Source organism: Chelonoidis abingdonii, chromosome 5 (genome assembly GCF_003597395.2).
Source record: "Chelonoidis abingdonii isolate Lonesome George chromosome 5, CheloAbing_2.0, whole genome shotgun sequence".
NCBI classification, from domain to species: domain Eukaryota; kingdom Metazoa; phylum Chordata; order Testudines; family Testudinidae; genus Chelonoidis; species Chelonoidis abingdonii.
In genome coordinates, this window is record NC_133773.1 from 32,114,665 (window position 1) to 32,186,753 (window position 72,089).

At 41.0% G+C, this 72,089-nt stretch overlaps 3 protein-coding genes across 4 annotated transcripts in view; all 3 read right to left on the bottom strand.

Moving 5' to 3' along the window:
• Positions 1-10,343, bottom strand: part of HADH (hydroxyacyl-CoA dehydrogenase) — a 36,762-nt gene extending 26,419 nt beyond the window's left edge. The window contains exons 1-2 of the mRNA XM_032802248.2: positions 10,136-10,343; positions 4,326-4,454 (exon numbers count right to left, since the gene is read on the bottom strand). Of these exons, the coding sequence (XP_032658139.1) occupies positions 4,326-4,454; positions 10,136-10,261 (255 nt within the window). The 5' untranslated portion in view covers positions 10,262-10,343. The remainder of the gene's footprint in view (positions 1-4,325; positions 4,455-10,135) is intronic.
• Positions 10,344-19,507: 9,164 nt separating this feature from the next.
• Positions 19,508-40,297, bottom strand: CYP2U1 (cytochrome P450 family 2 subfamily U member 1). Its single transcript, XM_032802250.2, has 5 exons — positions 39,865-40,297; positions 26,979-27,614; positions 22,788-22,949; positions 20,746-20,913; positions 19,508-20,218 (listed from the first exon to the last, which is right to left on the bottom strand). Exons 1-5 carry the CDS (start codon positions 40,295-40,297, stop codon positions 20,040-20,042), a joined length of 1,578 nt encoding a protein of 525 aa, XP_032658141.1. The 3' UTR covers positions 19,508-20,039.
• Positions 40,298-50,376: 10,079 nt separating this feature from the next.
• The window catches only part of SGMS2 (sphingomyelin synthase 2), a 62,469-nt gene continuing 40,756 nt past the window's right edge, over positions 50,377-72,089 (bottom strand). For both annotated transcript variants that reach the window (XM_032802251.2, XM_032802252.2), the window contains exons 2-6: positions 62,705-63,374; positions 61,387-61,504; positions 55,477-55,630; positions 52,446-52,612; positions 50,377-51,705 (exon numbers count right to left, since the gene is read on the bottom strand). In XM_032802251.2, coding sequence (XP_032658142.1) covers positions 51,502-51,705; positions 52,446-52,612; positions 55,477-55,630; positions 61,387-61,504; positions 62,705-63,159 — 1,098 coding nt within the window. In that variant the 5' untranslated portion in view covers positions 63,160-63,374 and the 3' untranslated portion in view covers positions 50,377-51,501. The remainder of the gene's footprint in view (positions 51,706-52,445; positions 52,613-55,476; positions 55,631-61,386; positions 61,505-62,704; positions 63,375-72,089) is intronic.

Below are 72,089 nucleotides of genomic sequence, written 5' to 3' on the forward strand. Positions count from 1 at the left end.
GCTCCGGTGGAGTACCGGAGTCGACAGGAGAGCGCTAGACATGATAAATCGACCCCCACTGGATGGATCGCTGCCCATCAATCCTGCAGGTAATGTAGACAAGTCCTATAGCTATATAATTATACTGGTATTTTTATGTTGGTAAATTTCCCCATGCAGACAAGACCTTATTCCTGCCATGGGCATGTCTACATGATAGTGTAGACATGGGCTCTGATACATGCTTAAACCTAACCTCCCTACATCCACATATAGAGCCTTCTAACCTATGCCTGTTACTACCTCAGAACACAGGCTTGCTGGCTCATGCAGGGGCACAGATAAAAGTGTCATGCTGTAGCCCATGTCCCAGCCTTCTCACTTTGCAGTGAGGACATAGCTAAAGCATGTGTTGTGGTGCTTGTGTTCTGATAAACCATCAATGTGATCCCACAATTCCTGGGGCCTGTATGCTCCAGCTCTTCTACGTTCCAACTTCTCACTCACCCCCCATACATTGAAAGCAACCTGTTAGTTCAAATGCACCTGCTCTACATTTAACCCTTCACTGCACTACTCAACTTCAAACACAGCTGAGCCTTGCTTGTCCAAAAAGCAGAGAGAAGTCCATACCAGGTTTCTTGTCCATCTATGGTGTGAGGACCGCAAGGCCCAAGATTTTGGGAAAAGCAACAAAAACCAGCACAAGAGCTTGACAGAGTCGGGGCTCAACTAAACCACTGACCAGTGCAGAGTGTAAATCATGCACCTCAAGATCATCTACTGCAAAGCAAAGGATGGGAATGGTCAGTCAGGGAACTCCCGGCCACTTTTATTACAGGGAATTCAACCAACAGCTGGGAACCAGAGTCTACAGTCCTGGTGGATATGCTCAGAATCCTGGAGGCACAGGAAGGGACACCACTAGAGTCACAGGAGCAAAACCCCGAACACAGCAGGGTGCTGGCATCAGATCTGCACCAGGTCATGGAACTGGATCAATCAGGGGACATATTCACAGTAACTGTTTGGGGATGGGGATGGAACAGCCAGGAGAGGAAGTGACAATGCAGCGGGAGTTGTAGTCTGGTAAATGACACCTAAAATCTTGGTTATTATAACAAGTGGGAGAGATTTCCAGGCTATGATCAATACAATTATTATTATAGAGAAAAATTACATGCAGGGAGTTGTATTTTACAGAGACCACAAGCCCGGCCATTTCCCCACCCACACCTCAATTCCATGTGGGATCCATGATGGATGTCAAGAAAGGAAAAAAACTAAAACGAGCAGCTAGCGATAGCTTTTTACTGGTTATATGGTTATTGTTAGAAAGGGGTAATAATCTCAGCAAACGTGGGTACATATTTCACCACGCAGTGCTATGTGTGCAACTCAGTCATACAAGCATGTTGTTTTGAGTTTCATCGCTGTCTGCACTGATGCAGGTCTGTCTGGATTACCTATCCTAATGGCTGCAGTGGCTGTATTTTGTCGCCTGGGTCCCTGTCTACTCGTAGCATGCTGTCCAGAATAGGCCAGGGTGGAAGTGGCAGCAGAAGGTGGCCTGTTCCATAGCTATAAAGCATTTCCATCCTATTTCAGCATCTAACTGATTTTTGCCTAAATTTTCACTCACTCCTGGCTGGTAAGTGCTTGAAAACTTTTCATGCAGCAGAAACTATATGGTTGGTCAGATTTCAGGGCAGGGCACGCTTATTACAGCCAACTCTGTAGCTCACTAGCCCATTCCTTTCATAGACATGCTGTTCAGTCACCCGACACTGAAAAATCTCCTTTGCATAGAGGAGTGGTATTCCTTTGCTGGCCTGCAATAATAGATCCCTCTGGCACCTCTGGCAGATGTATGTCTTCTAAGGCTTACTTAGCCTGAAATAATGTTACAATAGAAACTTATAACAAGCCCTTTGGCATGAAGACCCTCTCCACCCCCAGCCATAGCTGAAAATTTTTTAAGAGGATTTTTAATTGACTCTATTATGCAATTCGTACCATAATGTATCTGAGTTGGCAATGTGGCTGGCTAGAGCTTCTTAACAGGTCAGTGAATAAAGAATGAACAATAATAAAAATACCACCACCAAGGAGATAAAAGTATCAGCCTGTGGTCTTGCCATAATGCAGAATGTAAAAAGGGGCAAGGGATTACTTTCTTTCCTCCCCGTGATGGACACAAAATAATGCACTTTCATTTCCTTGGCAGTCCGTTCCACCTCTGTTGGACAGGCATCAAACTAGATGTCTTGGGAAGCTGATGAGCAACCAGCAAAAGGAGAAGTGTCAGGGACAAAATGCCGCAGGACCCTGTGGCCATGGCAGACGAGCAACTGGTCTTCCAGAGAGGGAAGCAGGATTGGAAGCTTCAGAGAGGGAGGGAGACAGCCAAGTTGGAAGAGAAAATGGTGATATCGTTCCTTGATCATGAACAGAAACTGAGGGAGAAGGACCCGTGTGAGCGGCTGCTTGCACTCATAGCCACCAAGCAGCAAGTCCCAGCTCCAGCAAACACAGAATCCCCATCATGCCACCACTTCCTGCAGCCTGTACAGCCACTGGACAATTCAGGGGTTCAGTGGGCCATGAACCACTCACGGAACACATCTATGGACATCCCACACAACACACTCCACCAAGGCAAAGGAGAACACACACACAAGAGACATGCAGTTTCACTACCGGTACAACCGTAGTGGTTGAACTTATACAGTTTGCCACTTCTGTCTGGCTGTTTGCCTATTTTGCTCTTTGGTGTGGTTGTTTGTTTGGTTTGGTTTTTTGATGGCAGCTGGGATGCCAAGGATTTTTCAATGTAATTGGAATTAATATTTTTCAATAAACTATTGTGGCTGCAAAAAGAATAAGTCTCAGTGTTCTAGCCAAAGGATTTATTTAATCCAGAAGAATCAAAATCCATAATATAGCAGTAGCTTAATGCCTACATATAATAAAGCAGTGGCACATAAGCTGCAATATGCCCCGTTCGTTAGCATGTTAAAAATCACATCCTTTCACACATAGCACCTCGTGAACATACAAGGCATCCCGGATTTCCCTTGCCTGTTCAGATCCAACCTCAGTAGTGTCAGGTGCATGGTCTACTTGTCTGTACTAGGCTTACAAACCAGTAGCATCCTGAGTCCACTTCAGGTGAAAACAGTCTCCATTTTGCCTTGCAGAAATCGTGCAGTGGACAACAGGACACAATAATATGGATGGCACTGAAAACACTGACATCCAAATGTTTTTACAGACAGACTAGATGACTGTTTTTGTCCCTTCTAGCTCTATGGCTCCATGATTCTAGTCCCATCTTGCTCTCAGTCTGCCAAATGTGCACTCTGCCACCATCCAGCAACTCCTGAACCTTCTCTTGCCAAGTCCTCTAACTCTAGAGTACAGTTTCATGAACCATGGTAGAAGAGGGTATACAAGGTCTCCTAATATAACGGGGGGCACTGAGACCCCACTGATAACAATTTGGGAGATATATGGTTTCCACTTGTTCAAAATGATAAGTGCCTGATCTCCAAAGAACCCTGCTATCTCACAGCGTTCATGGCATCTCTGCAGAACCAGTACATCTCACAGTGTCCAGGAACCCGTCTCTGTGGTTGACCAAGGCCTGAAGAACAATGGAGTATTACCTTTTGGGTTGACATATTCATCTGCTCCTGGTGGAGGGCACATTATGGGCATATGAGTGTCATCAATGGACCCAGTACAATTTGGAAAGGCCACTCTTTCAAAGCCAGCAATTATTTCAAGCATATTAGTTATGCCCACCACTTTTGGGTAAGCTGTGATCCTGATACAAAAGGGAGAACAGATGTCTGCCGTAAAATGCAAAGCTATGCTTCTCCCTTCCCCCATGCAGCGACTAAAGCAAATCTATCTGAGGCTCCTTAAATGGTACAATTACAATCCTGTAATTTCTGCTTTGGGGTAAAGTTGGTGTATAGCACCTTACGATGGTTTAAAGAAACCTTACTATTAGATAAGGATAATTAATGTACCACTTAAACTTTGAGCTCTAACCTTAGTTTTCAAAGGCTTCCCAGCTTTTGAGGTTAATCTGTCATTTAAGACTACAATCTGAAAAACCAGAAAAAGACACGATGCACCAACTTTCCCAATCAAAAAACCGTGAAAATATTTTAACTTTTTATCTTCCTAGCTTTTTGAATGCATTTTTAATAGTAGTCTACCAATCTGATTCTCTTGTATTCATCTGTGCACTAATTGACAACAATCATAACATTAAAACAGTAATTCTATCAAATTCAATGAAGTTTGTCTAGTGGTTATAAATACCAAGATGTCACCTCAGGCTTGTCTGCAAACATCTTCTTTGCCATTCTTTTCAAACTATCCTCAATCCCTTTCCTGGAGTTCTTCAGGATTTCATCTGTCTGGTCCACTAACACCACAGTGTGACCAGTTGCTGCAGCAACCTGGGGAGAAGGAACAGGAAGAAAGGAGCTATTAAGAATGTTAGAGAGACAAGTCAAATGGGCTAATAGGAGGGAAAATGAGAAAGGGGAAGGGAGGGGAGAAAATTAAATTTAAGCAGTTACTCCATAGGATAAAGGGGAATCTTGATTTTGTATTTGGCACCTAAATATTGGCTCATCTATAAACACTATTAAAAAAGAGAGACTTTTCAGTTTAAAATCTTAAAAATACACCTAATGTTCTTTCTTATGTTACATACAGGATCAGATTTTTACAACTCCAGCTCACCTCCACTCCGTCTCCTCCCATGAGCATGCTGCAGCTCCGCTTCTCCTCCCTCCCAGGCTTGCTGCACCAATCAGCTGTTTGGCGTGGCAAGCCTGGGAGAGAGGAGAAGTGGAGCTGCAGCTCGCTGTGGGAGGTGGCAGAGCAGAGGTGAGCTGGGGTAGGGGCTGCAGCAAGTAAGGGGGGGGGGGGTGCAGAGGAACCGCTCCTCACTCCAGCTCATCTCCACCTCCTCCCCTGAGCGTGCCACCGCCACTGATTCTCCCCACCCCTCCCTCCAGGATTGCCAGGCCAAACAGCTGATTGTTGCAGCAAGCCTGGAAGGGAGGGAGAGGGAGAAGCGGAGCAGCGGCAGTGCACTCAGGGAGGAAGCAGAGGCAGTGCAGAGATAAGCTGAGGTGGGGAGTGGTTTTCTCTCCCTACCCTGATATAACATGGTCTCACTTATAAAATGGTGAGATTTTTTGGCTCCTGATGACTGTGTTATATCGAGGTAGAGGTGTATTACCTGCATGGCCCTGAATGTGTCACATGGGCAGCAGTTATGCACTGCCCGGGCTACAGGTTGAGAACCACTGCCCTACACACTACTGTAATAATCTTTGTATAAATCATATCTTTTGAGGTATTATTTAAAAACTTATAATTTGTGGGTCATTATTGTACTGGTAAAATATCTGTGGCAACACTGCATGTGAAGTTATAAGATTCCACTGTATTATTAACACACGTTCCAAACAGAAGTTGAGAAACAAGTTTGTCCCTAAACAAAGGAATATCTGCCCTGCTTAATTTGCATTTAAGCAGTAATCAGAGGCATCAAGCAGGAAAGGAAACAAAGGAAGCTCAACAGCTGAGAAAAAAGCAGCAGGGAACATCCTTCCACATAAACTTTTTGCCTCCTGGTACCGAGCTGAAAATGTTTTTCAAGGGGGGGAAAGGGGGAAGAGAGAGACAAACTATAAAAAGGAGGGAGAAACACACCAAGGGACCACCCACCCCCTGCCTATCAATTCACTGCTCCTGAAGGGACAAAACAGCTGTTAGACTAGGGGAGGGGAGGTCCTGATATAAGAAGTTTGATCACTAAGACTACGGAAAGCATGTGGTGAGAAAACTTTGAATTTAACAGTTTGTTAAATTAGGCAACAATAGCATTTTTTATTTTTCTTGTAATCATTTCTGACTTTTATGCCTCATTACTTCTACACACTTAAAAATCTCTCTCTTTGTAGTTAATAAACAAATGTTATTGTTTTATCTAATCCAGTGTGTGGGAAACTCCATTTGGGGTGACAATTTGTGTGCACATTATTTCTATTAAAGGAACAACAGGCTTAATATAACTTGTATTGTCCAGGAGAGGGCTGGGGAGTACAAGACACGTATTTCTGCGGGAAAATCAAGGACTAGTGGTGTGTTGGGATTACTCTGCAGTATAACCAAGGCTAGTGAAAGCAAGAGTGTAACCCAAGTGAAGTTGGTAAGCTGGAAGTGCACAGACAATGAGGGTGGGGCATGCATGCTGGAAGGCTGTTTGTGAGGTATTGTAAAGCAAGGTATTGTAAGGCTACCAAGGTTGCAGGGCAAGGGTGACACAGCTGCTCCTTAGTCTGGATTGTACTGTATGTCACACCTATACTTGAGCAACAGCCAACCTCCGCCACTTGCAGTACGGAAAGTTTTAAAAGAAGGCATCTTCCAAAGCCTTAAAAGAAAAAACATGTCACTGCAAATAAAAAATTAAGTGTTGCTCCCAGGCAGTACCACAGTCACCCTGGCTCTGGAATAATCCCATATTTACAATTACAATAGGATGCAGTGAGCACAAGGAAGCAAAGACACCCAAGGCATCCCTTCACCCTGAGGACTTGGATTCCTGCATGCCAGAGTCCCTGTCAAGAACCATGCCTGTTTCTCTTTACAAACAGTTGCCAAAAAGAGTCAGAACATGTAACAGAATTCACAATGGCCTTCAGTTGTCTCTCTGGACTAATGACTTTTAAACAGTGCGCACATTCCTGAAACTTCAGAGCACATATTTATGGATCTCACCACATACTCATGTGGCACTGCATTTACTGAGACAGGCCTTGAGGCTCTTTCAGAAGAAATCCCAAATTCCAGTGATAAGGGTGAGAGAGATTATTTTTATAGAGAAATTAAAGTTATAGATTAACCTCACTTTAGGTAGCAGACAAATACAGGGACCTCCTTCTACAATAGATGCAACAAGAATATCAGAAAAAGCTATACCTCTGAGGGTATAGCTACACTTGTAGCTGTACAGCGCTGGGAGTTACAGCTGTCTTCGTATGAAGACAGCTGTGTAGGGAAAGCGCTGCAGTGTGGCCACACTGACAGCTACCAGCGTGGCAGTGTGGCCACATTTGCAGCGCTGTTGGGAGTGGCTGAGCAGACATTCTGGGATACCTCCAAATACCTCTGGAGGCCAATTACAGCGCTTTTGGTGGCCACATTGGTGGAGCAGCGCTGCATCACCAGTGCTGCAATCATTATACTCCAAGCAGAACAGGAGTACAGCCAGCGCTGCAGCCAGGGAGATGCAGAACTGTATGTGCCTTGCAAGTGCGGACAGTAAGTTGCAGTGCTGTAAACCCACCACCAGCGCTGCAACTCTCCAGTGTAGCCAAGCCCTGAGGGAGCACTACTGAGTTGTTAGAACAGGAAAGCCAAAGTTAGGAACTTCTGGGATTTACTCCTAGGGCTTAGCTATACTCACACTTTACAGCACTGCAACTTTCGCGCTCAGGGGTGGGAAAAAATACTCCCCTGAGCGCTGCAAGATGCAGCGCTGTAAAGCGTCAGTGTAATCAGGGCGGCAGCACTGGCAGCACGGCTCCCAGCGCTGCACGCTACACCCGTAAAGGATGTGGTTTACGTGCAGCGCTGGCAGAGCTGCCTCCCAGAGCTGCCGCTCTGACCACACTCACACTTCAAAACGCTGCCGCGGCAGTGCTTTGAAATTCCAAGTATAGCCATATCCCTAGTTTGCTTTGTGAGCTTGGGCAAATCACTTTACCTCTCTGTGCCTGTTTTCCTGTCTGTAAAATGGGGGAAATAATAGCACCCCTACCTCACAGGAGTGTTGAGTGGCTTAATTAGTGTTTGTGAAGTGCTTTGAGATCTATAAATGAAAGGTGCTGTAGATATTCAAAGTATTATTTTCCTTGTAAAATAAGTAAATATATCCGAAATAATCCTGTCCCTGGCTTAGCAATCAGCCATTTGATGGATCAAAATGTCAAGTTAAAAGTGAACTTTACAAGTCAAAGGCTATAATGGCTGAACACTCTGGGAAAACAAGCAAATCCCATTTAATAAACCCACTGTAAAACACTACAAATTACAAATAAGGACACAGTACTTTAACGAAATTTAGTTCTCTCGCTATTTAGTGAGACTGTCAAATCAATCTGTTCCATGTCAAGCTGGTACGAAATCATTTTCATAAGTCTTTCTTCTTCTGCCTTATCAGTCAGGCAGCATGTGAAAGAGTCACAAGAAAAACCCAAACTTTGTACTTTTCTGTGACAAATGCAGATCGGAGAATTCTGAAGAACACCCTGAACACAAATATACGTTGGAAAGGCACGCCTTGTATTAAGATTTTAAAAAACAAACAAAAAAAAAATCATCTACTTATTTTGTACCTCATAGCGTTGCAAGAAATCCCTCTGGCGTGATCCTGCACCTAGTCCAAATGGACAGGCTGCATGTCTCTCACAGAATCCCACTGGCTTCAGTGGGACAGCATGGAAGCTAATTTCAAGATGGGGGTCTAAGACTGCTATAGTAAAGATTTTAAAAATGTTTGTTTTTGCAGTGTTTGCTTTGTGCATGACCACACTTTGTGTATAGTTACCATTTCCCCTACATAGTCAGTTTCTCCATTGTTTTTTCAACCCCCCATAAATATTTTAAAAGACTGGAAAATGTTACTGTATAATCACAAAACAGGGTAACTCAGCAGTTAGTGCAATACCTGAAACTACTTTTAATTCCTTTTTTGAAAATGGACCAACTTACATATTTATTGTGTCCCTACTGAAGCTGAATCCAATTCATATCCATTCTAATACTAATGTGGAGCACAAAGGGGATGAAAAAAATGAATGCATCAACTATGCTGGACAGGTTACTGCAGTTTCTTACATTTTTAACCAGAGATAAGAGATGACCACGTACAGGTTAGATCAGGGGTCAGCAACCTTTCAGAAGTGCTGTGCTGAGTCTTCATTTATTCACTCTAATTTAAAGTTTCATGTGCCAGTCATACATTTTAACGTTTTAGAAGGTCTCTTTCTATAAGTCTATAATATATAACTAAACTATTGTAGTATGTAAAGTAAATAAGGTTTTTAAAATGTTTAAGAAGCTTCATCTAAAATTAAATTAAAATGTAGAGTCCCCCAGACCAGTGGCCAGGGCGAATGCCACTGAAAATCAGCTTGCATGTCGCCTTCGGCAGTCATGCCATAGGCTGCCTACCCCTGGTTAAAATGCACTCAAAAATTGAACAGTGTGTGATTGTAAATCCAAAGTCCCAGATTATCAGATGTTTAAGAACAAAGTTTTGAAGACCTGCCTACACAGGACCTTTATGCAGCTAATTATTTGCTCAGAGTTAAAATATCAAGCCAAGTTAAGTGACACAGGGCAGAAAGAGAGCCTGTGGCAGAAACGACAAGATACAACAGAAACCATAAGAGCAAAGAAGTGGCAGAGGCAGCGTTATTTATATTACGCTAATCCCCTGGGGCCCTAATCAGGATCAGGGCCCCAGGGTGCTAGGCACGGTACAAATACATACCAGGAGGTTCCTGCTCTCAAATAACTTATGACAGTTAATATACAGTGGCTGGGGAGACAACTGGCTGAAGCGGTCAGGGCCGAAGTGGGAAGAAAGCGCAACAAAGCCAGGAGCAGCTAAAAAAGAGGGGCCTGTTCGCCCCCCACATGCACACGACTCCTGCGCACACGGAGAGCAGCGCAGCCAGCCGCGCTCACTACCGCAGGGCAGACCCACCTCCGCAGGGCGGCGCGGAGCTGCACGGAGCAGACACGCCGCCGCTCCGAGAAGCGCTCCTGGGGCGGAGTGCAGCCACCCCGCCGTGCCCGGGGGTGCAAAGGGGCAGGGAGCTCCGCCCCGCCCCCGGGAGCTCCGCGTTACGGGATAACGCAGGCCAAGGCGCCCAGGCTGCACTTCAAGCCGGGCCAGGGGCTGCTTGGACAGCCCACGAGCCCGGGCTCCCCGCAGCGGTGACAAGGGCCGGGCGGGGCAGAGACTCCTGGAGGCGGGGGGCGCCCCTTGCTACCCACCCGGGTCTCCCTTCCCCAGCGGGGTGAGGCCGGGCCCGGCCCCGCCGCTCACCTGCGCGATGCCCGCGCCCATCAGGCCGCCCCCGATCACAGTCACATGCTTCACGATCAGCTTCTTTGCGGCCGCGGTGGCGGCGGAGGACGCGGAGCGCACGAAGCGGCGCGTGGCGAAGGCCATGGCGAGCGGACTGAGAGGGGGCTGGAGGGGGGCGGCCGCAAGCAGCAACAGCCCAGCTGGGGGGCGGTGTCAGGGGCAGGGCGGGGCCGCGGCAGAATCTAGCCACGCCCAGACCGGGGCCTCGGCGCGCTCCCCGCGATAGTGGCCGCTCGGGATGTCAAGGGCAACAGTCCCCACACGCCCGTGGCTAGCCAGGAGGCAGCCCGCCCGGCCGTGGGCAAGTGCCAGCCGCGTGGCAGCCGGGGCCCGATAATAGGCAGAGTGTCCGCAACATGGGCAAGAGCCACCCACCCCCTGGGCAAGAGCTACCCCAGGCCTTGAAAGGGCCATGTGCACTCACACTCTCTCTTCCTAATAAACAGCAAACTGTGCAAAAATAACCAACAGGTAACATTTAAGCCCTTGCATCACACTGCACGTCCCTTTTTTCTTCGCTTTGGTGGATTCACAAGCCAGGGGTGGCAGGAATGCTCATACTAAAGATAAGGGTCAGTACAGCCAAGTCATCCTTCACTCTTACGCTAGTTTGAGAGAGAGAGAAAGAAAATTCCATATAATGGAGGCCCTGATTTTAATTCTTAAAGGTTTTACCACCTTTATAAAGTGAATGAGGTGTTTTAGGGGTAGCTTAATGCTTTCCACATTGTCATTACCAATTCTAATTCCTCAAAGGGTTAAAACAGCAACACCAGGTCCCCTACAACAAAATCCCATTCAGGTTCAAAACAGCCTGCTTGGTGAACTCTGCTACTGGTGGACTCACTGAAGTAACTGCCTAAGATACATACAATACCAAAGGTCAGATTTTATTGCATGCAAAGGTATCATAACTGCTGTTAGGGATTATAATAATTCCTCACAATAACCTATAACAACAGTAACTTTAGGCTAGAAAGTTTTGGTGTTCGTTCTAATGGGCAGTAAACAAAACTGGACCCCTTATTTAACAAGTAATTCTTTCTTTGTAGGATATTGAAAGCTGAATTATACCATCAATTCACAGACTGCACTCAAGACTTCGGGGCACTCAGGAAACAAGCTTTAAACACGATTATTTATAATCATTTAATTGCAATTTTCTTCCACACCACAGTAATAGATCTTGGAGGCAGGTTCTGATACCATCAATTAAAGTAAAAGCTTAGGGCCTGAGTTACACATGCAAATAGGGTACAGATTCAGGCCCTTAAAGCAGATTGTATAATCCTATTTGACAAGTTCAAACCAAATTGAACCATTTTTTCTTGTACAGGACAAGCACTACCCAAATGTCTGTTGAGCTGAAAAGATTGTTAAACATTTGTAAAAAATATTGAGTGTGTAAGAAAAAAATACAAACATTAAATTCACAGGAACACAGTTTAAAAAGAAAAAAATATTTGGCATTTTACATCTGTTCAAGGCAAGTAATAAAATTTTACATTCCCTTTTACCCAGCTTTTTCCATGATTGAGAAATCTGTTTTACCAGCAACTGCCCTGCCCTGAGACCATTCTAAAGATTTTAGCTCAACCTCAATGCTGGCACAAGCATACTCAACTCTACTGGCTTATCCCAGTGATTACACTAACTTTGGTATATAGGAGAATCTCACTTCTCCCTCTCTAATCTACTAAACAACAACCTGAGCAAGCACCAACTGCAGTACTGCCACCACAAGTGGTTTTGTTGTTTTTTTTTTTTTTAAATAGTATTATGAAGGGTTACCCCCCATTCTGGGATGGCACCTGATGTACTGGGTACCACTGATCTCACCTGTTCCACCAGCCTGGGCTCCCTTACCTTGTCCTGCTGAGCCAGGCCCTCAAGCCTCCTCTAAACACGCTGGACAGCATAAGCAAATTTAAATTCACCCTCTCCCTCAATGTGGAGAGAGGGATATACACAGTTACACACACACACACACACACACACACACAATTCCACAAAGTGGGATTAAAGAAAAACAAAAGTCTATGAACTACAAAAGGTAGATTTTAAGCGATAAGGGTTAGCAAATAAATCCAAGCAGATTACCTTAGTAAATAAACAAAAGCCACAAACTGAGTTTCACACACTAGATAGGTAGGATACATATAAGCAAATTCTCACTCTGAGTAGTAAGCAGCCTGGCAGACACTTCAGGCACAAGTTGCCTTGGCTTTCCCACATTTTCATACACAGGCTAAAGATCCTTCTAGCCTGGGACCACCACTTCCCACAGTTCAGTCCTTGCCCCTTAGGTGTTTCCAGGTATGTTGCTGCAGGGAGATTGAGGTCCCCCTACAATGTCATTGTCCCACCCTTTGATATCTGGGAAGCTCTTTTGCTGTGACCTGGGTCAAACATTTCCCACTGTGTAGCGCTATCTCTGACAGGTTTCTATTGCACACAGTTCCTGGGGTAATCTTTGTGCTTGTGTGCATTTCCTCAGTAAGTCATTAACATTGTTTGGCCTTTCTACTGTTGTACTTGAGAGGCTGCTTGCGGTGCTTTCAAACTCATAGCATGTTACAGTAACACATACAAACCAAACTTCGTAACTTCACATACAATGATAGCACATACAATAGAGTGAGAAATTAATGTCTAGCAGATCAAAACTTTTAGAGTGACATCTCACAAGACATACTTGGTACAAAACACATCCTAATTACATGACAGTGGTGAATATTGGGATGTCAGGGTGTCACAAGTATATTGTGTTTTTATTTGCTTTCAAATGCTTGCTTGGGCAGCTTTTTATTCTGGGAAAGTTCAATGGCTTGTGATATGAAGGAGGTCAGACTAGATCCAATGGTCTCTTCTGGCCTTCGAATCTATGTAGTGTTCTGAGTCTGTTGGGTTACACTTGGATCACACATTCAGGCTTTTCTTCCCAACCATATGTATACTTTTTTTTTAATTTTATTTTTTTTAAATTACAATCTGAATCACAAGAACGTAAGTGCTGGACATTAAGAAAAACATCTATTCTTGAGAGAGAGAGAGACTATAAAATCCCACCAGTTGGCAACATACTGTGACAAAGTTTATTTGAGCAATTCACCAGATTAAGTTGTTTCCTCAGAAGAAATTAAGTGCATTCATCTTTGGCATTTTGTGCTAAAAGATCACTGCAACAAAAGCCGGTTTTGAGATACAGATGAGGTGCTTTGTTCCTTAGTAAACTTTATCTGACTGAAGATTATTCAGGACTAGCCAATTACAGCTGAAAACAAGCATCACCTAAACAGAAATTCTATTGCTCAGTATTCATAGATATGAACTGAACGCTTGCACTGAGCTCACCCCAGCTCTGCCTGAGGGAGAATTTACCAAACACACACTCAAATCCTGGTCACATATGCAGAATAATATTAAGCAAAATAAGCAAACCTCCCTAGTCAGGACTCCCAGGAGCACAAGGGAAAAAGAAAATCCGCTTCTCTTCAGCCAGGTGGACCCCACAGTATTTTGTACAAAAGACGTGAGGAGGGGAGAGCTCTCCTATTAGGTTCAGCAGGAGAAACAGAAGTGCTCTCACCTTTATCTGGTGCATGTCTTCATAATCTCTCTCCTTACAGTATTTTCAAAATGCTGCTGCTGACGTCTTCCTCTGCTGCTGCTGCAACCAAACATACACCCCCATCACTAACTTTCTACTTCTCTTCCATTTTAAAATTTAAAAAATCCTTTCTCAACAGGATCATCAAGTAACAGGGTGGGGTTTTCAGGCAGCATTGCCAGCCTACATGGCATCAATTAACGTTATCTTCTATACTTAGATTATTAGCTCTTTAGGGCAGGCCTCATCTTTTCATTCTGTGTTTGTACAATGCCTAGTACAAGGTGGTCCTGGTTCATGACTAGGGCTTCTAGGTGCTACAGTAATGCAAATAATATAGAATGATTATGATTTTGGTACAGACAAGATTCCAATTCTTGGTGCTATTAAGGTGACACTCCCAGTTCCTATATTCCCTACTCCCAAGTGTGGTGTTGTATAAACAGTAAAGATACTAATCTTTAATATTCTTGCTATGCTAAATGGGTAATTTGTCATATGGTCTGCTTGGCTTGAATGGCATCTGAACTAACTTCCCTTTTTCAAGTAGGCAATATAGCCCACTGGCATGTAAGTTACTTTAACATACTGTTCCAGAGTGTGACCATATTCAACTTGTTTGCTCTCATGAAGTTACCAATTTACCATAATCCTGTAGTGGAGAGAGCCTACAGTGATGGAAAAGGTTTTTCCTTTGTTTTAGGACCACCACCTCCCTGGACACTGATGGTAGTTAAGTTGACAAGCCTGGACACTGATGGTAGTTAAGTTGACAACTGTGTCCTGTTGATAAATTGTATAGTCAATTGCTTGATCACATTTTGGTTTATTATTTCATTATGAAATATATGGTCAAGAGACCAAATAACCCCTCAGTGAGATTTATTAATATGGTACAGGAAAAAGGTTCACTACCCGTCTCTGAGGAGCCATCCCACGCAGTGATATTACAAATCACCTTATACAGAAGGTGTGCTCCCAAAGTTATACATTTCAGCTGCCATTATGTATATGATTTTACAAGTTACATTTCCCTACATGTAAAATCCAACCCAAATCCACCTATGCATCACTAAAATCCAACCCATCTGTTTGTTCCAGTACCCTAACTGGTTGTTCTGTTCCTTCCTTATCTTTGTTTTGGATGCTAGCATTCCAGGTACTTTTGCATGAAGGCACTTCCCTAGCTCTGTACTATGGCAGAGAATGAATGTACCTTGACAAGTTTCATAACTTTTTGCACCAAATGCTTACTTCAGCAAATGCAAGGTGTTATGGGATACTTCGAATAAATTAATAGGATTATGGTATAAGACAGTTTAAGCATAAATGTTATAATAGTGATATGTCTAATGCATACTATTTTTTATTATATATATTTATTTATTTAGATGCTGGCTAGCATATATTCATCAATGGTTTACACTGGCATAAGTATGGCGCTGCGGGATATGGATTTTTCACAGTTTTAAGTGCTGTAGCTATGCTGACCTAAATTTTAAGTATAGACCAAGCCTAATTCTATTATATTTAAATCTTGTGTATGTAAACACCCACAGTTTTACAGTACTGATAATAGATCATACAGGTAAAATCAGGCCAAGTTAATGTTTAGTAGCTTTACTTTAATATTTCCAATGCTAACAGCAGTCAAAATTCCCCAAGGAGTACAGAGGGGAGCAAGTAGTCCAATGTAAAATTATGAATACTAGTTGTGAACTGAGTTCAGCCTACAAAAGCAATGTGCCAGGGGCTTTTTACATCCCTCTATTCCACCCAAGCTCCCGCTGTGCCACCATTGATCCTGTTCCATTTCAAAGACTGTCTGCAACACCCTCCCCCTATCTCTCATGCCAAGGTACCCCATTTTCTCCCACCATGCCAGGGGCTCTGTGCACCCCCATTCCCTCCCTATTTCTCCCCTCCCCAATCATCTTTATTCCCCACTCTACCAGTCTTCCTTTTTCAGGGTGTCAACATTTTTCAACTCTTTTGGAAGGATGGGCACTACTAAAATGAGAGGTATTCTTATGCTGGCATGTATTAATGTCTAGCATCAAACAATTATAGAGATGGTTGAAGCTGGTAGTTCTGCTAACCAAATGTCAAGGGCACTACTATGCGTCTTCCAGTGACTAAAATGGAATGTTTAATAGTTTTGAAAAAGCCTTGATTAAAAATTAAACAAAAGAGTACAGTGAAACTAATTCTCAAGTGGCATAAATGTAGGCACCAATTTTTGCATTCAGCAATAGATATATAGAGGGCATGTTCAAGACTTATCAGTCACAAAAACAATTTAGGTCAATATTGCACAATCCAGGTCTCCTCTCAGCTTATGTCTGTTACCAATTTACCTTTGCTCCACAGCAGAAGGGTATAAATTACACAAACAAGAGCAATTTGCTTCCTCTAGGTCATGCAGTTTCTAGTCTCTCTCTCAGGAAATAGTAGAAGCCTTAATTTTATTTGCCAAGGATGAAAGACTTTTGTGTCAGTTGCAGCAGCAATTAGTGTTCTGGCAGACATGATAATGGTTACCCTTATAGCGTATGTATCACATCATGCAGCATTGGATTCTATGTACGATCAGACGCTACAACTCTCAAGGGATTATTTGTTACATAACAGTTTTCAGAAGTAGTATGACATTTTACATACCAAACTTCTTTGCAGATCACTGGCTTAGAAGGCAGACTGCAGCAAGAGCACATGACAATTTATGTGCAATCTCATATAATCAAGATGTAGGTAACTACTCCTATTGTTTTAGGTGTAGTTTCTTTGGATTCTGCCAAAATTTTAAAAGTGCTTACTCTCGACTTAAGAGGATAAGTGTATGTACTATATATAAATCAATCAGTTGCATAGCCAGCATTATTATGGTGTTTGGGTAGGCATTTAACAGAAGTCTGATTAAAAAATTATCAGCATTTTACTGTAGCTTTGCAACTGAAGATTTCAAGAATAAGGATTTTCAGACAAATTCCAGATGTGCAGGAACCTCTTCACCTTGACCTGCTCTAAGGAGATTTCTTGTGTATGGTAAGAGGGGTAATTAGCAACATTCATATAACCAAGTACACATTGGTGAGCCAACAGGTAGTCTCAGAAATGGCTTGATAGAAGCCTAAGATACCACTGGCAAATGACTGAAATGGGCTGTGACTTAGACTGGTCCCACAGTTTGCAACTGGGTTCCATAGACACACTGTGCATTGTCTCATCTTCCAGAGAGGAGAAAGTTGACAGCATCTACCACATGATGTTCTCAAACAGTACAATGTGGACCACTGTTTTGGGGGTAGATTGAAGCCTAGAAGTTCTTCTCTGGTGTCTGCAATCACAAGCTGTATGCGTCTCTCTCTGGATCTTGGGTGAGAGTGTATGTGCCAGAGTGGACAACTATTGAACAGGTGTTGATTTTCATGTTTGTTATAATTCTCATTGTAGCATTAAGCTGCCTATCCAGACCGATGCACAATATTCAGCAATCAAGAACACATGCTAGATGCACTGTATGAAGCATCCACATATAGTGGCACCCCATGTTGTGTCTGCATGCTTTTGGACAAAGCTAGTCTTTGCTTTTTGCATTTCTTCAGATGAACTTGAAAAGTCAAGCTGCTGTCCAAAAGTGCACCCAGGGATTTTGGATAGGGCTCATTTTTGAATTTTCTAGGATTGGTTTGATACGGTGTATCCAATCTTCAACTTCTGCAGTATATGCAACCCAGTTTGCTTTGCAGCATTCTTGAATGGTTTCGGTGCCGATTCAATCAATGGAACTCCAAAGCAGACATGCAGAATAATGTGCCATTGTTGGCGGCAAGGAAATTTCTAAGGACTGTTCCTGAAGCTTGCAGAGGAATACCAGAATTGTCTTTAATCAGAAAGCATAGGTCAAGATTGTGTTTAGTATTCCATCTGGCCACGTGAAAAAAGTCAATAGTTTTAGAGTATAAAAAAAATGGGACATTTGCAAACAAGGCCTAACAGGTGAGTTGCTAACCAGCTTCATCATTTCTACTATAGCCCTACTGTGTGTGGTAGCTATTAAAATCACCAAGATACACAGCTTGGTGGGGAGAAAATGGTAATATGTGCTTCAGCTATTCAAGATTTGAAAGTCTGCAAATATTAGTTATGATCAGTTGTCTGATTCTTAGTGCAGCAAACTAAACTCCTCCAGGACTGAGACATCTTTAAGACCGTGCCTAATATACATGGCAAGGCAATACTTTGTTGTTCATGGTGGCAACAAGCTAATGAACAGGAATTTTACATCTTGCTCATAATCTGCAGCATGAGTGATGATGTTACTCTACAAGAAAATGTCATTCTCCTTAAGAACTCTTGAAAGATAGTCACGCTTAGCATGAGACGGACGTTCTAGAATTAAGTTGGTACACACGTGGAGCTGATCCAACGGTTCTTCAATGTGGTCCCCGACAAGGGCTCAGATTTCACATTGCTAAAACCATACCAGGAGATCAACAAATTGATGTCTCATAGCCTTTTGACAACATCTGTCGTGTAAACAAACAACATTTAACGGGAGCATCAAATGAAGGTTTTTGTCTTGCAAGAGATGAAAGCAATATAAAAGAGCAGTAAATATTTCAAAGCAGTTAAATAGTAGATAATGTTTTCAGCCCTCTTAGCCATTACTACTACTAACACTGCTAGTATTGGTTCCAACTCAACTTTTTACTATCCTACAACAGGTTTAGGATGCTTGTGTTTGAAAAGACAAATTACACCTCATTAAATTACAGTTTGTTATTGCTTCTATACTCATATTGTATATAAGTTTTCCAATTTTCTTTTCACTTTCACAGTCTGATGGTTGTTGGAGCTGGGATTTTAATTTGGCCTATTAGCATAGGTCTACACAGTCCACGGCAGCAAGCCTCTGAGCTCAGGTCGACAGACTTGGGCCCACATGGTGTCCCTAGCCTCTGTTTGCCAGAAACTGGGAACGAGCAACAGGATGAATCACTTGATGATTGCCTGTTCTGTTCATTCTCTGAGGCACCAGGCACTGGCCACTGTCAGAAGACAGGATTACTGGGCTAGATGGACCTTTGGTCTGACCCAGTAGGGCCATTCTTATGTTCTGATTACCACACTACAAGTAGCTGTGTAGACATTGCAGCTAAGGCTGGGGCTCAGGCTCTTAAACCTAGAGAACGGGGGTGCGCCAAGCCACAACTTAAAAGCTCTGTCCTCAGAGCTATTTCTAGCACAGTAGCGTGAGCTTGAGTCTGTCGACTTGGTCAGAAGCTTGCTCCTACTGGCTGTGTAGACATACCCATAGAGAGCATGAGATAGGGCTCTTCTTGGAGTGTGAATCTGAATTTTCACGAAGTCCCAATACTCAGGAGAGTTCTGATCCAGGATCCATTTTGGTTTGCCTTCTATCTATAAATTACAAGTCATTTAGATTAAAAAAAATCAAAAATCCTCCCAAGATTACAGAAAGTGTCCTCTAGTCCAGCGATACTCAGACCTCGGTGGTTCAGGAGCCAAATTAGCAATCACCATTATCCAAAAGAGCCACGGTAGTATGAATTCATTGTTTAATTTACTATAGCACTATATTCATATTTAAATAGCATGATAGAGAAATATATATAGTTTATTATATACAGTTCTCACAGCAAAATGACTGTTTTACTACGTTGTTAACCAATTGTAGGTGATAAAAGCATCCTGATTGGTTAATAATTAAATCACAGTGTGTTTTAATATCTAGTGCTGCAAAGAGCCACAGGATAAACATTAAAGAGCCACTTGCGAGCCTTAGTATCACCGTTCTTGTCATTTCTAACACTCTTCAGCAACATAGCATTTAGTTACCATGTTTCTTCATACAAACCCCTTAAGTCATTTAATGCTTCCTCTAGTATCAGTTGATCACATCCTTCCTTTTATTTGGCAAGTGTATACACAAAGCACTTTGACAACATATTGACCAAAATGACACTTGATACTTGTAAAGCGTCATGCGTTATTTTGGTCCTTTGTCCCAAAATTAATGGTAACAGATTGAGTAACTGCATCTTAAAAAGGAAATAAAAAGGCGAAGAACATCAGACTGTCTAACATGCTCTCATCCAGTCACTTTTGGAACTCACCAGCTAACCTTTAGTTACTAGTTTATATGTTTTCATACCTTAGAACGATAAAAATATAAAGCTGAATTTGCTAAGTCCAGTATCTCTTCATTTAGTCTTTTTTCAAGTTTCTTCATCTCTTCAAAGCAATTATATTGAATGGAAATGGAGCTAAAGTTAGACCAAATCTTCCTTCCATGGCTGGTTTTGTAGCATTCTCAGGATACAAAAAGGTGAAATTTTGCATGAGATTTACAAACATCAAGAACAGCTCCATTTTTGCCAGCTGCTCTCCCATGCACACACGTTTACCTAAACAGAGGTTAGAAAGGTAAATATTACTGATTCTTATACTGTTGACTCATTCAAATACAGCCCTACAATTTCCCTACAACCTTGTTCCAAGCAGAGAACTGAACTTTCTAAAGTTGGGATTCAGAGTCTTGGTTTGCAGTTCACTTGGTTTCATTATTTAACATTAGAAGCACATACAGTCTTAACACTTTATGGCAGTAAAACCACTTCTATAGTATCACCTTATCCATCCTGGGGATGCTACTGGGAGAAGGTTGCACTTATTTAAACTGGCAGCTGGGTTTGGTAGGAACTAAATTACTGTATTTTGCAGGACACTCCCAAGAGGTTTAAAAACCCCCATAAAAAGCTTAAGTAATCAGCGTGCACCATTTACATTCAACTTTTATTCTATTTTCAACAATGAATATTATTTTCTATGACAAAATAAGAAAATGGCAAATGCCAAAGGCTTTTTGGAAGCGCAACTCTCACCCCAAACTTTAAACAAAAAAGCCCATTCCAGCTGTATCTAGATATTTTACCAATTCCGAAAGGAATGAACATTTCTCTTTTGATTAGCTGGCCATTTTCATCCAGAAATCTTGTTGGTTGGAAGTCATCTGGTCTCTCCCATATATTTGGATCTCTGTGCACTGACCATAAGTTGGGCACAATCACACTGCCTTTAGGAATAGTATATCCCCGTAGCACTTCAAAACAAAAACCAGAGACAGAAGATTTGACAGGTGTTAAGAGCAAACATGAGAGATTTCGCGCTTAACAGAAGAGAGACTATAGTAATTAAACAATAGCTCAGATCCTCAGCTATGGACAACGAACATCCACCACATCTCAGGACAGAGGACGGAAGTCTGGGTGCAAAGATGGTCCTCGTGCTCCCCTGATTCTGGGCTGGCTGTGTGCCAGCTTAGTCTCTCTGCACAACTTAGAGCAGCCAGAAGTATACTAAATTATGCTAACAGTCAGGGATCAACAGGGTGTGGGAAAGTCTCAGCCATGTTATGTTTCCAGAAAGTCTCACTCAATATGCCAGCAGAAGACGGTAAGATTGAACATTAGACATTGTCCCACTAAACGAACCCCTTACATTGGGATGATCCTCCCCTAACTAGCTAATGCTTATAACTAGAATTCACTAGTGATGCACTGCAAAGCAGACACTGCATGATATGTGTGAATCCCTTCAGTTTACTAAGATCATTTACCATTATCTAGAATAGCAGAGACATTTCAGATCTTCTACTGTTGCAACTATTAAACTGACCCAAAAAGTTTCACAGGAATACAGACAGGACCAGGCCTATACTGCCAGCATTTTGAACACAGGACTTTCTCAAAATGTATTCCACTTCAACAATATTCCCCTGCCCACAAACATCTATCCATTCCAAAACCTTGTCCTCTTCCCCAGGTCCATTAATTCCATTTTCCCTTCTCCATCCTCACACCCATAATCCTTCCCAATCTCCAGTCTAATAAGTCTTGGACTATCATGTTTCCCCTTTCTAGTTCCTGGTAATTCACTGAGGCTCCTCTAGTTGGCAGCTGTTTATCAGAGCTGGCAGGCCATCCCACAAACTCTGATTGCAACCAGCAATTTGTCCTGCAGTCTGTCTGCAAGCTATTTGACTGCGTGGGGATGATGTCCCCTCTGATGTCCAGCTCAGTGGTCAGTTGGATTTGTGCTGGAGGTGTCAGAGCTCCAGGCCAGAGCACCCAGTGTCAGCTCCAAAGACCTGAGAGGAGGGCAAACATTGGCAAGAAGAGGGTCTGCCTGTAGCAGCTACAGGAATCCCACTCAAAGCAGCAGTGGCTTGGCACCAGCTCTCCTCCTCCACATACACTGTTGCACAGTCTATGAGAAGGATGTGGTAAAGGGAACTAGTTCATCTCTCCATGACCACCTTGAGGCACTGTGACAGGATGAAAGGAGGGAATTCTCCTTGAAGCAGCTATCACTACTGTAGCAGGTGTTGAAAAATTTAAAGAAGGATATGCTTTTGGGTGGCTTGCAAGATGTTTTTTTGCTACCACCCACCCAGGTTAATCAATTCCTGTCTACCGCTATCACACCTCTGGCAATAGGGACCAGCAACAGGACTTTGGGAGAGGGTGAGACTGTTTTCCGTAGAAATAAAAATCAGCAGCACATTCCTTTCCAGCTTAGCAATCCGCTTACATCATGTTAATATTTTCAAGGCTCTTTGTGCCAGGAAAAGGGCTAGAGACTTTTTTGTTTTTGTAAAATGAAAGCTGAGATTCTCTTTACTGTTCCCAAAGGCTGAGTCTATCAACAAAGGCTCACACAATTCCTGTTCATCAACAGATAAGACTCTAATTATGAAATACTTGGGCATCTTCAGTTAACCACTTTGGATGATCGGATAAACATTCCTAGCCCTTCTGTCTAAAGAGATGGCACTTTACACACTCAAGTTACATCTGTACCTGCATAACTGCAATCTTCATAAAGTTCTCACCACCTGTCCCATCAGACATTTCAGCCACAAAATGTAAAAAAAACCCAAAACCCCCAAAACCAAACAAACCTACAAACACTTACCAGCAGTTGCTGAGGCCATTCGAGGAACAGAAAGAGGAACAACCACAGTCATTCTCTGGACCTCCATGATGGTCGCCTCTGTGAAGGGCATATGAGCCTTGTCAGTGAGAGAAGGAGCTCTGTCACGCCCAATGACCACTTCAATTTCTGTATGAACCTTTTCTATGCAAAAGAAGGGAGGAGTAAAAAGAAAGATGAAAATTAGGAGCAAAGGCACTGACACACTTTCAGATTTACATTACACTCAATCATGATACAGTTGAGGAAAACTGAGTACTGATAATAGGATGGCTAAAGACTTTCACTTCTGGGCAGCCAAGTGCATAGGAGTTTTCTAATGACAGTTTAGAGGTTGCTGGTCCTTTAAAGAGAGTCTGTGCTCAGACTACCCACAAGGAGCTAAATTAGAGGCCATCTGGCTAATGAACACCTGGGCCAATAAAAGATCATCAGAGCTCAGTTACAGGTAGATGCTCACAGTGAGAGAACCTCTCCCAAAGGAAAGGAGCTTCCAGGACTGAGAACCACAGGCCCCCAGGAGGAGGGGTGTGCAATCCTTGAGACTAGGGAAAGAGCCCTTTTAAACTCCAAAATCATCTGGAACTAAACTACAACCCCAGGAAGGGAATTGCATCTTATACCCGTGTGGACTGCGTGAGGTCTTAAATGGCCCTCAGAGAAATGAAACCAAGGCAGGGAGTGCCTGCAGAGCCACACTAGCTCAGCAGAGTGCTCCAGGGTAGGCATGCCCCATGAAAACTGGTACCAAAAGTGGGATTCTGAAACTCCTTCTTCCCTGACCCTCCTATCAAGGAGGGATGACCAGGCACAGACACCTTCCTTAGCTGCAAGATGATTACCTTCATTTACTGCATATGGAGGGGCAGCCATGGCTGTTGGGGTTCCAGCTCCAGTATACGAGTACCTGAGTAGCAACAGTAGCCCTCTCAGATACACAGCAGACCTCTGTAGTAATGGACTGGGGTTCTACTTCATTAAATCCAAAAATTAACTTGAACTAAAGTCTCTCCCTTTGGGCCTGCGATTCTCAGTCCTGGCCTCTCTGGCACTCTACTTGGCTCAGGGATTGCACAGCCTTCCTCAGAGTGGTGGAATAATGGTTTAACAAAACACAACACCCATTACCGGTACACAAAAATCTCATCAGCCACACTGTTGGAAAGAGTTTCTACACACTCTTTCCTCCTTGCCCCATCTCACCCAAGCTACCAAAGGATAAATGAAAGCTGACCCTCTATTCTATCCTACCCTGTCATGTATATTAGACCCAAAGTAATGGAGGAAGGTGCAATCTCCTTCTTTCAACCTATTTATCATTGCATTGAGGGCTCATCATATAGTATTAAGTTCATTACAGCAGCATTCACTAGGTGCTTTCCACTCAGCTATGAAGATGGAGACCCTGCCCCAGAGAACTCTCAATCTAAAAAGACAAGCAAAAGATGAAGGGCAGGCCAGAGGGGAAAAATATCCAAACTGAATTGTTTGTTTGTTAAGTAATAGCTAATATTAGTTATCCACAGCTTCCCTGGAAACCCTGTGCCTGTAGTGGTTCTTCTGCTTGCCAGTTCTACCTTTCAGCATTAGACCTGCCACATCCTCAACAGCGATTTAAGGTTAATTATCTGCTCAGTCAGCATAAGAAAAAGTTCTTGGTATTACCACAAAGGCAGGGAAAGGGATTCAGCAATCATCACTTGCTAAACAGACATATGTTGCCACCTATGGATTTGCTAAGGAAATTTCTACTCAAATGAGGAACACAAAGTAAACTAACTTCTTTACAGTGATGACAGTGGCTTACCATTTGCCTGTTTAAAATACCAGGGATGCTTTTCACATCGATAGATTCTGATCCTTGAACTAGTGCCTGGCATGTCCGGAGTGGTTCAATGGAAAACACTTTTCAAGGGGCAGAAAATAATTTTATTCTGGAGGATGAGTCATCTCAGGGTTGTTCACTTGTCTACACACACACACTAGGTCACCAAAGTGTTGTATCCCCAAGATGAAGTCTGTGGGATCCTGAAGAGATTTGTGGGACTGTTATAAAACTACCTAGATGCTTTGCTGTTTGCATGGCTGACGCAAGGTGCAAGATTTCTTGATTTTTTAGCTAATAGCATGTCTAGACTGCTACATTATATTTGCTTAGGGAAAAAAAAAAGCAGTAATTAAAAGTCCCTCAGATACTGGACAAATATACTTATCTGTGGAATTCAGATAGGGCTGGAGCCCAGTTAGTTTTGATCATGTATGTCTCTTTCCTTTCTCTGTCTCCCTCCTCCCCGTCTCTCCCTCTTTAGCTTCCACAAGGGCTAAAAGTGGAGCTCCTTCTTCCAGCAAATAGCAAGACCAACTCTTTCTTCTCACCTTGCCTCCCTTCTAGCCCAGCTTCCTCCTTAACAGGAAGAGTTTGCCCCCAACAAGTGCTAGTTCCATGAACTGCCTGACCAGGCTACTTCCTCACAAGAGCTGAAGAAGCCTCATGGCCAGGAAAAAGAGGTGGCACAGCAAGACTCCTAGGCACGCCAAATGAAAGCAGAGAAAAATATTATGATGCATAAAGTATAGGATGGCAGATCACACTGGTAAAGAGATAGTGCTGTTATATAATCAATGTTTCACACTCCCTTAGAATACTACACTCAGTTCTGGTCACCTCATCTGAAAACAGCAGAAAGAGATGGGGTTCAAAGACAAGTGACAAAAATGGTTCAAATCAACAGCAAAAAGGAGAAAAATTACTAGCATGCGTAAGTGGAGAAAGAGGCTAAAGACACAAAACTCACAAACACCTTCTAAACCCCAACCCATGAAGTGGATTTTAAAATGTTTTTCATTCATATTACTACTCTGTTAGCCAAAGTGGTAAAAATACTCCAATTCCTAGTAGAGAGACAAAGTTGAGTGAGTAAATATCTTTTATTGGACAGATTTCTGTTGGTGAAAGAGAGACGCTTTCATGAGGCACTGCTGCTGATCCCTGTCGTACCCCTTCTCCTGCATTCCCTGAGCAACCTGCTTGCAGATGTTCACATTTTTACAGCTGGTCTGTAGCTGTGCCGGCACAGTCTTTTCTCCCCACAGACCCAAGAGATCCAATATCTTCTGTTTACTCCAGGACAAAGCATCTCTAGAACATGCAGCCGACATGGTCAACGGGGAGTTGCACACAACAGTGGAGAACTGCTAGATATGCTCCCCAACTTCCAAGCTGGACAATCAGGAAAAAGGTGTTTAAACATTTTGTAGGGCTTTAAGAAGGCAATTTCCAGTCCCTGTGAGCCCTCGGCAGTGGAGTTTCAGAGTTGCGACCAGAGCAGTCAGTAATAGGCATTATGGGACAGCTGCTGGAGGACTATTAAGGTCAACATAGGTAACCCAATGGCTTGGGTGAGCCCTGGGCCATCCTGTTTTTACTTTAAGAAGTATGGTCACCCTAGAAAAGAGTTTGTCCCTAGGTGACAGAGTTTGGCTGTTCCTGTTCCAATCTAACAGGCAACAAAATGGTGCTTTAAATTAGCACTGAGTGAACTCATTTATCTCCAGAATGCTGAACTGATGTCCTATTGCACAATCTTTGCCTGAAAAAGATTTGTGATTGAGTTTGGAGACTAAACTATTACCTTGACCTTTTCAAAGAGATTACTCTAGATTAGGAGGCACTGACAGAAGTGTTGTAGGCAGTACTCACTACAGCCACATCACAGTCCCTCATACTTGAAACCTTCCTTGTCTAGCAGACAGCAGCTCGGGCTGGAGCTCAGGCTCTGAAACCTATAGGGGGTGGTTCCTGGCCAAATCATCAATGTATCCAAGTTTGACATGTCAACTAGCTGCAATACTTGCCTTAGATGCATATCTAAAAAATTTAGGTGGCAAATGCACAGTATGGCAGGGATTGCGTGGGCAATGTTAATGCCATTTGGGGTACTCATGGTTGGGGTTTTTTTGGGGGGGGGAAGGCGCTTGTATTTGATAAAACTAGAATATTGAGGTGCTTAGCCCTTTAAGTTACTTATACCTATTTATAACTTTAATTTCAGATTAACACAATTTTGGGTTACTTGCCTGTCTGCCTTCCTGATAAAATACAGCACTCTATAAAAACAACAACAGTCTTGTAGTCCAGCATACAATAAATACGGATAGAAAAGTCTCATTTACCTTGTACTTCTGAGTGGAGAGACATATAGAGCAGACACCAGAGCAGTGTGTTGGTAGTGGTGTCAGTGCCTGCGATGAAGAGGTCACCAATGATAAAAAACAAGTAGTCTTCGTTAAAGCTGCTCTCACTGTTGCTCTCTCTCTCTTCTTCTACTTGGAGGAGATACATATCGATGAAGTCCCTGGGATTTTCTCTATCTAGAGTGTCCCTGTGCTGTGCAATTATTTTCTTTAGAAAAGCTGTGACATCAAACTCAATTTGTCTCAGTTCTCTGAAAGGGCCAAAGGGAAGATAATACAGCCAAGGACAAATATTGACCAGAAGTACATGGCTGTTTACACTTATCTCTAGTGCACGTGACATGAGACTTAGCATGGTTTTAAACTCAACGTCTTCATAGTCAAAGCGCCTGCCAAAGGCCATAGAACAGATAACATTGGACACAGAGTTGCTGATAATAGGAAAAGGGTTAAATGGATCTTTTCCATATCTTAGCATTTCTTCTTTCACATACTTCAGTTCTTCAATGATTTTCGGTTCCAGGCTATGCTTTCCTAATCCAAAATGACGAAGAGTTGAGTGAGAAAACTTCCTCTGTTGTCTCCATACTGGGCCATATGGTGCAAAAACAACACCTGGGGGAGGAGGGAGGAGAAGGGGAGAATCCCAAACTGAGCAGCTATATTCTCAAGGTGACATTTAATTCCCTCCCTCCCTCCTCCCCCAAAAAAGCCCAACCCTCACAACCAGATCAGGAACTTTCCAAAAAGGAAGAAGAGTCATGTGATCAAGGCACAGAACTAGGAGCCAGAGAAAGATGACTCTGTTCCAGCTCTAAGACTTCTTACATGGCCTTGGACAACTCTGTACCTCAGTTTCTCAATCTGTAAAATGGCTCTCTCAACAGGCTGAGTGTTTGAAATACGTTTTGAGATCCTCAGTTGGAAGGCACTATAGAACCATTATTGCTTACCATCTTGTAAGCATTTCACAGCAATGTCAAATTTTGGACATACGTTAGCAGTAACCCTTTAAACAAATGACCGCCACCCCCCCTTCAAAAAAGGAGGGGGACCTCCTACACAAATGCCATGAGCAAGATGGAGATAACCAAATATTCAAACACAGTTTGTTCTGCACTGTGACATTACAGGACAACTCTCTCCATGGTACACACCTTACAGTACTGTCTGTGTGCATGCAAATCCCATGAAAGAGAAAATTCAAGTTGACGCCTACATTTTTATGAAACAATTAGGCAACAGGATATAAAAGCTACAGACAGACTGGGAAGGTGACTATATATTTAAAACTTCTGGGTAAAAATGCTCTTGGATTTGTATCAGTGGGGAGTTTTCAAAACTTTCTTATTATGAAGTCTACCCTGAGTCAATTTTATATACTTTTTTGTTCATGGGCTTCTTTGGAGTCAACTATAATATTAATTTACATGCAAATAGATGCATCTTGTTGTGTTTGACAACAGACAATGTACACATTTACAGTACTAACTATATAAACAAAACAAAAAAAAACAGCTAGCTACAGTGACTCTCTCTGATAAGGTTTAGATTAATTTGGTTAACTTGGAAAAGTATTTTAAGCCATTAGAGCAAGAACCAATATTTTAGTGCTACTTATAGTGAACTCACATTATGTTTTTTTAGAAAGAGCAGCTTGTTTCACAAAAGCTACATGACAACCACGTCTCACCATTAATGTTAAGTTTCAAAGATCTTTTTTTAAAATTCATTGATTTGTGAAAGGCAGTTTGGTAAGAGCTTAATGCCAAATCTAACATATGGTCAGATATAGAACAAGAGAGAAACTCACTGACCAACAGAAATTGGTAACAGAAAGATGTGTGTTCTTGATACTGGATAGGCATCCACATTTTGATAAAAGGACCTAGTAGTCAAAACATGAAAATGAATTAACACTAAAATAAATCCAAAGTTATTTAAAAGAGTGGGTATAAATAATGTACAAAGGGTAGTATATGCCAAAGAGAATGTAAACTATTCAGGGTCAGGACAATCTAAGAGATATGGAAGGGCAAAATAAAGATTGGAATGTGTTCTTCATGATTAGATTTTCCTGACTGAATTATCTATTAAAGTGAGACTGTATTAGACTGAAAAATCTGAGTACATTGTTTAGTTCCAAAGGTCTTGAACAAATTGACTATTATGATCAGTCCTTGATTAAGAAGAAAGTCACTGTATTTTACCAACTGAGTGAACAGCTATTCAAATGAACCTCATTTTGTCTCCCTATAAATATGCTTTGAAGGACAGCTTCTCAGCAATACATTTTCTGTATAGAACACTTTTTTGTTTTTGTTGGTTTTCTTAGCTTGTCAGATTACCGACCCCAGGGCAGTGTTTCTACGTAGCAGCAGTAACATCAACTGGGACAAGTGAAAAATTAAGGCACATCTGATACTGAAATTGGACAAGAACATATTAATCATTCCAGTGAAACAGAACACTTCTATCTTGGCCTAAAGCAAGTACTACAACAAAACTGAACCACAATTCAGCACTACCTTTTCCTGTCTCCAGAAGGGGGAAGAGTAGTTTCAGGACATAAATTCCATCCACAGGAGAAGACAGTCTCATTATCTTTTAAGGGAGCAAACTCCCTTCAATTTACACATTAAAAGCTGAGCTGGCGAACCAAGACTGTCCCAATTTCATATTACAGTAGAACCTCAGAGTTAGGAACTGACCAGTCAACCATACATCTCATTTGGAACTGGAAGCATGCAATCAGGCAGCAGCATCAACAAAAACGTACTGTGTTACACGTAAGCTACTAAAAAAAAAAAAAAATGAAGTGAAAGCAGCATTTCTCTTCTACACAGTAAAATTTCAAAGCTGTATGAAGTCAATGTTCAGCTGTAAACTTTTGAAAGAACACCATAACATTTTGTTCAGAGTTACGAACAACCTCCATCCCCAAAGTGTTCATAACTCTGAGGTTCTACTGTAAAAATCTTTTCAGACATGGTTCCACAGAGAAGACTGTCATATGAGATCATCAAAATCATGGAAATCCCAGCTCATTTAAGAACACTGACAACTAGCTTACTATACGCAGAAACTAATAGAGATGGAGAAAGAGATTAAAAAGGAGAAAGAGCATTAGATTAGAGCAACAACGGAGATCAGAGAAGAAACCTGAAACTATTTTTAGCTGGCATTCAGCCAATGAAGAGGAGTAATCGGGCACTTTTATTAACAGAAGATCATTGGGGAAAAAAAAAGCAGCTAGGGAAAACAGCACTTGCTCTGTACATAAGCTGAGAGCGAAGCATACCCAGGAATGGGTATAAACAAGAAAGAATTTGAATAAGCCATAAAAGTGCATCAAGCAACGAGAATTAGACCAGGGCTTTGGAGCAGAGTCCGGAGCAGTGGAGCTGCAGGTTTTTGCCTGGAGCTGGACAGAAAATCTTGCAGGACAGAAAATCTTGACTGCTCCAGGCTCCCCCCCCCCCCCCATTTTCAATCCAAAATGAATGATATTTAGCAAAAAAGTCCTAAAGGTGCCAAAAAGTTTCAGATTGTATAACGATTGATATTAACATCTACTTTACCATTTTACATAATATGTCATAGTTATTCTCACTTTGGCCGAAATCAAGATTTAATGTACAGATACAAAATTTATAAATTTTTTTGGAGATGTGTTTTATTAAAGAATCAGATAATTGTCAGACATCCGGCAACATTGCAGACTGCTTCCACCCTTGTGCCAAGGTTAGGCGAGTATGTACTTGCATAGATAGATAAGTATGTGTTGATACTTCTTTTGTAAGGATTGATCAATGAGACACGCTGAGTGCTGCGATTATGGAAAAGTGTGATGCAAGATGTAACATTTAAGATATCACAGACAGATATATTGCAAAAGAAGTTTTTGTTTATTGATGTATTAAGATATTGCAAGAGATATTAACCACTTGACCTTATTTCTCAAACGGGCTCCCGTTACATTTGTTCATTTGTACATGCTCCTGTATCACTCTGGCGGACTTATTTTATATGTCACCTGTTCAACTGTCTTTTGGTAGAGTTGTTTGTAATTTTAAATTTACTGAAAAAGTCATGTGCAACAGGCATTTTATATATTACACACACACACACACACACACACACACACAGACAACATTTTTGCATAAATTAGGAGTGATTTTTGTGATATATCCAGACTGACTGGAAAATGTCCAACACAACTTTGAGGGTGAATTCTTAGGTCATTTTAAGAAAAAACGTTTTTGTGAACACATGTCCTAAAATTCTTCCTAAAGGAGCAACAGTCCCTTCAAGGAGATGATGAAAAGTGAATTTCTGATTAATATCTCAAAAAACACTTTAATATACAGTAATGAAATCATGTCTGTGTCTTAGCGTTAGTATGTGCTACCATATTACGTTATCCAAAACTATTTAAACCATACAGATCCCAAACTGGTAGCTGGTCATTTCTATTTCATATTTCAAAAAAGGGTTGTCATTGACTGCTTCTGCCTACGAGCGGTAATATGATGTTTCATAATAAGTTAATACATTTTGGTTATTATTTATTATTACGTTTAAAATGTATGGTTCCAAAGTTGAAAAATAAGTAAAATTATTTGTATCATTATAAGCATCTAAGCAGATTAACTGTTTGAGAAAACTGTTTAAAAATTTTAATTATACAACATAAATTAAGAGTACCATTTTAATGCATGTTTTAGCATTAAATCATATTCCAGGGTCATATCTGTTAAACAGTCAAAGATTTTAAAAAAATATTAAATAAAATTGGCCCAGTCCCCCTAGTTCACGATGCCTGTAGTTTAAATAATTTTATTTGAATGATGCTGTATGATAGAACATTGGAAATAAACTTTAACGGGAAGCTTATTTTCAAGCTTGTAACACAAAGCCTCATTATTTCCCAATAATTAGTGTTGTGGAACAGCGATAGCACATACTAACACTATGGCACATACAAAATTTCATTGATATATCTATATTAAAGCATTTTTGAGATTTTAATGAAAAACTTGGAAAATATTTTGAATATTTTTACTGTAAGTTTTCATAAGAAAAACTAACTTGCAATTTATCTGGCTGTTTGAAAACTCCTGGAGAAAAGATTTTTTGCAGAGCTTCATCTGAAAAGAAACCCAAAATTGAGCAAACAAAACTTGACTCATATTTGAAGTCCTCAAAGGTTACAGTCATTATGGATGCCAATACTTTCCATGAAGGGCTGATGGAAACGGTTTCCTTGAGTTCAACAGCACTCACTACCTTCATTAAAGAACAAAGGATTCCAAAAAATTGCAGGTGAATTGGGTCGGCACCTTGGAGTTTTGACAGGGCACAATGAGGTTCGTCATTTAGTTGTTAGCACAGCTGAGTCTGGTCACCAAGAGCTCAAGAAAGCTTTGGAGCAAAAATTGTGTTACCTGAAAATGGATGCAGCAACCCGTGGAAACAGAAATTTCCTTGCAATCGATGCTCAGTACTACGAAGAAGGAAAAGATAAAGCTGTGGTAAAAACCTTGGACATAATCAACACTGAAGGGTGTCACAATTCTTTGTACATGAAAAGTCAAGTAAAAGCTATTTTAGAAAAATTTGGGATCAGTGAAATGCCAGTGCTGAGCATCTGTGTTGACAATGCAGCAAACATGATGTGTGCTGTCAAAAATTTCAGGGAGGACAATGAAACCATTTCTGAGAACAGGGATGTGGACAGAACTGAAGCTATTTTGCCTGATGAAGGAACTAAAGGAATGGATGAAATCAAACTCAACATGGATGCTGCTGCATAATGGGTTAAAGACTCTAGCCTCATACTTCCAACATGGCCTCATGAGGACAATTCAAAAGTCCAACTGATGAGGTATGGTATTCACACTCTTCAGTTGGCAATCTGGGATGGACTGAACAAAGAACATGCGAAGAAATTTCTGGCAAAAATTCGGCAAGTCGTTGTCAAACTACGAACTCCAAGTATTCAAAGTGTTCTGCTTGGTCTACATGGGGTAACAATCATTGGATACTGTGACTTGCTGGGGTTCAACATTTGCAATGATTGATTGACTTCTCATTTTTCAATCTTACTGTGAACAAGTAGCTGCTGCTGGAACAAGAGAACCCAAGTTAACAAAAGCTGAATGGGATGAAGCGAAGAACCTGTGAGACCTCTTGGCAAAGCCAAACCAAACCACCGTGAATCTTCAAGCTGTCAACGTAACCCTGAGAGTTTTAATGAAGGAATGCCGAAAACTGTCAAAATTCTTGCAAGAAAATGATGGACAAATTGCAGAAGGAATTCTATCCTCCATGCAGAAACATGAAGAGAAGCTTTTTGACAATATTCATTTCCTTGCTAGAGTTTATGCTGACCTACAGTATCAGATTCTTCTTACCTCAAGGGAAATACCAAGGGCAAAAGAAGGGCTCCTTGATATTGCTCGACAATTTGAACAACACAATCTATTGCTACATTTGGACTCTGCGAAAGAGGTTGAAGAAGACGAAACACAACAAAAGGGGAATCAACAACTGAATTTGCAGTTTTGGAAAGTTCACATCCTTCAGAAATAGCAGGCTGTTCTCAAACTTCCGTCTCTACTCTGAACTTGTTTGAGCATCCATCCCTGAGACGTCTTCAGCCATCACGGGAAAATGGAGATAATTCAAGCATCAATTCTTCAGAAGATGACGACTTCGAAAAGAAATTGGATAAACAAGAAAGATGCCGGTGAGTTCCTGCAATTCATAAAATGTAATGAAGCATTATTTGAGAGAAACTTTCAGGAAGATTGTGAGGCAATGAAGTCTATTGGTAGGCTAAAAGTTAAGTCTCTTTTTGAGGCCGTTCACAGCGACCCACACCACATTCAGGATGCCTGTAGAATTGCTTTGAGCATGCCAACAACTCAAGCTAGTATAGCGTGACCGTTTTCGGCTTTAAAGTTAATTTTAAATGATTTGTGGCAGGCTATGAAAGACGACTTGATTGCTGCAATAATTTTTTACTGAATGAATTATGAATGATTTTAGTTTGTATCATTATTGATGACATTTAAATTGTTTTAAAAGTCTGAATAAAAATGTTTTCAAAATTACAGTATGCACTTTTTTATTTAGTTAAAAATTCATTTGAGTTGGCGCATGGTGCAGAGTTGGAGCAGACCTGGAACAGTCACTACTGATGCCAGAGTGGAACTGGAGAGGAGCAATTCAAAAACTGATTGCTCAAAATCCCTGAATTAGATGGTCTTATTAGGCTTCTAGGTTTATAATGCTAGAGCTCACACCATTGCTACCACTGTTGGAGTTATATCAGTGAGAATTTGGGGGTTTTTTGGCAGAAAACCTCCACATCTATAGACAAGGCATACCACTTATGACAGAAACTCTCCCACACAACCATTCAAGCACTATATATTTCTGAGTTAGCCAAGATGTCTTCCAACAACTACTACAACATGGAAGACCATACTTAATATTGCAATACTGGCACAAAGTCTGCTGAATTCCCATAAAACACAAATCTATGTATTTTAAATTATATCAACATGGCTTCTGGGTTTAATACAACTCCATTTCTGGATTTGTCACTACAAGAAGTTTTTAGACTAGATAATTAACTTGTTTATGGTTTCAGGAGTAAGTTTATCAACTTTATGTAAGATCAATTATATCAGTACATGAAAAAGTAGGAGAATTGTTACTTTTTGGTGGTATTTGTCTATGGGGAAATGCGCATTACAAAAAACAGTACATATATCATGTTTACTTTCCAGGCAATTTTCATCATGTATTTGTTTGTAAAATAAAAATTAACTCTTTATGACAATGTAAATAGGAAAAATACAGTCATTGCATTCAACTGAAAATGTAGACTCTTTTTTAAAAATGTGGATTAGATTAGAGGAGAAGCATGGAGAGTGGGGGGCATCAGTGATGATAATATGTTGAAAAGGATAAAGTAGTACAGGGATCACTGGTGCCCAATGAGAAAAAAAAAAAGTTATTTGGAGCTACTGGAATTACTAAATTGGTTTACTTTTTAGCAATTTTAGTTTTGGTTTTGTTTGCTCTGCTGAAAGCATGTACCCTACAAAGAATTGCATGTGACTATATCCTTTTCTGGATAACTCAAGTGAATGAGAGAAAGGAGAATGGATTGCACTAAAGAGAAAACAACTAAGCATTTCTTTACAGTGGGAGGCTATAGAGCCCAGAAGAAAAAGATAGTCAAATACACTGTTCTGAACGAAAAACAAACAAAAAAAAAATTATGGAGGAGTACTTGTGGCACCTTAGAGACTAAAATTTATTTGGGCATAAGCTTTCGTGGGCTAATACCCACTTCATCAGATTCATGCAGTGGAAAATACAGTAGGAAGACATATATACACACTGAGAACATGAAAAAATAGGTGTTGCCATACCAAATCTAATGAGACTAATCAATTAAGGTGGGCTATTATCAGCAGGAGAAAAAAATTTTTGTAAGGATAATCAGGATGGCCCATTTCATACAGTTGACAAGAAGGTGTGAGTAACAGTAGGGGAAAAATTAACATGGGGAAATAGTTTTTACTTTGTGTAATGACCCATCCATTCCCAGTCTTTATTTAAGCCTAATTTAATGGTGTCCAGTTTGCAAATTAATTCCAGTTCTGCAGTTTCTCGTTGGAGTCTGCATGCATCCGATGAAGTGGTTTTAGCCCACGAAAACTTATGCCCAAATAAATTTGTCAGTCTCTAAGGTGCACAAGTACTGCTTGTTCTTTTTGCTGATACAAACTAACACGGCTACCACTCTGAAAACTGTTCTGAATAGGGTATTCTCACTTGGAGAGTAGTAGTTTTCTTAACAATACAACATTAAAAACCAAGGATCAGTATTTTATCATTGATCCTGGGCCAGTACATGGAAAAGTTTTTTTAAAAAAAACAAACAATCACACCACACACCTGTATGTCCTGATTCCAAGCTCTGACAATGTTGTGAAACAACGGATCTTAAATCACATTACCAATTCCAACAGTCAACTTACTTACACTCACACATGCTGATGTGACAGCTATCACCTTGGCTGACAGCAGGGACTGAACTAAATCACCTCCAGTCTTAAAAGCATAAGTATCTACAGCTTGAGCCAAAGAGCCAAATTCTCTGGCTAGGAGCTGTAACATCCTCTGTGAATCAGGGGAACACAACACACACTGACCAGTGGGTTACACAAACAATTTTAGCCAATATTTCATACTCTGCTGGAATTAGAGATGAACACTGTGCCTATGCTATAGAAAGTGTGGAATGCAGAACTTTCAGAGAGCATAAAACACTGATTTCTAGCTCCACACTCTCTCAAGGAAAACAGAGGTAAGTACTTTACAGTGACCAGAATGATCACTAAAATCCAATAGTCCACTATTTGCCATAGTTAGAACTAAGTGCTGGGCTTCCAAATAAGGGGACCTACACCATAAGTTTCTGTAGAATTTAAGATTTCATTTTCAAAAATTCAACACACTTGGGGATGCTGTGGGCAGCTATCCCATAACAGAGCATAGTGTACTGCTGAGATATCTTTCCAAACATGAACTACAGACAAGCCAGTGTCACATTACCTGCTAGAGCCTGCAGACTTCAATTTCTTTGCTGCTACACAGAGCTTTTCAAAGCAGCTACAGAGTGAAATTCAGACATTCCCTGTACTACAACTCCCCTCTCCATCTCTGGAATTTAAATTGTTGTTGATATTCTATTTAAAATGCTTGCGTGCACTGGTTATAGTGCTGGCCCACTCTCTACCACCCTGATAAGGGGCCAGGCTAGCAAACAGTTGTCATCTTACCATAACCACCAAGCACATGCTTATTTTGCACTATATTGACTGACATGGCATGACTCATTCTTACCATAGAGTAGAAAAAATATCCCAGGATGCACTTTTGCATGTGGTGCTGATGCCCCTATCTTTGTATGTGCTCAGGGCACTCTGTGCCCTGTAGAATTATTTATTATGGGTTACCTTCCCAGACTTTCCAAAATACACCAGTTATCCTATTCAATTTATGTGTATGGTACCATTAATGAGCTATGGCCCAGCCTTGGTTTTGTAGCAGAAAAACTGCAGAGGACACAACTCAGACCTCATCTCACCTTATTGACAAAAAAAACCAACAACAGCTCTACCTGTAGGCCTTGTTTCCACTCGCATTTCTCATCAGCTTTCTCAACATTGCATAGCCACTGGTGCAGCTTCAGTGGCCAGAGCAATGGTGCGAATGCTAGGTCGGACTTGCTGCTTGTGCTTTTATCACCACCTTGTTTAACATTGCTCAGAGCAGCTCTGGATGATGTGGTGGTTAAAACAGAGGTTGCCGAAAGCTGCAAGAATACATTAATGCCCCACATTGCTGCCACAGGTGGAGCTGAGCTGTGGCAGTTTACTGGTGGAAAGCTAGAAGAAAAATGTGAGCATAGTGTACATGTGGGCTAACAGGATCAGTTAGTTTCATAACTGCTACTCAGAACTTGGTGCTACTCAGAATGGTCAAAGATCACGCCACTTTCAATCTGCTGCGGCTCAAGAAGGCTACACAGAGCAGCAGAGGCAGGCACTGAAGTTATTCATGAGAGGACCCAACAAACAGAGGCTGGGAGAGTGAAAGACACTCTCCATCCTAAACAGCAGCCAAGATTTTCCAGTTGATAGTTTTCCCTCAAGTATACATAGCAACCAGGAGGTCCAGAGAGGAGAAAAGATGCTACCACAGGCCTTAAGTGGTAGCATCCTTGCCCCAACCTTTCACATCTGGTTACTAGGAGTCCAGTGAATTTTTCAGCCCTGGTTCACAAGGCATCAGAACTTAAAGTCTGATAAAAGCAACAGCTAGTTAAGAATGCAGCAACTTGCTTTCCAGCCCACACAGCCATGTCACCTTGGGACTCTGCATATTTCACTGACTCCCTGTGAGATACAGATCAAATTCAAACTTCTGCCTTGACATTTAAAGCCCTCAGTGGGCCAGGTCTGGACTACCTCAGAGATCAAGAGCCACTAAATCTATTATACTCATTAGAAAAAATGAACACATCAATGGCTGAAATTCACAAAAGAGGGGGAAAAGCTGTCAGAAGCCAGCCCTCAGACATGGAGCTCCATGCTCTGGATTGGATGGCAGAACACACCACTGTTAGAACAAAATACAAAACACCTCCTTTATAAGCTAGAATTCCCAAAAGTAAGATGTGCCAAAGCCTAAGAATTCTAACACCTACTAACAGAAGGAGACAGACCCTGTGTCAGGAAACCACTTATTTATTGTACACTCAGATACCAGCATGATGAACACAGGACACACTAGATGACATTGGCCCCTCAGAATTATAGTGATATTTTGGTACTGATCTAGGACTAAATATATTAAGTCTTGGACACTAGACTAATAATACAAAACAATCCTGTTCTTCTTATTCATCCCCACTAAGGGCTTGTCTACAGTTTAAATGTTAGAGAGGCACAGCTGCACAGTTGCAGCCGTGCCACTGTAAAGCTTCCTTATGGAGTAAGTAATTCACCTCCCTGAGAGGCGGTAGCTACATCAACAGAAGAATTCTTCTGTTGACCTAGCACTGTCTACATGGGTACTTAGGTTGGTTTAACTATGGTGCCCAGAGGTGTGGATTTTTCACTCGACTACGGTAGTTCAACCAACCTAATTTTCTGATATAGACCAGGCCTAAACATAGCCAATTCCTATCCAACTTTTATCTACATAGGTCCTGACCCATGACTATTGTATCCAAACATCTTGAAAAAAGGTAATTAATTTACTATAATAGCTCCCTGTTACATACAGAAATACTGTTCTCCCAATTTTAAAGATGGGGAATAAAGAGAGAGAGAGTCTTGCCCAAGCCTTGCAGGAAGTCTGTGGTAGATCTGATAACTGAACCCAGATATACTGAAACCCAATCCAGTGACTTAGGGTTTGTCTCCACTTGAAACACTACACCAGCATTGCTATAGAGCTCATTGTAGACACTCACTACAGTGCTGAGGGGGGTTCTCCAGTCAGCTTAGTTAATCCACCTCCCCAACAGGCAGTAGGTAGGTCGAAAGAAGAATTCTTCCGTCGACCTAGCGCTGTCTACCCCAAGGGCTATTCCAACTTAACTACGTCACTCAGGGATGTGGATTTTTCACACCCCTGAGTGACGTAGCTGGGTTGACTCAACTTTTGAGTGTAGATGAGGCCTTTGCTACACCATCTTTCTACCCTGCACACAAGGCCTAAGACTCCTGGGAAAGGTAAGCAAGTCAATTCTTCAGGATACACCCTGACACATTTTGTCTCATGCTCCTTTGTACCTGCGTACATGGGGAAAGGGGGGGGGGGACAACAGCCACCAGTCAGTGGATATTGACCCCAGCCGCTATGGGACCTTTAATAATCTGACCCATGTCAATAAACTGGGGCCAGGAAATAAAGGCCAATCTCTTCCCAGCCCTGCTGCGTCTCAAGCCGTTTTTATTGTGAGTATAAGGAATCCAGCAGGCCACCCCTTAAGGCTCCATTGCCAGGGCGAGGGGCCTCCCTGTTTGGAGAGGTGAGGTTTGCCCCTTACCTGGCACCCTCTCCCACAAGGCCAGTTGGGAAAACCTGCCTGGAGAGAATGCTGCACCGGCTCAAAGGGAGCCACCTGGCCACATTTCCCTCCTGCAGGGACCCCCGTGCAATGCGGGGGAGCCACCCTTGGATCTGCCGCCCTGGCAGGACGGCGCCAGGACAGTGCCCGAGCCCAGCCGGGGGCTCACTCGGTTGCTCCCTCAGCGCCGGCGCTCACCCTTCTTCTTGGTAAGCATAGACACGATGGGGACGCTGGGCCGGTCGCTGAACACCTCGGCCTGGCTGACCAGCGCCTCCCGCACCGCCTCGAAGTCGCTGAGCACGATCATGGGGCGGCTGCCCACGAAGAGGCTGAAGACGCTGCCGTAGACCTCGGCCAGGCGGGTCAAGAGCAGGTGCGGGGAGAGCGGCCGGGAGCCCCCCTGCCCGGCCCGCCCGCCCAGCAGCCACCGCCTCCGCAGCGGGCCGGGCAGCAGCGCGAAGCCGAAGTTGCCCACCAGCGGCCAGGGGCTGGGGCCGGGCGGGAGCCCCCGGGGCGGGCGGCTCAGCAGCCAGCAGAGCCCTAGCAGAAGCCCGGCGGTCGCCAGCAGCGCGCAGAAGCCCGGGTCCCGCAGCGGCCAGGACCAGCCCGCCAGCCCCGCACAGGCCATCCGGCCCTGAGAGTGCAGCAGCCGCTACATCCCCGAAGCGCCGCTACAGCCACCCAGCGCCCGGCCCCGCCCGCCTCGCCTCCTGGGATTGGCTGGGGGCCGAGCTCTGTGCGTTGCGATTCGGCCCAGACGCCTGGGAGAGTCTCCGACTCCGCCCTCCAGCTGGCCGCGTGACGTCCCCAGCCCAGGGGGTTCCTTCTCCACAGACCCCCCGCCTTCCCCTGAGTCCTTCCTCCGCTCCGTGCAGCAGCAGCAGCGGCCCTCAGCCCTGCAGAGAGATCGGGGGTGGGAGGAGAGTAAATGAAGCAGCACAAGGCTCTGACTGAATTATTGTTCCGCCGCAACGTTGCTTTGCGGTTCCTGCCAGTGGTGGTGGCAGGCTGCGAGGAAAGAAGGGACTTGGCACCTGCCTAGTCCATTCAGCAACTCGTAGATATTGGCAAATGGGACTCCCCATAAATCGGGTCAGCAAATATCCTCTTTCATTTTCCTCTTGGCCCCACCCACTCCCGTAGCACCGGGATGTGCTAATAATTAAAACCAACCTAACAGTCTGGGGATACCTCTGCTCAGAGACGCTCAGGAACATTAAGCCAGATTAACTAAAGACACGACTTTAAAGTGTGTTAGTTAAAGTGCATTAGCCACCTGTGTGGATGCTCTTATTCAGAAGTAAAGAAGCCTTAGTTTCTCTTAGCTTGATCCCTTTTAAAAGAAAAAATTAAACACATCAGCCTTAAGCATGTGCCTCGGACCATCCCTATTTATCAAAGCACTTAAGTGCTTTACTGAATCAGCATGGAGCTCTGGTGGGCCACCAGTGATGACAATGTCCCAAAGACAGACATAGTTTGAGGAACTATGATTCAAATAAATGAAGAAACTGCGGGGGCAGCAAAACAAGAGGTGGGAGGAATGGGATCTCTCACCTCTGCAGTGGAAATATAGTGAGGGTGGGGTGGGCTGGGTTGATATATGTTTCTGCCCCTCTCTCACTGCCCATAAACAATGCACAGTTGGTGCAAGGTGGGGTGGAGGCAAGAGCAGGGACTGGTCATGATGTCTGGGATGCGGATGGGGAGCAGGTAGGACTCACACGGAGTCTCTTTAATGCCCTTCACTGAGCACGACCCCTTCCCCTTCCTATCTCCAGCACCCCAACACTCCCCTCTGCTCCTACTGCCCCTGTTCCCATCTAGAGCACCACCCTGCATCCACAACAAGCTTCCACTGGCACCGGAACTGTGCATTTCTGGGCCTATCCTACACTGTTATCTATGATGCCATAAAATATAGGCATGAACTATAAATATCAGACAGTCGTGACAAGATTTGTCATGCACAGATGCAACATTTCACCCAGAAATATCACTGGTTAACTTTTTTGTAATTCTCAGGTATGATTTACAAAATTCTCCCCCTCCACACACTCACCCTCTAGTATGTTTGATGCCAAAGGTCACAAGTACTATGAGATGGGCCAAAACCACAATTTGAAGTCCAACCTATTTCTAATTTCAGGAGGAGGTTTTGATTCAATTTCCCAGGTGTGAAACTGTCCCTGCTGATTTGGTTCTAGGCTAGATCCAAAACTAAAAGTATATGTTGCAGCTCCAATTCACATGAACAAACTCTCACAAGAACTTCCATTTTCATGAGATTTTGGCACAAAACTGAAGTCTTGTGAGAACTGCTGGACTTCAACTAGGCTGCATTATTCATGAGTGTAGAATTCTCATTAAATCAGCTGAATTGATGAGTTTTCCATAATTTAGGGGCAAAATCTCACAAGACTAGTTTGCACTAACATTAGATCCTCAAACTCAAGCTATAACCCCCAAACCACACTGGGGTGCAGAAACAGGAAAGAAGATCTACTATGTTGTTAATGAGGAAGAAGCCAGGATGCCTGAACACTAGTTGGGACAATGTCCAAAACTCAGCCAAGACCACTATGTTTCACCCATTTTTATTATGAATGATTTGCACAACTCAGAATGCTGCCAAACTATTAGAAAGGAAAGTCCTGCTTTCTTGCTCAGTTTCACTAATTGTTCAATAAGAACTGATTTTCTTTTTCATTTCATTGGTCAATCTGATAGCATAGAGTGTCTTAAGCCACTGCTTTTCTCACCCCCAAATTACTCACCTTCAGATGTCACTGATATAGACAAGAGTGTAGGAATGGCGCAGCAGGGGAAGGGTGGAATCAGCCTGGATTTTTTCATTTTCCATGGCTGTAACTATATTATAGATGCTTTTCAAAGCCTTCAGGAGGACAGTCCTTGCTTTGAGGAGATTTCACTCTAAGCTTGTAGTTGGAACCAAAGAAGTTCTGAACAGAACTGTACGTTTCTTTCCAGAAATCTTTTCCATTTCACCTACCCTTTTAATTTGCGACACTCTAAATCCCTGCTGTTATAATGGCCTGCTCTCCAAGAAGGGGGGCTTAATGTAGCTCTTCCATGACTGGTCCTCACAATTCTGAGCCTCACGTCTAGAAAGGCACTCTTGCACCTCCCATATCACCCAGTGTGTGTTTTGCCCAGCCTTGGACACTGTGCTAGAAGACATGTTATTGCACAACCTCATTATGTTATAAAACTGATACATTATTTTTTAAGGCAGAATATCAGTAGCATTTACTAAACAAGGTTGTTGAGAAAGGGCAAATATTTACCAGCACTGTAGCCTTAATTCTCCAATGAGGCAGCTGCAAAGGAGGAAGTGGATTGCTGAGGACCCCAAATAGTTTATTTTTTCAGTATTAGAATGCCACTAACTCTACAGCAATTTACCATAAAAAGCTCCATGACATTAGCTGAGCTATATTTAAAAACAACGTATGGTGATTATAAAGGAGTCTATTGAAGTAGGCATATTTGAAATTTAAAATAGTCAAGGCCAATTTTTCTTCAAACAAATATGAAACTGTTAGATACAATCTCTCACTATTCTGCTCCACGTAAGGGGTTGATACTTTATTAGCTGCTCACATACAGGGGGATATGCTTGCTCTATATAAATATATCAGGGGGATTAACGTTAGGGAGGGAGAGGAATTATTTAAGCTTAGTACTAATGTAGGCACAAGGACAAATGGGTACAAACTGGATATTAGGAAGTTTAGACTTGAAATTAGACGAAGGTTTCTAACCATTCGGGGAGTGAAGTTCTGGAACAGCCTTCCGAGGGAAGTAGTGGGGGCAAAAGACTTATCTGGCTTTAAGACTAAGCTTGATAAGTATATGGAGGGGATGTTATGATGGGATAGTTTAATTTGGGCAATTGATCTTGGATTATCGGCAGATAAGTCTGCTCAATGGTCTGTGAGGGGATGTTGGATGGGATGGGAACTGAGTTACTGCAGAGAATTCTTTCTTGGGTGCTGGCTGGTGAGTCTTGCCCACATGCTCAGGGTTTAGCTGATCGCCATATTTGGGGTCGGGAAGGAATTTTCCTCCAGGGCAGATTGTCAGGGGCCCTGGAGGTTTTTCGCCTTCCTCTGCAGCGTGGGGCATGGGTCGCTTGCTGGTGGATTCTCTGCAGCTTGAGGTCTTCAAACCACAATTTTGAGGACTTCAATAACTCAGTCATGTGTTAGGGGTTGTTATAAAAGTGTATGGGTAGGGTTCTGTGGCCTGCTTTGTGCAGGAGGTCAGACTAGATGATCATATTGGTCCCTTCTGACCTACGAGTCTATGAATATAACAGAAATTAAGTTCACAGAGACAAATCAGATTGAAAAAGAAGAACCTAATGCAGCCTTTTCTGTTGGATTTGGCTGAAACTCTCAGTACTTTAATTAGAACAGTCAGCAGAAAACATGTTTCTATAAATAGGGAAGTAACATTTAAAAGATGCAGATAGCTTGGAACAATATGAAGAAAACATAGCATGAGACTGTAGGCACGCAACTGTTTACTGAACTAGGCATTTTATCAGAAAAAGGAAAAATTACAATATATTTTGCAGTCTTAATTCAGAAAAAGAAAGGCTAAAGCATTTAGAACCAATAAACAGAGTATTGAAGAATTCTGCTGTTTTTATGGGGGAAAACAGTATCAGGTGAATGTGTGCCCCCTCCCAACCTCTTTCCTCTCCACGCATTGTAGCTGCATTCACTATTTTAATTCAACTTTGTCACCATAGAAATTAGAGAAGAAAGGTATCTAGGGTTACCAAACCCAGCCACATAGCATAGGAAGATTATCCCTATCTATCCCCATATTTATATGACTCCCATTATGTTAAAATCAGAATATCTCCCATGTCTTTAAAAATACGAATATCTCCCATGTCTCTTCTTCCTTCTTTCATAATCTGTTGGAGAAGTAGCTTGAGCAGTTGATAGGCTTATTTATTTTTCTGTGGGGGTGGTTGGGTGTGTGTGAGAAAAATTTCTGAAGGAAAAAATAAGTCACAATGAGTTTTGCATTCCTTCTGAACAAGATATGTCCTTCATTTTATCATGATTTCATTTCAGGTGACTTTCTGCAAGCAAAATTTCACCTGTGTGTGAAATTTTATAAAATGGGTTTTTCACATAGAAAAAGGCTAAAATTCAAATTATGACAGTATTAAAGTTTAAAATTTTGAAATCTTGATGCCTCCCCCTCCGGCCACAGAGGAGTGCTGAGTGAAAGAGCCATTTTTTAAGCAAACACTCCTCAAAATGTCAGACTTTCATGTATCTGGACAATTTGAATGAAATGATGAATTGCAGATGCTTTTTTCCCCTTAGATGTATTAACTTATTCTCTCACACGTAGCAATGCATGATCCATCCCTTCTGCCTCTCTAAGGACAATTATTTCAACAGAATAATGGTCGGAATAGTAGTAAAGACAAGGCTCTAAAGTGTGAGGAATTGACAGTGTCCTGGATTTTGTGATTCAGTCTCATACTTGATCCATCTGCCTCAGATGTAATTGGGATACATGCATTAAACATTTTCTCACCTTGCCCCCCAAATAACTGGATCATCCATCCACTAAGGGCTATACTACCAACTGGCAATCATTTTTTATTTTATTTTTTTTTTGATTCCTGCTGCTTTTCTTCAGAGACTTCATTTCATTCTCTGCGTGCCTTTCCTCAAAAGGCCAGGGCACCGGAATGAATGTGGACTCTTGAACCTCTCTCTGTTCCCACCTGAGCAGGCTATTAAGACCTCCAGTTTCAGAAGGACCAGGGCACCAGAGATGGACCTGCATAGATTTCAGTAATTGGGCTCCTTTCTGTCACAAGTAAATGAGGCAGTAAATTATTTTCCTCTCTCCATCTGATCTGCCCCACTTCCACTCGAAGCACAAAAGACTAGGATGTCTTGGGGTTTAGAACACACTAGCAAAAGAACAAATGAATGAGGAGGGTGACTGCTCAGTCACTGGCAACAGAGCATCACCAGCACTCACAAGAGGGAGTGGGGCACCAGCTTCATTGAAAGGAAGGCACAAAGTCATAAAATCTCAGGGAAGCTTGGGGGGACAGGAATTAGAGGTAGAGAGACAGGCGCTAAGTAAAGGAAGACAGAGAGTCTAGAAGGATTGGGGAATGGAGACTGGAAATGTGATGGCAGAAATTAGGGTTTCAGTCATAGCATTGGAAAAATAGAATGGCTAAAGCAGGCAACAACTTCCCTCCTATTCACTTTCCTGCAGATGTAACCCTTTCAATACTATTGATAATGATTTGGCATCACCTTCCCATTTACTTCTTAGCTGGTATAACCCCTACAGTAGCACAAACATCTCTTCCTTCCATTCTCCCAAGAGCACTGGAACCAACCCATTCCCAACACTCTCCCCAGCCTCTTTCAGTGGGACAGCATGTGCACAATTTACCTACCCCCCTACTCTGGGCAGACAAAAATAGAAGTGCCTTAGCATCATAAAGATTCATACATAACTTTGAAAATAAGGAAATATCCACTACATTCAGAAGAGTCACTTATTCTGTACTTATAAAAGCAACTGAGAACAGTTATGAAATTAAACTTGCAAAACTTTTGAAATTCTATTAATTAGTAAAAAATAATTCTCAATTTACTGGTAAATTTACTATAAAACTCTTAGAAACTAGCCATATCTTGGTCTTTCTCTGTTTCAAAACTATAGTACCATTGTAGTTTTATGGATACAAAGGACTTCTTTAGGTTACAATTCAGCTAATGTAATCACTTTTTGCATTATCGACCAATGTAAAGTGTTTGAGTTAGATTGTAGACTTTCCTAAGCAAGGAGCTTGTCTTTTTATTCACTTTATAAAGTTCATTTCAAATTGTTGACAACCATTTGGATCTTTGCTTTCACAGACACTTTATTTGAAGAAAATGCTGTTCTAGTGTTACATGGCATTAATTCTGTGCTGGGAAGTTATTCTCTCATGCAGTTAAATAGAAATATGGATTTGGCTAACTATCAAATTCAGCCACTGAAAAAGGTGGCTTAAAAAGTGGGGTCTGGTTAAAACCTCTCACTGGTTGTACACACCTGGTGCAGCCATGTAAGGGCTTGTCTACATTGGCAATTTACAGTGCTGCAACTTTCTCATCCCTCCCCAGCACAGCAAGTTTCAGTGCTGTAAAGCATTCATATAGAAGTGCACCAGCACTGGGAGCCGTGCTACACCCCTTGTGGAGGTGGGTTTTTTTAGAGCACTGAGACAGCTCTCTAAAAAAAAAAAAAAAAGCCACACAAGCCATGTTAAAGCACTGCCTTGGCCGCTCTTTAGCATTCAGTGTAGACTAACTCTCAAAACATACCTCACATGACTTCATTTTAAAGGAGTGTTTTACCAGAAATAAAATATTTTCACTTTTATAGCACCTCCCATCCAATCATCTAGAAGTTCTTTGCAAACACTAAGCCTCAGAAGGGTTATAAGATTGGGAAGCAGTCTCTCTATTTTACAGATGGTGAAACTGAGACACAGAATTTTCAGAGGTACTGAGCTCTCAACTCCTACCAAAAACAAATGGAACTTTGGTGGCTCTGATAATCGGGATGAAAAGGTTATGGCTTCCTATATCCACACAACAAATCAGTAGCAGAGCTGGGAGCAGAATCAGAATCTGCAGTTTCCCATGATTTTCCTTAAGGGCCCGTCCTTTGCAATAAATGGGAAGACTCCCCACTTCAGTGATCAGATTGTAAAGCACTCAATCATGTTTCATATCCAATACAGTAAGAAACAGATCTTGATTGGCACTAGGAGTACTTTAAACAAACAGGACAAGTCAGCTGGTGATGAAAACACTAGCTATGGGTGAAACTCAAAGTTTGGAGGATTAATTCAATTTGAGATGATTATCCCACAGTATCTAAATAGCTTGTCTGCAAGTCTCATGAAAAATTTTTTCCGGCCACTTCTTAGTTCTAGCTGGGTTGCTGATAATGCAAGAACACCACCACTTCATATTAGCAAGTTATTTCTGGGTCCTGGCCAAAACTAGGTAATGTAGAAACATGTAAAAATGCATAAAAACAGTCAACCTAATCACATTCATTTGTATATTTTTTTAAAAAAATCAGTTCTAGTGTTGGCAATTTTTTTTTTCTGGGCTGGTTGCCCAACCTTTAATAATTACCCTAAAAAGACAATTTTTAAAAAGTGATATTGTGATAACATTTATAGCCACAAGGGGGCATTAAGGACACACCATGGAGACAAAATCTAAAGAGGTCGAACAAGGCCGTTTATTTGCTAATATGACAGATCTGTTGCAAACCAGCTGTAGACTGAGCATATTATCATATTACCCTTTTAAGTAATGACCATGGCCAAGATTTTTTTTTTAATATGGGTGCCCAATTTAGGCTTCCAAATCCGTTTAGACACATAGATGAGAGACCCGGATTTCAGAAGTGTCAAGGACCCAGCAACTCCTGTGTCTTCAGTGATGTGGCAGATGCACATATGAAACTTCCACTGATTTCAGAAGGGCCCATCCAGGCTCTCTTCAAAGGACAGAAATTGCAGCTCAACTATGATTCTCTGTCTTGTGGCACAGCAGCAGATACAGACAGTATTTAAATCAAAGAAACGTTTCAGAAAAATTACGTAAAATGAAAGATATATCAAAGGCATCAGGAATAAAATCCTGCACTCAACCCTGTGACAGTTTATGAATGAATTCGATATCCTTTTTTTACTTTCAGATTGTATCCGCTTTACTCCATTTCTTCCCATCCTGAAATTTTGTGAAACTTCTTTATATTCCAACATTTATCACAATAACTGTTCATTCTTTAAGCTCCTTTTCATATATACTGACATATATACTATACCTGATTTGTTAGTGCAGTGTGGTAAGAAAGAATGGGCTATAATTATATTATGTAAAAATGTAAGAGCGTAATTCTACATTCTTGCACAGATATAAGCTTAAAATGTTTCTGAATGAGATGAGCACTTTTCAAAAAACTGGATCCAATAAATTTACTACTTTCTTCGTATCAATAAGAAGAACTTTTGAGATACTCCATCTCTATTGTTTGAAGGCCAAAGTATGCAAGCAATTTCTGTTGACATATATGAGAATGGAGGGAATCTGAGCACTTAGCAGGCCTAATCCAAAACTACAATTGATTTAAAAAACCAATTATTCACTCAATTTTAATTCTTTATCATCTAAACAAAATGGGACCTCAAACAAATTGTACTGAATAAGAATATTGGTTATGAGCAGAGCACTTGATATGTTCTATAGGTCAGTCATTAGCTAAATATCCTTCTAAATCTCTCAGTGGAACTTTGTTGTAATCTATCTAGGCTATCAATAGATGTGTTATTCAGTAACCTAACAGGCTACAAGTGAAAAGCATAGTTTCTGATCCTTCCTAGAATGTTCAGACCATAGTGCTTACCGGTATATTGAAGGAGGTTTATTAATGAAATTCACCCACATTTCCCTCCAAAGACTTCGCTATTAGAAGTGGTTCAACTAAAAATAATTAACATGTCAGTTAGGAGATTAAGCTATAGCCCAGTAGTCTGTGGTCTGACTTCAAAGACATTGTGGTCCACGTAGATGAACTCAAACAAGAAATAAAACAACAACTTTGGGGATGTGCAAAGGCTGATATTGTACTAATAGGATTGGTTAGCTAATAATTGAAGGAACACTTCTCAAAATGTATGTCCTTGGGTTCAGCTTGTAAGCCACTCAAGTTCTGCCAGGAAAACATTAACCTTGTGTCCATACGCACATCATCAGACTCCCCAGCCTGATGTTAAATATTTCTAGTGAAGAGAAATAAAATCTTTAAAATAAAAATTTCTTAAAAAAAAAAAAAAAAAAAGAGCTTGGCTATCATTACTTTGCTATGTTTCACCAGAATGTATTGTAAGAAATGCAGTTTGTGTTATGCTTTGATAATGCACAAAAATATTTTTCTGATGTACAATTTTATAGTCATTGACCCCCTGCACTGAAAAAGAAATCAGATCTGGGTACTGTATATTTCATTTTATTTGTAGCAATTTTTCTAACAGGATATTTTTAAAATGAGAATGTCATTATTTAAATTTTCTTTTTAGTGTTCACACTTGTCAAGGCATTCTAAAAAATGAGAGCAAATTTTTCACTCAAGTTACAGGTTAATTTAAACTATTAACAATTATTGCCTCTGATCAGCTTTTACTGAAGGTTTTGAAATAAAATACTTGAGTAGCTGAGGAAATGAATACAGAACAAATTAACGGTTAAACTCTGGGGTGCCCAGTATCCACTTTGCTTCCCCAAGAACAACATGAAATACAACAAAAACGTTGACCAGGTTAGCTGCTAATCTGCAGTTCAGTTGTACACGAACAAAGTTGTGTATTCCCACATACTAAACCAACATACTTGTGTAGATACTTAGGTTGGACAAACAAGTCCTGATAGAAAGGAATAGCGGGTCAGTCATATGACAGCACCATTTAATAATAAATATTGTTGGGTAACAGTGGAAGAAGTGTTGCTGTTGGAGTGTATTCACCTTAGCACCTGTTTATGAGTCACTGAGATTTGTGCCAATGGTTTACAAAAAAAGAGAAAAATAAATAAATAAAAAAGAAAACCACCAAAACCACCAAACAAAAACCAAAAACCCCAAACCTCTAAATGCATAACATCAGGCTCTCAAGCATAATGTTTACACAGTGTCATCAAGATATAGTAACTAAAAATTTAAAATGTTTGATTTTTACATTTCCCATTGAGAAAATGACTTTGCAGTACTGAAGCAGGTGAAGGAAAAATCAGTGGGAGTTTTGCTTACAATAACACATTATACACAGCTCTCTTTTCATTTATCTAATATTGGTTAATGTGTGTGAATACACAAAAGTATGTATATATACCTATATGCATTACATAGCTATATATATATACACAACACATACAGACCCAGGCTAACTTGCCATTAACTGTTTAGATTTTGAAATAATTTTCTTCTTGTTACATAGATATATGTTTTAAAAATAAAAATATTTCCATGCTTGTAGTGCTCCAATGGATGTTAGCAGCTATTATTTATAATTTGTAATGTCATCATATCACAACAGCTTTCTTTTTCAGGTTCTTTTTTTTTGTTTGTTTGTTTTGTTTTAAAAATAAAGTTACCAATATAAAATGTAAAAAATTGGTATATCGGAGTACATGGGAGGTGGGAGTACTTCAGGGTCATAGTACATTCATTCCCACAGAGCATAAAATGTAAAAGCTCACTTCCGGCTTCACCAGTCATGTATCGTAAGTCGTACCTTCATTAGCAAGAAGAATACAGTAAACCACTTCCCACCATTGTAGACAGATATTGTAACTTTAAATTTTAGTATGCTTTTGCCCTCAAACTCCAGAACTCTAGAGATGAGATTTTTGTGGATGAGTGATAATTAATAACAAAAGGTGTGATGTGTTCTTTGGCACCTCAATCTCATAAGTAAACCAAACTCTTGTTTCTTTTCTTTCTCAGGGAAAAATCCTGTCTGTGGTGCACTCCTAGTACTGAAGAGTAGAATAGCCCTGTACAATGTGATGAATAGAAACCATGTCAATGGGTGTTTTATTTTGTCTACAATTGTCTTGTACAATTGCACAAGAATTTGGTCCACTTATTCCCCTACAATCTAGTCCTTTTAAGAACTTTGGTTATAGCATTAATATTTTGGTAAAATAAAGAGCAGATGATTTCTTTTCTTTCTTCATCTTTCTTTCAGGTGGATTTTTCATTGTCCTCTCCTGTCTTCTGAACCCGTGAATATTTTTTGCATGAAGATTTGAAGCAGCTAGGAGGCCAAGATATAGGCCATGAGAAGCAGCAAGGAACTGAGCCTTGTATATTCTTCTCAAAGAAATAAAATATCGGATACCACCATGCTCGAGAGAGAAAATTAGTCTGTGAAGAGATCTTCAAGTTCTATATTGGGGGGGGAAAGAGTTGGAAGAAACAATTTAACAAGTTTAGACAGTAGAACCAATCACATTAGCTGAATCATAAAGAAGAGTATGACAATTACAGTATATTTGAATGAAATTCTGCAAATAGTAAGTTTATTTAACCTGGAAAGGAAAACAGTTTGATGTGACTTGAGTATTCCATAGTGAGAACTGAACACTTTCTTTCTAACGTGTCACACAAAAAAAAGAATAAAGAGGAGACTCAAATTGAAAAGAAGTCTATTTAAAGCCAACAGAAGGAATAATTTAAAAAAGGATATAGCCAACCTTTGTCCAATTTACTGCAGAAATGTAACTGGCATTTTTAAAAAGGCTGGGTAATTTAAGATCTCCAATAATGTTAGTAGCTACTATTTACTCATTAAGATATGGTGTGGCCTATCCTATCTACCTAAAACAGTGATAAAGTATTCATGTTTAGAAAGAAGTTAGATCTTAAAAACATATGCATGCCAGAAATGACAGATTAATTTTCTTCTTAACGTGGGCCCCAATTCAGGAAAGCACGTAAGCATCTGCTTAACTTTAAACTTGTGCTTCAATTTCTGTAGAAAAATTCTATTTCTGCCCCAGATCTCATCTACTAATTTTAAGGCCATTATGACCTTTTCTGTGGAATTTACAAGGAGAGGCCATTATTGGGTTTATAGCGGTTTACCCACACAAAATATGTGCATTATATATATCCTTTGCACTCACTTTTTCATTAGCCATTGAGTGGTACCACCAAAAGAGCCTTGTGGTGATATAATAAGCAACGATAACATCCACAGTGTAGTGTTCATGGGCAACAAGAATGCAGATTATACCAGCGGCACTCATCAACCAGCAGATCAAATGATACCACCAAAAGTAGCGAGGCGAGTCTGTAAAAAGGAGAGAATTATACGTTTCTATAAATATCCAAGATTAACTTTAGAAGAACTTTTGAACCTATGTGATGTGCGTGTGGGGAGAGAGAGAGAGAGAGAATCTCTCTGCTTTAGTAAAAATGCACTTTGAACAACTAAGAAAAAGTTTACTGATGCAGAGTTATCATCTGCTGAAATACGGCCATTAGGGCCCATAGACTTCAGCTGAGGAACTGATGAAGGTTAAAACTAATCTAAGCTTTCATTTTTAAAGCAAAGTAGTTTTTAGTTTATATTACTAAAGAAAGGACAAAAGTCGACCACTAAGACTCAAAAGTTTGTCATTGTAATTTTCCCTAAAGATCATGGTCTAATTCAGAGTCCTTCCACCATTTTGTGGAGAGAGGAACCAAGACCAATTCACAGCTGAGGGTGGGTGATGCTGTCCAAGCTCCTGTTTTGGATGTTAATTGCAAGATGCCTCCCAGCCAGCTACCTTCAGCTGAAACTGCTCTTCTGCTTAACATCCAAAATGGCTTCTGGCCACAAGAGGAGTAAGCTCAATAGCGTAAGAGGCAATCTATTCTAATGGGTTAGATGTGAAACTGGGAGCAAGGAACTCTAGGCTTTTAATTCCAGATCTGACACAATCTGTGGTTTTAGTCAAGACCTAACTTTTTTTTCTAAATTAAATTAGTGTCCTGGTCTGTGAAATGAGGCTTGTATACCACATATTGGAGTACATTGTGATGATTAATTCGTTAATGTTTGTGAAGCAGTATGCAAGTGCTAAAGTTATCCAGAATGCCCGCAGCTGACAGTTTAGCTGGAAATTTTTCCTTGAAAAATGCTTTTGACGTTGGCAACTATGGAACTCATTACAGGCAGCTGGACTACACTTCTCCTGGAGTGGGAGGCTGGTGGTGGACCCCCGAAGATCCCAACCCCACTTTTTATGTAAAATGAGTCTGTTAGGTTTGGGGTACCGTAAATACTATGTCAGTGATCTTACTCAAGGAGGCTGGCCCTGTGCATAATGTTACCTAGTCACTGTAGTCAAGACTCAGCTATGTTTTGGAGGAGGGGGGCGGGGGGAACTGAAAATCATCATAGAATCCCCCCCAAAATACTAAGGCTGAGTCCACCCCACTGATTTGTGGACCAGAATTTGGAGTCATATCCTGTCATTTAGTTGAGGAAGCAAGCTCCAGACAGAAGTGATACTCCACACTAGTATATTTTCCCCTGTTCTGAGAGAAAGAAGCATGGGGTCAGGAAAAAGCTCCCCTGGCCCTTCCTGCCTAGCCAAAGATGGGAGGATGGGGGGGGGGGGAGGGAAGGCTACACCTAGAAATAAACAAGGTGTCTCACACAAGAAACGTGCCTGATCAAAGAGACCAGCAGAGCATATTGCAAGTAACCTCTAATTCAAAATAACAAACAAACAATCTAGTATATGCTCTTGCTTAGAAAAACTACATTTTCCTAATTACACAGGAAATAGAAATGGGTACACTATGCACCTCTGATGTACAGAGCACTTTGATTACAAAGTAGAGGAATTTGGATGGGATACATGGCCAATTCTCAGGCAGCATTTACAAAGCTTATTATAGATACAGTCTGCTTGTTATTCTCCTCTACGCTTGCCCTGCTATTTAAAGACATCTGAATTATGCTACTGTACCAAAAAAATCTTTAAAAAGAAGAGTTAAATATATCTTGTATGTGGCATATATTGCAGGATAAGATTTAAATGACCACTGTTAAGCTGTGATAACACACATACGTACAGAAAGCAAATCCTGTTGCTACCTACTCTTGGAAAATTAGGCTGACTGCCATCCGTTCTTCTAGCAGTTTTGATTGATTAATTACACACAATACTAGAAAATTTCATAGTACAAAGACATAGACTTAATAGTCACCATGCTATAATCCTTTGTTGTTTACAGAAATAAAAGGTCTTATGTCCACATGGAAGTTCTCGGTCTCTCTTTAATTTACACTGTCAAGTAACATTGTTTGCCTAATCATCAAATGATGGGACGTTCTTTTACAAAAAAGAATGTTTTAAGTTATCCTGTATGCTGAAGTTAGAAAAATAAATTTAATGAAGTCTAACGCCTCAATCAAAGTGCTCAGGAAATCAGCAATGAAATAGGGACAGATTCTAATGTTAGATACATGTCATGCCGTGAATTTAAAAGAAAATGCTACTGTACTGACATATGGCCAAACAAGTAGCCAAATTATTGAGGTCCGAGCGGTGCATTCTCCATATTACAGCTTACAGTCTGGTCCTCAGTTACATAATCTTTAAACTCATACTGGGAGACTCCAGAAGCCACAGAGTTCCCTACTGCCCTCAGGAGCTGGATTTTTTACAGACCACTGTAAAATGAGGTTATAAAAAAGTGTCCTCCATTGCGCAAGCCAAACTCAGCACCAAATTCAGGACTGGGGTAGGCAGGCATAAGTCCCATTGAAGCAAGGGGAGTCATTTCTCTCTCTCTCTCTCTCAAACAATTAACTAGAGGATTATTTGCTGATATCATTTCTGTTTGAGGTAAAGACAGATAGTCACTTCGCTGATTCAGCCCTTCTCTCAACCTTACTGTCACCATCCCCTTCCCACATCATCAGTGTCCCAAAACACACAGATATTTGCCAGTGGTACTTCTCCTTCCAGAAGCCATCTTCTGGAAGGGTCAAGTGCATTTTGTCAAACTGTGTATTGCAGTTTTGCCATGTATTGTATGTTGTAAAAAAAAAAAAAAACAAAACATGTATGAATACAAGAAAGTGGTTTTAGCTTAAATGCTCTTCTTGTAACACAGGCATCAGCAACACAACTATATTTAAATACTGTAACTTACATTCCTTGATAAACAGGTAGGTGAGGGTTAGCACTACTGTGTGACCACTGAACAGGAAGTCTCCACATAAGATATGTGATCCAGTTATGGACAGACCACCACCAGAAATCAATCGTAGGATCCTCTGCACCTTAGCCTGTGAATCTCCATTCAACTGGGAAATGAGAAAAATTCAAGATGATGAAGAACATATAAGTTTGGAAAAGAAGTTTAAGTCAACTTGTGCTTAAAAATATAATAATGAAAAGCTCTATCTCCTAAAACATCTGAATCTTCTTTGTCTATTGTCTATGTATTTCTCAAAGATAATAGCATGTTTACCAGAAAAAAATCTGTCAACAACCAAGGCTGGGCATTACAGGATTAGACTAGGACAGGGATCGGCAACCTTTGGCATGCGGCCGACCAGGGTAAGTACCCTGGCAGGCCAGGCCGGTTTGTTTACCTACTGTGTCCACAGGTTTGGCTGATGGTGGTGGGAAGCGGCGCGGGCTGAGAGATGTGCATGCCGCCCTTCCCGCAGCCCCCATTGGCTTGGGACAGCAAACCATGGCCAATGGGAGCAGCCATTGGCCAAACCTGCGGACGCAGCAGGTAAACAAACCAGCCCAGCCCTCCAGGGTACTTACTCTGGTGGGTCGTGGACCAGAGGTTGCTGATCCTTGGACTAGGATATGCTTTGCTGGATTTTAAACCTTTTTGTTTCTTGTTTTCCAATCAAAATGTGCATGTCCTTCATAAAAATAACTGCAAAGCTTTCTGTATGCATTACATAATATTGATCAGTATATTTCAAAAGGGTGGACGCATTAAGAATTGTGTAAGTGCATATTACATATTTGTCATTTGTGTGACGTACCCCAGAACTCTTTCAAGAATGGTGACATATGCCAGTATCTGCAATATCCTGGGGCAACCTTATGGAGTTAAGTTAAACCTTATTGAATTTTTAGGAGGAACAAGGAGATATCATGAACTTCAAAAGACTATGTTAAACAATATAGCAGACATGATTGATCTTTTGGGACAATGTGTGTGAAGGGGAGTTTCTAAGAAGTACCTATGAACTCAGCCTTTGAAGCTTTGTCCTGAACCAGAGACTTGTTGTCTGCTGATCACCTGTTGCTCTGAGGATAGTTGAAAGACCCAGTTTGGTTTCTCCAGGGAGCAACAAAGAGAGGACTTTTGAATAACTAGCCTGAGTTTAAGCTGACTCAGGGTTTTCTTCCTGATCCAGCAAACAGACAGGAACTCTGGTCCATGGAGGGCCTGAATCCTTAGGGAAGGGTTGGAAGGACTTTGCCTCCTGAAGCCTCATAAGACTAGATTCTGAACTGAAGCTGCTATGAACTTGTGACCACAGAAGAGAACCCTTTGGGAGGTCTGAAGGACTGACCTGTCAGAGCCCATGTTAGAGGCAGTTGGAGTGATCTCTGGTAAGCTTATTAGCACGTGTGTAGGTTCTTTTATTATTTTAATATGTTTTCTCTGTAATGCTTTTACCATAAGAATAAATATGCTTTCATAAGAAGTGCTATGTGGTAACTTGCAACTGTTGGGAATTACAGTTAGTAGTCTCTGAAAAGAAAGCAGGAGAAGCCTGCTTAGGCAGCTTGTCTTTTGCTGGGGGTATCACAGTATAGTCAAGGGACTGTGCAGCCTGGAAATGCCCTAGTCAGGATGGAGACACACGCAAGTCTCTACCTGAGAGAGGCAATGGCTAGGGGCCTGGAAACCTGAGACTGGGTGCCTTTGCTGGATTACTAAAGGGAATATAGGTTCAGTTGCCCTGAACTGTGAGAAATTATCCTAACAGAACCAATATAAATTATCATTGTGTGAGGTGCTGCATGCAAGTCATTCACTCTTTATCCAGAGCGGAGTAAAGTGTTCACAAATCAAGACTTCAACTACATGAAATTTGTCTAATTTGGGGCTTAGTTAAATAGTCAAAGGTCAGCCTAGGTTTGTTGACATGTTTATAGATGTTTCAAATACACTTGGGCTGATTTATAGTTTCTTACTGATACCGTGCAAACGCTCAGTTTCATATCAGTTTTCACTAAGATTAACTTGTTGTAGGCTGGGGGGAGAGGGGAGGAGCCAAGGGAAGACATGAATCCACCAGAATCAAAACTGAAGAAATGATTCACACACTGCAAACCAACCAACCAAACTTTGCAAAGCTCTAGAGTGTGCCAGAGTCATACATTTTAATATATATTCCCCAGACAAGTTCATCCCCGGTTTAACTCCAATTAAGACAACAATTATATCAAGAATGAATATCCCCCTCTCCCCCCATCTCTAGAATAGCCATGAAATATTAATTCATTGAACTGAGTGGCTAGTGAGAAATTCTGTTCCTCCAAAGCTGTCCCGAGTAACTCTAATGTTTCTTCTGTGATACTTGATAGGATAAAGTTTGTTTTTAAATTGCCATATATCCAATTTTAATTGCAGCATTCAGGGATGGGATGAATACAGAAAGCAAAAATCAGAAATGTGCAATTTAAAATACAAATTCTACTGTAGATGCTGCAATGTGCTAATGTTAGTATTAGAAAAACTTCCAAAAAGCAACAATTCAACGGTCCTTAACATGTCACTAAAGAAATCTTTTTAAAGTGGCTATGGAATCTTAGTTTGGCAACCTGGAGTTATCATAACAGAAACTTAAGCCAGTTCTCCTCGACCACCACATACAATCAGGTACCAGAATAATTTTAGTAAAATAATTTAACATTTCATATATACATAATACTATTTCACTGTGATTAAAATTACAATCATGGTGTGTAAACTTCTCAAAATTCTCAAACTAAGCAGAATTAAATGTGGTCTGTACTTGGCTGAGAGACCTCCAGTGATCACACGTTACTGTGTTTGTAATGTGTGGTACTGTGTTTGGTCCTGTCTACACTAGGAAAATGTATCAATTTTTTTTTTTTTTTGCTTTTTAAATTTGCTTGATGTTGATAGTTTGGTGTTTTCATTTTTTATTCTACACTTCTTCCAAGCATTGTGGAATTGCTGATTTTTATACATTTTAAAATTCAGACCCATAACTTAAAGAAATCTGCATCTGTTTTACGTATGGCAGCATTTTAAATCTGACATGGTATGAACTAAAAACAACAGATATAATTTGTGAAGTGGGTACTCTCCAAGACAGATAGCATAAGCAGATTTCTATCCCATGTCAATACTGTATAAACAATCAAACAACTATATTTTATAATATGCAAACAAATTTTTGTGTACATAAAAATAACTTCTTTGGAGATATTACATTCAGTTTTGCCAAGGCCTATCTCTATTCAGTGAGCCAAAAAGAGCTGCTATTGTGTATTTGTTGAATCTTATGAACAGATTTTTCTTTTGTAATTCATCGACATTGCAAAACATGAGACCTTGAGTAATGTAGGTGGATGATAAATCTTCCAGTTGTTGTTATCCAGTTATAATAAAGTAATTTAACTAACTGCATGTTTGGCTAAGCCAGTTCTTTTACTTATACATTTACTTTTTCCTATAAATTTGTTTCATAACAGGTGCATCACCACTTCAGATGACTTTGAACCTTTGTAGCTTTTTCCCCCCCCTTCTTCTTGATAGTGAAAATAAGCTTTGGAAATAATTTTATTGGGAGAGTAGGCAATATTTTGCCAAGTTTAGGCTTGGATCCTGTATTGTGATCTATTTGAGCAGAGGGCTGTGCCATGCAGAGCCTCTCTGATGTCAGTAGGCCCTGCTCAGAGCCCTACTGACTTCAGAGGGGCTCTGTGTGGGCACAGCCGTCTGCTCAAACACATCACAATACAGAACTGGGACTCAAATAGGTATGGTGCAAAAAAAATAAAAAAAATAAAATAAAAAAAAAATTATTGGCATAGTTTGCTTCTTGCTGAGTGGGTGGACCGTGTTTGAGTTGTGAAACGTATACATTATGAAAGAACGCGTTTATAGATGGACAAAAGTTGTTTCCATTGTCAGTTAAAGCGCAGCCACCTTGACTAATGCTAAAATTGTTGTTCCTTCCTCAATTAACCAGCGGCTCAAGGGAACTGCAAGGTTCTAGGCACAGATTGTATATAAAGTACAAGGTTCTGAACAGAATCACACAGGAGAAAATCAAAACTCACTATACACACTTGCACAGGCGAGTAAAGGGGCCATAAAAGGTAATGCTCCCTCTTACTCCTTTGCAAGTTTCCTGCATCCCGGGTCACATTGCAGGGGACAGAAAGCCTCCATGGGGCTGCTGCTTCTCTCACACATATTGCTGGAATCATGTAATAACTTCCATACCGTGTGGGGGCTGAATTAGAGGTTCCTAACTTTTCATTGCTTGATTTAGCAATCTTCACATTCTTTTAGTGTGGGTTTTTTTGGGGGGGATGTTAAATTCACTCTGTATCAGATAGTTAATATTCTGACTTGCAAGAAAATGTTTGATTTCTTACTGTACCAGTATTAGACAGACAATGTGTGTTGAAGAATATCTTTTGTTGGACCAACTTCTGTTGGTAAGAGAGAGAAGCTTTCAAAAGCTTCTCTATCTCGCCAACAGAGTTTGGTCCAATGGAAGATATTACCTCACCCACCTTGTTTCTCTTATATCCTGGGACAGACATAGCAACAACACTGCATGTACCACTATTAATTAGTTACCTCTTTGATTTGTTGCTTACTATCTACTTTAACACAAATGTTAATAAATTGGAGAGAGTCGAGGGGAGCAACAAAAATTATAAAAAATTTTTAGAAAAAACGGGGGCTATGAGGAAAGGTTGAAAGAACTGGTGTGTTTAGTCTGGAGAAGAGAAGGTTGATGCGGGTCATGATAAACAGTCTTCACATGTATAAGATTGTTATAAAAAGAGAATGGTAATGGATTGTTTTCCATGCCCGCCAAGAATAGGAGAAGCAGTAATCAGCTTAGTTTGCAGCAAGGAGGATTTAGGTTTCATGTTAGGAAATCTTTTTAACTATAATTGTTAAGCACTGGAACAGGTTACATAGGGAGGTTGTGGAATCCCTGTCACTGGAGGTTTTTAAGAACAGGTTAGACAAACACCTTTCAGGTATGGTATAGGTATGCTTACACCTGCCTCAACAAGGGGGATGGACTAGATGATCTCTTGAGGTCCTTTCCAGTCCTACAATCTATGATATAATGTATATCTTTACTAGTATTTACAAGCCAGTATGTAGTGGACTATTTAATTAAATTTCTTTAAAAAAAAAAAAAAAGTCTTCAATTACATTTAGAGCACATCATCATTTAGTTCTGAAGTACCACTGGCAAACAATTACATTTGCACAAATATTTGCTTTTCCCTTGTTTACATACCTATTGCCATGAGTATCAGCTGCCCAAATTGGATTTAGAAGCCCCAGACAGCCCTGGCCAAAACAACATCACTGGCAAACATGCTTACAACATGCCACCACTGCCTCTCAAAAAATCTAGCTACCACGCAAGGCTTTACTGGCTTGTCCTCCAAGTAGCTGGTTTGTACGTCAGCTGACAAACTACAGTAAGGTATATTATGTAGGTCTCAGATGAAAAAAATTCTGAAGATATGAGCCTAGATGGCTGATTTTTTAATAAATCAACTCTAGCCTGGAATAATCCTGACATATCTATATGCACATAAAACCAAGAACGAAAAGATGCTTACTGTTCACAAAATCCTGCCATACTAACAGCAATAAATAAATGAAAAACATAGCAATCACCAAAAAATAAGACGACACCTTCCAGGAGCCACACTTATCTCTGAAGAGTATCATATAATATCTGGAGAAAAACATTAACTTCATTAAAATAAATCAATGTACCAATATGTCTTTTTCAGATACTGTATTTGGTGTAATACTTTGGCCAATACCAAGATTTCTTACCTTTGGAGCACACTGAAAATGCATTCCAGGCACAGGTAGGGTGGTAACATACATGGTAATACAGCGGTACAGGTACAAAGTTCCAATTATAAAAAAGAACCTGCGTCCCACTATTGATCTGAAAACAAGGAGGGAGGGAGAGAAAAGAAAGCAAGCATAAACTCTAAGGCAGGATATATTTATTTGTCACAAGGAGAGAGGGAGGTATGGTGCCTCCAGCGTAGCCGTAGCCTCATTAAATGGTTAACATCCTACATTTAAATTTATTAAAGCTTTTAAATTGTGATCTAACCAATATGAAAACAAAGTTTCAATAGTACTACTTCCATGTGGGATTTCTCACTCTCTCTCACACCCCCAACCCCACCCCCATTTGATGTCTGGAAACATCTTTCTGGGTTATGTCATACAGACAAACGAGATACATAGACAGAAATTGAAACATGAGTGTGCTGCAGTTAAGAGAGAGAAAGAAATTGCTGCAAATGTAATGATTTTGTTTAATTTAACCACTAGCTGGTAAGTAAATTCAGGCCTATTTAATAGCTCTAGTGTTCTCCTAGCAGTGTTTTTATTTTGCTTGGTAATTATTTTGCAATCTCCTTTTCATTTTCAATCTCATGTCAAATAACGTTTGTTTTCCTTTAAAGTATCTGTACAGATTGTTTCTTGAGGAAACAGGAGGTGATCTGGAGGGAAAGATGGGCTGATGTTCTCAGAGATGTGACTAGTTCAAGCATCCAGTATAATGCTAGTGAACTGTCTAGCGCCTTGTCAGAAATTAAAAAAAAAAGTTTCACTGAAAATGTTTCAATCAGCTTTACTTAGGAGTACTATGGTCTCACAGCACTTTGTCAAAGAGTGCAGTTTAGTCAAAACTGAAATGTTTTGGGGAATGGTATCAGTTTAATGAAAATGTCATCTGTAAAGTCTCTCAAATCCACAATGGAATTTCTAGCCAGAGATTTATCTCAGAATAGTCAATCGCCTGGTGATTAAATTGCTCTGTGGGAATGTGAGAGACCAAGGTTCAGGTCCCTGCTCTGAAAAGGTCTTGTTTTTGTTCTGCATCAGAATGAAAACAAAATTTTGAAACCTCAACATTTCTCATGAAACTTAACTGTGGTTTTCAAGCCAACTCTACTCCAACATATGGGTGCAGAGCCTCGCTGCAAGTTTCCTTTCAGCAACCTATTACCTGTACTCATTTTGGGAAATCACTGTAACTACTCAGAGAAAACTGCTACTCAACATGAATAAGGGTGGCAGAAGCAAATTCTGTTACTAAGTAGAAGCAGAGATAAATATAGCTACTTACTTGTATCTGAGAAATAGCCACTGGATTATCCATAATCCAACTAGTATCATTCCATTTATTTCTGATACAGAAAAAGCCCATTTCACACGATCAATATAATCAAAAAATTTATCTGGCAATGGAGGACTGAGCTCCTTGGGAGGTACCCTCTCATGAACCACAGTGATCATGACAGTCGTTAGAATTAAATTGAAGAGAGCATACACAAAGGCAATGCCTGTTTTCCACCATTCCAAAGGAAATTTGTTCCTAGATTCAGCAGGCATAGAGATCTGAATATAGTCCGGATATTTCTTTGTGCCTTTTCGCAAACCATTAGGTAAACCCTTAGGTTTGGTATTGCCATTTTTGCTCTCTTCACTGACAGATAGGGTAGGTCGAACATAACCATTTGAGGTGTCATTGTTTTGACCTTCCATGTGCTCTTCAAGCTTTGCAGTCTCAATGGTATCCATTACCCTAAGACCTTGAGCAAACCAGGGAATTAGCAATTTCTGGATGCTTTTTAAAAAGTTTCTTACTCCTCTAAGTCCACTTTATGTTTCCAGTTGATTTTTGTTCTCTAATAAAAACCTTCAGAAGTTGTCCATTCTTTCTCTTTTCAGTTGTTCTGCAACAGATCTTTGAGATAAATCTCAGTTTCTTTCCTCAAAAGCTCTTACTGTATCATCTGTAAAACAACAAAATCATATTCAGAAACTGTACAGCTGGCAACATGACAATGCACAAATGAAATACAAAAATAGCTTAGGGAAATCTGCATTCTAAATATCAACACAGTTTGCTTCACATGGAAGTTGTGGAAACAAAGCAGCCAAATATTAGGTAGTATTAAAAATGTTTTGCTAGTTTAATCCAAGTAGATGGTGTTAACTTTTAAATTAAGGTGGAATAACTTGGTTTTGATCTTGACTCAATTCGTTTAGTGGGTGGTATCAACTTTGTCCAGAGAGCCAGTATTTAATGCCAGCTGCTGTTGAAGCCATGTACAGTGTTGATTTTCTGAATTGTCAACGAGTCAAGATTTCCACAGACATTGACCATATTAAATGTAAACACACTGAACAGAATTCCATGCTGGTTTACGCCCCAGAGCAACCCTACTAAATTCAACACAACTGTATGGAGATCACACCAGAAATTAGTCAATTTATGTCCATAAAATTGACAAATGGCTTATCTAGCCCTGGGGATGAGCCAGAAACTCGAAGCAAAACACTATTTGGGCTTGATCCTCACTTGATCCTGGTGTAGCCTCACCAATTTTTCAGCAGTAAATATGTTAATTAGCTTCTGACATGTGAGTACAATTTTGAGAATTTCCTCAGCAGAGCAGAAGCAGGAATCGACTCTGTATTGAGGAAATACAAACGAGTTCAATATTTACTCCTAGGTTTATCCAAGCTTTTTGATAGTATGATTGTAACGTGGGCATAGGAAGCATATTTTGGTACTATTGTAAAAATGTTTCAGGCTGCATTTACAAAAAAATAAAAAGGTAGGAGTTTTACTGAATATCTTCATTAAAGAAGTATATGCTTTTATAAGGAACTTTTACACAAATAAAAATGAATGTTACTCGCATCTGTCGAACAGAAACGGCTAGTCTATCTCCAAGACTGTAGTGCTCAAATAATGGCTGAAAATTTCCTATTGATTTGATTTGAAAGTCCTATGCTATTGTACACTCATATCATAGCTATGGCACACAAATTTGTATGACTCAATTTGGCTCAGACGAAGCGATGAATAATAGCCCACTTATCTGCAAAATATTTACTTTCAGCTAACAATGTGAGTACGTCATAACGCTCACCCCTTCTGGCTTCTTTATGGGCAGAGACATAGCACTGTCATCACCTCATGTTCCATCATACTGAGATAGTAGCCACAGCTTGGATGGAGGATAGCATACTTTTTGTATTATATCATGATGGAAGTAGAGTTGCCAGTCTTTCCCACTGTTATAACATCACCTGGCTCTTCATAGCACTTCACATCAGTAGATCACATATGTCCGAGTTATGTCAGAGTTTGATTTAAAGAAAAACTACTTAAAAATAACTTCAGTGTAATTATTGAGCTTTTGAAATATGATGAAAGACTTTAAGAAGTCTAGTACATTCAAGGATTGAAGAGTTTCCAACACCTCATATGAGGATTAAAGCCTCTTAAATTGGGAAAAACCTATGCTCCCATACCCTCCAAAACTACTCTCCCCACAAAGTCACACCAATTGAATTATATTGTCACAACTGGAATCCCCACCAAAAAAACCCAATTCTGACAGATTTAATGGATGGAGACGATCCATTTAACCAGTTAATTCTGGCCACCACTGTTACCCCAATCGACTCAATTAATGATGCCCCACGTCAAAAACAACAGATGCTGGTTCCGACCACTTTGCAGAGCTCCTCTGCAACTACTGCTCATACTGCTCTTGTGGATGCTTTGGCTTTCCACCCAGTTGGGTCCTCTGCTCCTTTTCATTTCCTCTTAAAGAAGCAGTTCTCAGAGGCAACTCTGCTCCTTTCATTCTCCCTCCCTTAGAAAGACCCACCTAGCCCAAATTTCCTCTAGTCAAGTTGCTGAGTGTATGGATGGAACAACTGGACGTATTCATTACCTAGCTATTGGCCTCAACTCTGAGTTAATGAATGCCATCTCAGAGATCCTCAGCATACACACTCTTGGGATTGAGCTCTAGATAACTTTCATGATACAATCTTGTAATATTTATAGTAAGGCCCAAAATCATTTTGCACAATTTCATTACAAACCTAAAACCAGGGATAGGTGTGTTTATATAGTCCAAGGAATAGTGTTTGTAAGTTAGCAAAATAAAAGTGTGCTTTACCTGCTATGTCAAAACAACATTTCTATTTTTCTTCCTGCCTCACTGACAAAATGATAGTTTAAAAAAACAACAACTCATATTGTGAATCTCTACAGTCTAAAGAATTTTATAAATACAGCAAATTTTATGGACAAGCAAAATATCTGTTTAAGATGAACCAATTAAAATTTTCCTTCTTCTGAAAACAGGCTCACAGGAGAATATCTAACATAGGCAGTTTTAAGTCCCATCACCCACCCACCACTTTCTTTTCTCAGAGTTGGGTCTGAGAAGTGGGCAGGGCCTCCAGAAACACACTGAGACTAAGATCTGTGGGAATAAACGCAAAATATATTATGCAAATCCACTCTACTTGATGTTCCCATCTTGGCCTCTCACAGTAACTGCAGTACATCTAGCAAACATGGCGTGCTGTCTTTTCCCCCCAGTATTCCTCTGGCAATGTCTGAAAGCCACAGAGGAGGATTTAATGAGGGCAGCAGTAACTTCGAGGCTCTCTTTTGAATTGTAAGTTCTGTTGCCCTAAGAGGAGCACATGCCTCACAGAGCAGCTGGTCATCTGACTTCTCTCAGCTATGCCTCCTACTGCAGACGAGAATGCATCTGTATAGCAGTTGCAAAAGGGAGAGGATGAGCTACTCAGTAGTGTTACAAGAACATTCCTCTTCACACCCCAAGTCCTTCTCTGCAGGACTTGAACTGTTCTGTCCCTCTTCATGTCATAATAATGGAAGCAAGTCTATGCATAACCTTAAATTAGAAGGCAAATGAACAAACACATATAAATGCTTCTGATTTCATTTACATTAAAAACAACAGACTAAGAAAAAAAGGAGAAAAATCTAAAATTATGTCAATATAACAATTGCGTGAAGTTTAATCAAGAAAAGAAAAAAATTACAATCTGTATTATTAGATTATTCTCTTGGTAGGGCTGAAGACTGCTTACTTTCTCATAAATTTAATTGAGCCACTAGCAATGAACAATATTATAGGTGGGGCTTATAGTAAGGTTTCCCTACACTTCCCATAACAACAACACTCTGTTTTCAGGTGCTTATAACTAAGGCTAAGATTTTGTCACTGTTATTTTTAGTAAAAAAGTCAGATAGGTCACGGGCAATAAACAAAAATTCACAGAGCCCATGACCTGTCTGTGACTTTAGTAAAAATAACTGGGGCCTGGGCTAAGTAAGTGAGGGAATGGAATCTCATGGGGGAGGAGGGACTGACAGACGAGATCCCCGCCATGCTGGGGGGCACAGCCCCAGGGGCTACAGTGGGGGCACAGCCATGGGGGGCACACAGCCCCCACTCTGGAGCTGGCCACAGCTGTGGGACAGGGGCGCAAAGCCCAGCTGCAGCCCCTGCCAAGCCACAGCAGCAGCCGGTGGGGGGGGGTGCATGGCTCTGAGAAACCGTGAAGGGGGTACATGGCTCTCTCTGCAGCTGCTGGGCGGGGGAACGCGGCCCCAGCATAGCCCCCACTCTGGAGCAGGCTGTAGCTGTGGGACAGGGATGCACAGCCTGGTTGCAGCCCCGGCTTCAGCTGCTAACAGCTGAAGTGGAAGAAGTCATGGATGTCCAGTAAAGTCACAAAATTTGTGACTGCCGTGACCTCTGTGACTAAATTGTAACTTTACTTATAACTTTGCAAAACTAACCATTTGGGCCAAAATTGCGTCTGCCTCAGGCTGTTCTGTTCTTGTTTGTTTTGTTTTGTTTTGTTTGGGGGGAGTGAGGGAAGGAAGAGGAGGAAAGGAATTTTCAGCCAAAAAGAGTTAAGCCATTTCCAAGAACGAGGCAAGGGGCAAAATATATTTTTACATGTTAAAAAATTCTTGAGACTGTTTATTTGAAATGTGTTAGCTCCCATATGCTTTGAAGGAGGGACTTGAAGTTTGGCAGAGGGTCGACTTTGTGTCCAGCAATATGCTTTTTGCCTTCACCATGAAAATCCACCCAAGATTGGCCAAGCAAGAAGGTTTTAAGGAGACTCACATATGTAGAGAACTCTTGTATTTTAACAGCTAAAATCTCCAGATAATCACTCCTCAAGAAGCAGGCTCCAGCCTCTCAACTTCTATGTGTGACTTGACTGTACATGGGGGAAATCAGAAAAACTTTCCTTGTAATTACTGCTCCCAGCTGCTCTGGGTCAGACACTGGAACTGAGAACAGGAAGCCTCCCTCTCGTATGACCCTCCTGCTGGTGTCCAGCAAACATGGAGGAAGAAACCATCCAATTTGAATACAGAAGAGAGAAAAGCTGAATTAGGAGTGAAGGAAGAAAAAGGAGCAGTTTGGGACAAGGAGTTTGGGGAGACTGGGAGTTGGTGAGGAGGGGAGACTGGAGAAATAGAAAAAGCCAGTAAGGGAAATGGGAGGTGGGGGTGGGAGAAGTAAATATGGCCTGGAGTAACACACTGAACAATGGAGAAAATAAAATATTGAATAGCAGGTCCTTAAGTGAGCACCATCTTTCCTGTGCTCTGAAGGAGACAGAGGTCCTGAAGAAAAAAAAAAAAAGGATAATTTATGATCATGAAATTAAGGACTGTGTGGAAGTATCATAATGCATAAACACAAGGGGGCTAAATTAACACTGCACAGGAAAGCTTAATTCTTGACTTTTCTAAGGCTATGTCTCCACTGCCAAGGTAAGTCGACCTACGCTGCACGAATAATGTAGCTGAGTTGACATACCTTAGGGTCTACACTGTGTGGGGTTGACTGGAGAAACTCTCCTGTCCACTTGCTTTACTCTTCTGGTCGGGGGTGGAGTACAGGGGTTACCTGGAGAGTGATCTGCTTTCGATTTGGTGGGTCTTCACTAGACCCGCTAAATCGACTGCCGGTGGGTCGATCTCAGAGCATCGATCCCAGCTGTAGTGTAATGTGGCCTAATTTCTGAATGCTTGACTTGCAGCCTTAATAATGTTCTTTCAATGTAATGGTATGTATAATGGTATTCAGGTTAGCATAGTAATAGCCTCTTTGTGGTAGTCCATAGCCCCCTACTAGCAACAAACATTAGAGAACTTCTTGTGAGTCTTTAGAGAGAACGTACACAAGAACACTCTAAATACAACATATTTGTGCAGGTCCTTCCTCAACAAACTATCATCATAACACAGAAACTAGTCAAAGCATTACTCAATTTTTGTTTTTTTAAAAATGCAAGGGACACTTCCATCTTTTAACTTTTGATACAGTTAAGACCCAATCCTGAACACATAGTAGTCATCAATAGAGTCTTAGCATTGATTTCAATAGAAGCAGGATCAAGCCTTTATAGTTTTAAGGCTTTCTTACTAATGCCATTGCATATTTCAGGAGTATTTATTAATAATCTGATTTGATATATTGATTTTTAAAACATACTGATTTCAAAAGCAAAATCTAGTTTTCAAGAAAGATTTTATTGTTCCATGTTGTTCCACGTTTTGTATACTCCCAGTATTCTGTGAGAAATCCTAAGTTCCTGTAGAAATGTCAAATATGTCATATATATATATATATATATATATCAGATTCATTTATGCCACTCTTAAGAACTAGACTGACTCACAGGACACCTTTTTTAGCAGTAGTTTAGAAAGAACACAGTGTTAAATTTCCTATGGCAAGTATCCACAGATTAGCAATAGAATGCAAATTGTTTATTGTTTAAACAAACTGATGTTAACACTGCTCCACCAAGAATAAATCCAAGGAAGACTCAGTCTCTAAACAAAATGCAACAGAAAACAGACGTTGTGCGACAGCTTGAATGTTTGCTATTAACTGTTTCTGGATTCATCTGCTGTAAGTGGCAGCTATGTACAAATGAATGAAAGAATGATTATATATTTAATATATATTAATTCTTCTCTATTAAAAACTATAGGTCAGATTGTACCTCTCCCCCGCCCTCCGTGCAGATACAAGGAGGAAAGCAGTATGCAATTCTTACACCACCAGACCAGAGAGTGTTATTTTAAACTAAAGCATTTTATTAAAACGTGTCAGAATCCAACACATCACAGTTTACATAAGCCCTAATGCTGGAGAGCTTACCAGGAACACCCAACTTTTTTGACCACATCTTGCTCCCCAGACCTTCCCCCCCTTGAGCCTCTTTAGCACAGTTCCAAACCTTAAAAGCAATAGGGCACTGGAAGATATAGCCCTGGCTGGCATTCCACCAAGTTCTTACATCAAAAAAGTTATACATTTTGTAATTTAAGTGTGTTAGTGCTACACTCAAAGCATTATTGCCCCTCAGTGGGGTCTCTGTAAGAGCCAGGCAACTCTGGGAAGCAGTGAGACTACATACTACCCAAGGGTGCACAGTAGAGGCCTGGTCTTGCTCCATCCTCCAAGCTCTTGAGTGAGCCTGCAGACTGCAAAGCAAGAGCAACATGGAGGCAGAGTAGGTTGGAATGTGATGCACACTATAAAAGGCTACAGCAATTGGAGTCCTCCTACCATGCACCAAGAAGCTAAGGGAGAAATCCCTTATTATGGGCTGTGCCTAAACAGTATGATTGAACCATTGATAGGACACAATACTGTACTAACAGGAAAATGCATTAGATGGTCTATAATAGGGTGGCTTATTCTTTAATGATTGCTGGAGGGCCTGGAGTTAGCCAACCCAGATTATTAAAGTGGTGGAGACTGCAGAGAGACTGTGGAAAGGATTCTGCAGGGAAGACCCTGGACCAGGGAGTCTCAAGTCCTAGCTAGGAGGACTGTGAATAACCTAAGCCAAGCCAGGAGAATTTGGAAGTCAGAGCCTGAAGGCTGAGGTCCAGCCACATAAAGAACTGAGAGCTGGTGAACCTAGACCCTGCTCCAGGAAGGAAGGCTGTGGATTCCCTACCTAGAGGAGAGACAGATACACTAAACTGGGAATGGGGCCTGCAGGGCCAATGTGTGTAAATATTAAACAAACTGGACCCCAGAAGGGAAGAGTTTTAATTACTTTTTGGATGGTGATGAGTTACTGAGCAGCCAAGAAGGAAAACCGAGGCAGGCGCTACAGAATGACCTCTAGCCTGGAGACAGTGCTCAGTTGGAGGACAAGGGTGTTACATGGCCCTATAATAAAGCTGGTTAGGAATTTTTCAAAGAAATGGCTCAAGAAATTACAATTTGTCAAAATGAAAAACTTTTCTCAAGAAAGATTTTTCAAGTCCAGGATGGAATTTCTGGTTACGGCCACAGAAAAAGACCCACTCCAGAAGAGCTACTAGCTCAGTGAGTTAAGGGACTCACCTGGGATGTGGGAGATGCAGGTTAAAGGCTGAATAAGGCAGAACAGGGACTAGAACCTGGGTCCCCACATCCCAGGTGAGTGCCATACCCCCTGGCTTATTGGCTATTCTCTTTTTTTTTGGGGGGTGGGGTGGGGGGGGACAAAAAAACAAAGTGTCAAAAGGCCTTAGGTTCATCCTAGAGCAGACATGAAAAATTTCAAATCTTAAAATTTTCATAGCATGGGAAAATCATTTCTTTCCAACTCTACCTAATACATTTCTATATCTGTGAACCTATAAACCTATGAGAACTAAATGTTTCTCTACATTTCAACTTCCAACAGTAGAACACATCTTTTAAAGTGAATTTGGTGTTAGGAAAGGTACCATGTGACCAACCATGGTTATTTACAGAACAGATATTGAACAAACAGCAGCAAGGCAAGCTTTATCTTTGTTGCCCCATTAGGGTGACCAGATATCCGGATATTAGGGGCTGTGTCTTATATATGCATTTATACCACTCTCCCTGAGGGAGGGGGGGAAGTGTACTAATTTTTCCACGTGCTATCTGGTCATCCTACACCCCACTAACTCATCTGTGTTCTGCAGAAACCATTCAAGACCTATGCTTCTCTACCAGGACTGCTAACAGGTTTTATGATACACTTTTTATTTATCTTAGCTATTTATATGGCCCCCCATTATTGTCACATCTGAGCACCTCACACTCTTTAATGTGTTGATCCTGACAATATTCCTGCGAGGAAGGGAAGTGCTATTATTCCCGTTCTACAGATAGGGAACCGAAGTACAGAGAAACTGATCTGCACAAGCTCATACAGTGTGTGGCAAAGGAAGGTTTTGCACCTGAATAAGGGTCATCAGCCCAGGCTAGCATTCTAATCACTAGACTGTCCCTCTCACCACACTACCACACAGCAATCATAATGACATGGACACATATCCAGTGACAACTAGATTACAACAAATCATTAGATATAGGATGAACAGCCATCTGAGGCCAATGACTTGAAGGCATTTTTGACCTGGGATGGATTTAAACCAATAGCTTTGGTAGGAAAGGTTTTCACATTCATCATCAAGCTTCTGAGCCATCCTAATCCTAGTTTCCCATATTTGTTTGATGTCTGGGTTAAGAAACAAAAAAAAATAATAAAATAAAATATTTGTAGCAGTCTGAGAAAGGTGGTTACAATTATGCCTCAAAGTAGACAGATCAGAATCACTTACTGGTTTCCCCTATTGAATGATCTGTGAC

Coding starts and splice junctions, on each gene's coding strand:
- CYP2U1 (XM_032802250.2), bottom strand. CDS start 40,297: ATGGCCTGTGCGGGGCTGGCGGGCTGGTCCTGGCCGCTGCGGGACCCG. Junction 22,950..26,978: donor TCTCCACTCAGAAGTACAAG/GTAAATGAGACT, acceptor TCTTTTGCATAG/AAAAGGTTCATACAGAAATT. Junction 20,219..20,745: donor GTTCATTCCTTTCGGAATTG/GTAAAATATCTA, acceptor ACCTCTGTTTAG/GTAAACGTGTGTGCATGGGA.